This window comes from Clarias gariepinus, chromosome 10 (assembly GCF_024256425.1).
Source record: "Clarias gariepinus isolate MV-2021 ecotype Netherlands chromosome 10, CGAR_prim_01v2, whole genome shotgun sequence".
In the NCBI taxonomy this organism is placed as follows: Eukaryota; Metazoa; Chordata; class Actinopteri; order Siluriformes; family Clariidae; genus Clarias; species Clarias gariepinus.
Window position 1 is genome coordinate 29184262 of NC_071109.1, and position 72089 is coordinate 29256350.

Genomic DNA, 72089 nt, shown 5'->3' on the forward strand with positions numbered 1-72089 from the left:
TTTCATTTTTCAACCTCTTTTATTTTTTCTTTTTTTTCTTCATCAAACTTTCATATCATTTTTTAACTTCTCTCTTTCTTTCTTTGTCAAGCCTTTATTTACCTTTTGCACTTTAACTTCTTTCTTTTAATCAAATCTATGTTTTATTTTTTTTAACTTCTTTCTTTCTTTCTTTCTTTTTTTTCTTCATCAAACTTTTATATAATTTTTCAACTTCTTTCTTTTTCAAGCCTTTATTAACCTTTTGCACTTTAACTTCTTTCTTTCTTTCTTTCTTTGTTGGCACAATTATGATTTACATAATTAACTCAAAATCATCTATTTTACAGTACAGTATCTATTAGAGGTCTCGTCTTATTCATGCTGTCACTGTAAATTATTTGTGTCTATGCCAAAGTGGGAGGAGCCTATAGACTCGGAAATAAAACTTAAAGGCAGAAATACTAGCACCAACTAGAGATGTGCTCTAAAGTTTTTTTTTTTTTATTAAACTCTTTTATTTTTTCTTTGGCTGTGACATGATGAATTAGAGAAATTTAATTCAGATTAAAGTCGTATCTCAAATCAAACTTCCTTAACTTCACTTTCCTGCAGGAGTGATGCTCAACTACAGAGTCAAAGGTTATTGTAATCCATCACATCCAGAGAGACATTGTTCTTTATGAACACTGCTTAATTCCCATTGGTTCATCAGTATTCTCAGGTTGTATACCGTCTCACCTTGGATAGAAATTATAAACAAACTACTACATTCGTTATTCATCTTTGTTCTCACTGGATGTCATTTTTCTTTGTCACTGTCATTGTGAACTCAGAATGCACCATTTTGGCTCGTCCTGGCTGATTAATTTTCAAGAGACGAGCATGTAATGGGAAGGCAAACGGGAAACGGTCTCGGGCAGGTGGTAGCCAAAGAATGCACAGAGGATTTGGAACAGGGGTGTAAATGTGTGTGTGTGTGTGTGTGTGTGTGTGTGTGTGCATATGTGAAAGGGAAAAAAGAAAGTGGAAATGAGAGATGTATAGTTTATAATCAGCTTCACACTCGGATCAGGAGAGTTTTCCAAGACGGGGCCGTCCCTCGTGTCTGGTGCCTTGGCATCGAGAGAAGACGAGAAAAAACACCAATGCCAAGGAAGGAGAAACACACAAGCACCATGAAATCTAAGCTTTTCTTTCTGCGATATAAAATAAGTAACTTGAAACACGAGTTAAGCTTGAGTTAATCTGACAGCAGAACAAAACCTACACTTCTGAGCCTCTGTGTTCTGAGAGGTCCAGGCCCTGCCTACACACACACACACACACACACACACACACATATTGCACATCTCGTGTTTACTGGAATTACTCCCCTTGCATTTAATCATTTTCATTTCTATATTTGAAGAAAAAGTAGACAAAGAGCTAAGTGGCACGGAGGCAGCCGAGGATTAATAATTCATAGTGCTTTAACATCACATTAATTACAACATACCGCGCTCGATCTTTAATTAGAAGCTTAATTAACATACAATGCAACACGTTGAAAATTATGTCGGGCGATGAGGTTTAATTAAGAGACTCGGAGTAGCGCAGACAGACAGGCGGACGGCGTCACGGATGACTGACAAACGCTGTAGCGGGTTGCGGATACCAATGTGGAGGATGTCCACCATGGGCCATGTTTCATTTCCAGTGATTTGATTTAGTTTGTAGGGAATCAAAAATTTTAAGGGAGTGCTGTTGGAGAAAAGTAATCAATAGTAAGGTGTTGTCAGACAATTCAAGTTGATTCTTTTCCTTTAACAAGGTCTCCCATGGTATATTTCTTATCCTGTGCCAGATTGCAGGACACCTGAAGCCCAACCCAGTGGACTTGGGTCACTAGGTTGGTGTACACCCAGTTAGTCTAACTACAGTTAGTGTAATCTGCATGTGAGGAAACCGGAGCAACCGAAGGAAACCCACCACGCAACAGGGCGAACATGCAAACTCCATGCACACAAACATGTGGCGGGAATCGAACCCCCGTCCCTGGAGGTGCGAGGCCACAGAGCTAATCACCATGCCATCATGCCACGTGGTGTTTTATTCTTTGTAAATTACTGCAATGTGTTAGTGGTTAAGTTTATTATTAATTAGCGAATCACAGATCAAAATCTTAGACATTTACAGCTACAATGTCTTTTGCTTTACACTAGCCCGTATTTTTTTCTCTATATATATATTTTAGATACATTAATAAATAAAAAAACACAAATTGTTGTTTTAACCTGCAAGTAACTTCACTCACTCTCACTCATCTTCTATAACGTTTTATCCTGTATTCAGGGTTGCGGGGACCTGGAGCCTATCCCAGGAGGCTAAGGGCACGAGGCAGGGAACACACACACACACACTCACACACCCATTCACACACTACAGGCAATTTGGGAATGTCAATTAGCCGAACCTGCGATTCTTTGGACTGTAGGAGGAAACCGAAGTACCCGGAGAGAACCCACCAAGCACGGGGAGAACATACAAACTCCATGCACACAGACAGGGGAATCGAGTCTGGCCTGCAAGTAACCTGAACCTGCAAAATGCAAAAGACTTTTTGGAAAACAAGGGTGCCAAGGGGTCCAGGGTGTATCCTGCCTTGTAGTCCCAGGTAGGCTCCAGGCCTCCTGTGATTCTGTGTAGGATAAAATGTATAGAGAATGAGTAAGTTTCTTTAGAGCATTCATCATCTTTTTCTTAATTTTTCTTGAATCTAAGAATGCTTGTTAATGAACTTCCTTCTTGATCCAGATGCTTTTTTTCATCTCTTTCTTTGCTTTGTTGATATAATTTCTAACATCTCTGTGCCAAACACACCATGTCAGAACCCAATCCTCTGCTTCACACACGAAGCAAGTGGAGAGAGAAGCATGAAGGGTTTAATGGTGCTCAGTTATCAGAGGCCGCTGCTATACCGAGCTCGTTCTATAATTAACCACTGCGAGTTCTCGCTGCCCTCAAGGCCCGGTGGAGATGGAAGTGACATGTCGGTGTCAGCAGCGGGACTCGCGTTCCCTTTGAACGGCTCTGCCTTCCATGAAATATCTAATTCAGCCCTGGCCGTGTGGCTGCATGGAAAAATCGCACAAGTGATCTTTTGAAATTCATGAATAAGATATCAGAGGACCGGAGAAATAGCTAACCCAGACAGGCAGGAATTAAAACCAGCTAGTGTTGCAGAAAGAATTTGGTGTACCAGACGATTCGGTGTCGGAGTTGCATTTTCTGCTCGATTTTAACTCATAGAGGAACGGGGAGGGGGATCCTCATAGGAGTGTGTAAAAGTACTTGGGGCTGAATGGACCTGAAAATCGACTGGAAATGGAAAGAAGTCAAATCAGACCAGTGATGTAGTACTCAAGTCATAGACTGAGACTAAAGACGTTGAATTTCATGACTTGCACCTTGACCTGGAATGCCTTATCTTTTACCTGGCTTAGTAAATAAATTAGTGCTATGAATCAAATAAAATTTTAATCTAAAATTTTTCTTTGTGAATTTGCAGATTTCCTCTCAAACCTAGTCGTTTCTGTAGACAAAGTGTTAATTGCTGGAGATTTTAATATTCATTTTGAATCCAGAAGACCCTCTGAGAACAGCATTTATGTCCATACTGGTTTCAGTAGGAGTAAATCAGTGTCTAGTAGGACCCACTCATAAAGCAGGTCACACTTTAGATTTAATAATATTTTTCGGATTAAGCATAAGCACCAGAAATATCAACCTGATTGGATCACCGTCTGACCCCACAAAACTCGATCGGGCGACTGAATATTTAGAGTCGACATTCCATTATACCTTAGATAATGTAGCTTTAGTTAAAAGAAAAATTATAAGAGATAAGAAACTCGCTCCCTGGTATAACAACCACACACGCACTTTAAAACAGACTGCTCGGAAATTAGAACGTAAATGGCGTCAAACTATGGTAGGAGAGTATCCTGAACTATAGAAAAGCTCTTAGTGTAGCTAGATCAACATATCTCTCCACTCTTATAGAAAATAACAAAAATAATCCTAGATTTTTATTTAATACCGTAGCAAAATGAACTAGAAATAAGACCACTACAGAAATCTCCACAACAACATTGTGTAAAAGTGAAGACTTAAATATATAATATAAAATTTTTAAAATTAAAATAAAACAAATAAAATTGAGGCTTTGAAACCGGACAATGTAATTCATGCAGATGTTAAACTAGCCATGTCAGATCGGAACCTAGAATACTTTACTCCCCGTGAAGAGAATGAACTAATTTCACTCATCTCTTCTGCAAATTCATCAACTTGTATATTAAATCCTACACCGACAATTTTTCTTAAGTACCAGCAATAACAGAACCTTTTTTAAGAATCAGAGGTGTTAAATCCAGGTGCCATGAGTAAAAGTCCTCCCCAGTATTTTGTTCCAATCACCTGGATTAATGCTAATTAGCAAATCCAGGTAATTGGAACAAAATACTGGGGAGGACTTTTACTCATGGCATCTGGATTTGACACCTCTGTTAAGAATAATTCATTCCTCACTCAGCAATGGGTATGTTCGAAAATCTTTTAAACTAGCAGTTAATAAACCGATAATTAAGAAACCTAACCTCGACCCCTGTCAACTGTCCAATTACAGGCCAATATCAAACCTCCACTTCATCTCTAAAATTCTGAAAAAGATAGTAGCGGAGCAGCTCTGCTCATATCTACATGTACATAAAAATAGCATACATGAACTGTATCAGTCAGGATTTAGGCCTCATTACAGCACAGAGACAGCACTTGTTAAGGTAGTAAATCACCTCCTATTGGCCTCTGATCAGGGTTGTGTAACTATGCTTGTATTACTCGACCTCAGTGCAGCTTTTGATACCATTGATCATTGTATTCTTCTTCACAGATTAAAAAATGTAGTAGGAATTAAGGAAACAGCCCTCTTGTGGCTCATCCTACTTGACCGATCGTTATCAGTATGTAGACTTAAATGGTGATTATTCTGCATGTTCTCTAGTGGAGTTTGGTGTTCCACAAGGTTCAGTTTTAGGCCCACTGCTTTTTTCACTTTACATGCTTTCTCTGGGCAACACAATCCGTAAGCATGGTATTAGTTTTCATTGTTATGCTGATGGCAAAACCAGATGAGAAAAAACAGCTTACTAAGGTTGAGCAATGTGTGCAGGACATAAGAAATTGGATGCTAATTAACTTCCTTCTGCTTAATCCTGATAAGACAGAAGTTTTAGTCACAGGACTGCATACGGCTAGAAGTAAGATTTTAGATCACACTGTAACTTTAGACGGCCTTCCTGTTCCATCAAGTGCAACAGTAAAAGACCTCGGTGATTATAGATTTCAGCCTTTAATTTAAAGCTCATGTAGACAATATTACCAGGATAGCATTCTTTCACCTCAGAAATATTGCCAAGATAAGAAACACATTCACATTATTAACATCAATTAACATCAACTGTTATAGCTGATCTGGCTAACACACCTAACACATAGTATAAATGAGCCATTTATTGAATCTAGTATATACTAGTACAATCTAGTATAATCTGGTATACTAGATATTCTCATCTGTGATTAATCACACTTTTAAAATACTTAGATTTACTTGGATTATAAACATGCAGTGTTGGACTAAAGAAATGCATGACAAACTGCTTAGAGGAAACAGTTTATGCAGTTTTATAATACAAGTAGTCCCCTACTTACGAACAAGTTCTGTTCCGGGAGCACGTTTGTTAATCCGATTTGTTCTTAAGTCCGACAAAGTGAGTCTTATACATATTTGACATGAATATACAATGTAAAAAATACCAATCCACTTGACTAAATCTGTCCCCACACCATCATGTGGTCAAAAACTGTAACTGCGCCTTAGGAAATTAATCTCACAGTGAAATGTAACAGTGTTGTCTCTGCGCCTTTAAATTGCGAGGGGAATCCTGGACGCCATTTTGTCTCAGAGGTGTTTTCCACTATATTGGACAGCCTGAGCCACCACTCCCACAGCTTACGACAGCTTACGAAAACTTTGGTTTTATACAAACTTCCATTTAGAAGCTTTTTATAAAGAAACCTGCCGCTTGGCACACCTGATGATGTTTCTGTCAGTCTGAGTAAAGTAGACATTAATAGGTCCCAGTTAAGATTGCATGGCCTTGTGTTTGCCACTCCCAGTGTCAATATAAAGTCACTTATTATATTAATTCTGGTAAAAGAGTATGGGCTTTATGTGCATCAATTCGAGAAAAATAAGTCCCAGTAAAGAAAGGCGTGTCCTGTATGTCTGTCAGTCCACGTAAAATTTGTCTGGTTTCAGTAATTCCCAGTATCTCTGTGCCTCAAAGCTAACACTTTTAATCTACCCTATGGACATGTTATTGTTAACTATTTATTAAAATGTGCATTGTGTCACCATTCATTTATTTATTAATGTATCACAGAAAGGATTAAAGAACTTATCAGTGTAATAAAAGAAACCTTTCTATTCTTGTCTTACTCTCTCCTGCTCACACACATACACACACACACACACACACACACATATGCACTTTCTTAGTTCCACCTGGATTCCCCTGGTTGGTTCTTGGCCCCCGATTAGGCTCAGATGTGATTAGTGAACAGGACATGAATCGTTTCACCCAAACACAGCGAGGCAGAGCGGCTGAGCCCAAACCGAACAGATCCACTCCAGTGATCAAAGCTTCCTGTTCCTCTCAGCTCACCTGAATCCCTCACACACACACACACACACACACAGACACTCTCCTGCTGCCTAACACCATTAACCACAGTCAGCAGGCTGGAGGAATATGACCAGCAGAGTCTCATTTTCTATACACTACATTCTTATGTAACGGCAGTAACGTATTAATATATTTTTATACAAATTGGAATTAGATCATCCCCTGCTGCTGAATGAATGATTGAATGAATGCAATTTGTCAGAAGGGGATTCATTTTCAAACAGCAGCTGGAACATCAGCTACAGGTGTAAAGTTTAAATTAAAGTTTGCAATCACTCATTACTGTAGGAAGACAAGGAACCTTGTTTGTTCATCTTAAGTCTGTTTTTTTTTAACCAACAGCTTCCCACACTCAGAGTACATCTCATGTCTCTTGTACACAGATTGCTCATGCATACGTTAAGTTTTGTAACGTTTTTTCTCTGCTTCACTACAATGCTTACACTAAAGTATCCCGAATATCTTTGTTAAGTATAAAGCATAGTGTTTGAACAACATCCAAATAATATAATGTCATATTTCACAGAACATATTGCGGACTTAACAATGCACAACTGTCATTTGTTACTGCTTAAGTGATTGCATCAGCAATAAGGGAGGGTAAAAGTTTTTTCATTCTTGGTTTCAACATTCTCTCAAAACTCTTTGAACACATTTAAACAAAAAAGGCTTTTGCTCGTCAATTTTTGACCCAATATATGAAAGTTTAAAGCCACTAAAATAAAACAAATTAAACATCATGTTATTAAAAACTTTGCGTTTCAGAGAATAAAAATTTTAACAAAATAATCTGAAAATAGAGTTTATCTTGTTTCAAACTGTTTATAATAGCTAGTAAAATAATCTGCTTCTGGTGGTAAAAGTGGCGTTAGACGTTCAAAACACACCGACGCAACGTTGATTATTTTACTATAACAGCATGCTTTGTCATCTTTTAAATTCATTACATACAGTAGTCTCTTGTTTTTGTTACTCTCTCACAAGAACATAATATCTACCATGTGCATGCATGTGTTGGCGGATATGCATGCCAGTTCATGTAAATGGATGCAATAGCTTCAGCATGTGGGTGAGCGTGTGTGCATGCATGCATGCGTGTATGCACCTTTCTGTCACACAGCCATAGCTGCAGCCTGTGTGTCTGTGAGCAGAAGCTGTAGCCGTCTGCCCTGCCTGACAGAGATCATAAATCAACATTCCTGAAGGGAGCAGATGCCGTGGGGGTAAGAGCGACTAATCCCACAATTTAGCCATCATTAAAAACTCACCTTAGCATGCCACTGTGACTAATCAAGCCACCATTCCGTTCATACTCGTATTCGAGACACCTTATCATCCAGGATACCATGATAACAATTATTTTATGTTAGATCTTTTTCTTTTTTTTTTTCAATTTGGCAGGTGCTTTTAATTAGTTTGCAACTTAGTACAAGTGAGGTGGAATGCAATCCGAGCGCAAAGCCGTGAAAATATCTGGCTGACCGGGTGCCGCTTCATTATGAGCTCGTTAGATAATAAAAACGCTTTGCTTTCAATCAAATAGACATGGATAAGCAGTGTATGTGCAGCTCTGTCGAGGAGTATGGAAGGATCTAAATACTTGTGAGTATGGTGTTATGGGAAACAATCAACAACAAAGTAGTGTGATGCAGGATGATGTGGAACCGAGTGTTAATGCTCTGAAAAGTGCGTTCTCAAGTGTTTTATTCCTCTCACACAACAGCAGTTTGACAACAACGTCTTTCGTGCTGACACTGGAGACTCCTTCCATAGACATTCAATGAGACAACACGTCACATTAACACCAATTTGATGATTTTCTTTCTAATTTAATATGCTACTGCTCAACACATACTGGTGTGTTAGTTGTCACAACAGAAATCATAACCTTTTATAACTAGCGCTTTGTTTCCAAAATGCCTCGTTGACAGACCTACTGTCAGAGCTCCCACTGTCGACCAATCAGATTTGAGAATTCAGCAGCACTGTGATAAAAGCATATGTTAAAACGCTGACCTATGTGTGTGCGTTTTAATTGAAGCTGTTATTTTGATCACCCATAAACACAGACGAACAGAACCTCAGGTGTGTGTTATGAAAGTGTCTGAGCTTGCAATAGGGAGGAGTGCGATAACTTGGCACGGATGTCATGTGACAGACAGCGCCCTCGGACCTGAATTATGAAAGGCCCATTAACTGTGCCAGTCAGGCTGTCAAACACACACACGCAACACACACACACACACACACACACACAAATTCGTCAATGGCTTTCCCTGGTGATGAGCCGGACCAGCCCTTTGCAAGCTACAAGACAGGTGTGCGGGCCTCAGCTTTAGGCCCCTCTCTCTCGTTCTCTCTCTCACACACACACATACACACTCGCATGGACATGAAGTCCCTAAAGCCTCTGTACAGCTGTTCACACTTTTAAGTGAACTGTGTGTTAACTGTATGTCAGAAATAGCACTTTGACCATGCAGAATATTTGCTTTGTGCTTGTTTTATTGTACATAGTGTTCCATGTTGTTTGTTATATGGGTGTGTCGATGTTATTATGACATAACAAACTGCCAAAACCAAAAGGACATGGCACGCATAAGCAAACAAACTGATCTTTATTAGTAATGTTTTTGGTCATTTATTGCCTCCTTCCATGTTAAGTAATCTAGCCGGCTTACGAATAATTAAACTGCTTCCTCGTGTCTTAATCAAACTGGTGATGTTAAATATGTTGGTCTTCTTTACTGATAAAATGTACTGACAAATGTGGACAAATCATTCGCCCTGGTGCCGAGGTCAAGCAGATCTCATATCCAAGCTATTATTTTTCCATTTATGGTTTTCAACAATGGAGTCAACAATCATTCACCGTCTATACCACTTTATCCTGTACTGTATACAGGGTTGCAGGGGGCCTGAAACCTATCCCAGGAGACTTAGGGCATGATGCGTGGTACACCCTGGGTGTACAGAGTGCCAATTCATCACAGGGTACACACCGTGGTACCTGGAGGAAACATGCAAACAGACCTGAGGCGGGAATTGAACCCGGAACCTGGAGGTGCATGGCAACATGCTAACCACTAAGCTACGCCTAGTAGAGAAAAATACCTTTCTGTAGAATTTTGTAGCTTTATAAACCCCTTTGAATTTCACTTTTTGTTTTTACTGGATGATTTATTTTAAAGCGTGCATGAATCTATTTTTGTTTTTATTTTTTTTCTAATATTCTGAATAATCCACGCCAGGTTTTTGCATGTTAGAGATCAGGGCGGATAAGATTTAAGCAATACATAACAATACCTACTATACGTACATATTGTTAGGGGTGTCCAAATTAAACTGGGCCGTGTGATGAATTATCATGAATGAACGCATAAAACCGAGTGTTATCTGAATGTGGCAAATGAAAATAGATGGATAACTTTTCTCCAGCTTGTAGAAGAGACACATCTTAAATATGTACATTAAAGGAGTTCCTGGGAGGCCAGCGTTCCAGACAAGAAGCAGTCAGTCAGATCAAGCACTAGTGAAACACTGATATAAGTACATTAGTGTAGCAGGGGATTATATCGAGAAATAAAGGGAGTTTGTACTCTCATAACTGTGTTCTGTTATTCTGCAGATGCAAGAAAAGAAGTCCTGCTTTGATTTGAACATCACTCATACTTTATTGTATTTAAACTTTGAATAGTTTCTTTTTCTTTCTTTAAATTAAATCCTTTTTTTTTTCAAATTAAAAATTATACATACTGTATTACCTTTTTTTTAGCTAGGCCTTTAGATCACTTATTATGGATCACAAACCTTTTACAATTATTTCATCCATTCAGTGCTTATATGCTGTACAGAAAAGTGACTAAAATACAATCCAGTCTTTTCAACTTAAAAATAATAAAAATTTAAGAATCACACCAGAATTTGTAACCTTCTCATGCTACACAGTAGTTAGCATTATAGCTGTCCATGTGGGTGAAGTTGGTTAAGCTATTAGCCTCAATAAAATGTTTCCATCCACTGGAATACCCAACACTTGTAGATAAATGTTGCTTCACAAAAAAGTCTTTGCTTCATTAGAAAACATGACTTTACTCAATTTGAAACCCTTGCTGAGGAGATTTTTCTCTCATTTTTTAACATCAAATGGCTGCATGTAACTAGCATGATTTCTTTGCTAATACCAGGGTTGACTTCAGAAGTTAACAACTATCGCCCGGTATCACTGCTCTCTTTTATTTCCAAAATTCTTGAAAGAACGGTTTATAATCAAATGTCTCTTTATCTCTCACAGAACAACCTTAATGACCCAAACCAATCTGGATTTAAAGTGGCACATTCCACAGAGACTGCCCTTCTGTCAGTCACTGAGAAGCTCCATGCTGCTAGATCTGCTAAACTTTCATCTGTCCTCATCCTCCTGGACCTGTCAGCTGCATTTGACACCGGGAACCACAAGATTCTATTATCTATTCTTACAAGCCTTGGAATTTGTGGAACAGCGTGGCAATGGTTTGCTTCTTACCTAAAAGAAAGGTCATATGAGGTAACATGGAGGGGATCTACATCTGCCCCACGTAGACTCTCTACTGGTGTCCCGCAGGGCTCAGTACTTGGTCCTCTTCTGTTCTCCCTCTATACCCGGTCTCTTGGTAAGGTCATATTATCGCATGGATTCTCATACCACTGTTATGCAGACGACACTCAACTTGTTCTCTCCTTTCCTCCCTCTGACACTCAGGTTTCCACCCGGATCTCAGCATGTCTGGCAGACATCTCTTTTTGGATGGCTGCTCATCAGCTGAAGCTTAATCTCAGTAAAACCGAACTGTTGTTTATCCCTTGTGACTCATCTCCAGGTCAAGACCTTGTGATATCCATGGACAACAACCAAATCACTCCCTCAACCACTGCCCGCAATCTTGGGGTAACCGTGGACAATCATCTGTCATTTTCCCCACACATCGCTAACCTTACTCGCTCTTGTCGATTTCTTCTTTACAATATCAGAAGAATTCGCCCATTTCTTTCTTCACAGGCTACTCAGGTGCTTGTTCAGTCCCTCGTTATTTCAAGACTGGACTACTGCAACTCGCTCCTGGCAGGCCTGCCTTTGTCCACGATTCGTCCTCTGCAACTGATCCAGAATGCAGCAGCACGACTCGTTTTTAACCTTTCCAAGTTTTCCCACACCACCCCACTCCTCCGCTCCCTGCACTGGCTTCCTGTAGCTGCCCGCATCAAATTCAAAACACTGATGCTTGCCTACAAAGCTAAAAATGGCCCAGCACCCACTTACCTCTCTGCGCTAATTACACCACGAACTGCACCACGTTCCCTCCGATCCTCCAGCACTGCTCGCCTCATCCCACCATCTCTCAGGGATCGAGGGCGGCATTCATCCAGGCTCTTTTCTGTTCTGGCACCTAGGTGGTGGAATGAACTTCCTCTAGATGTCCGTACATCAGAGACTTTGACTATCTTTAAACGACGACTCAAGACGCATCTGTTTCTCCAGTATTTGGACTAACCCCCCCCCCCCCAAAAAAAAAAAAAAAAAAAACTCAGATGTGTTGGACTAATGGTACTTAGTTATTACCCTAGTTAACCCAGTGTAAGTATGTATCCAATGTTGTAAACATTAAAGCACTTTTTGTAAGTCGCTCTGGATAAGAGCGTCTGCCAAATGCCTAAATGTAAATGTAAATGTAGCACAAAATTTAGTAGCTACCTAGGCGGCATTTTAAATTCTACTGCGTAAAAATGTTTTACAATTTTTTTTTACCCATGTGTGCATGGGGTTTGCTTGTCCTCCCAAGTTTCCTGGGGGGGATTCCTCCGGTTTCCTCCCATAGACCAAAGACATGCTGGTTAGGCTGATTGGCGTTCCCAAATTGCTTGTAGTATGTAAATGAGTATATATACAGTACTGTATGTGTATATGCGATTGATTGACACCCCGTCCAGCGTGTACCCCACCTCATGCCCCAAATCTCCTGGGAAAGGCTCCAGGCCCCCTGCAATCTTATATATGGGATAAAGCTTTATAGACAATGATTAAGTGAATGAGTTTCTATCATACAGTATACATTCACTTAAAGTATGTTTTCTTTTCTTTCTTTTATTAGGTCTATTTCAGTCCCCATTGTGCGATGAAATTTGACTGAATTATGAAGCGAAAACAAAAAGTTTAAGGTTATTATGTTATGATTGGTTGCGATAATGCTAATGAGGTACACAATGAGATATGTGTGAGGTTGTTAACCCTAAAATTCCAACAGATAGTCCGGTATTGGATCCAACAGACGACAGATTGTAGCAATAATAAAGCAAGATTTTGTTTATTAGCTAATTAGGCTATAGCTAGTATAACACGCTATTGTATAAGGATATATTAATTCTTTGTCTTTCATCTTAATTGCTCTTTAATTAGGACAGAAATGACCCACATTTCAAATAAAAACTAATTAATTAACAGCAAATTCAAAGATTTAATGGTTGCCTTCTGTTGAGAAAGCAGGTCACGACCTTTCCAGTTTCGCTCACGAGCCTGAGTATGTATGTGTGTGTGTGCGCGCGCACTCACGGATCGGACAGAATGACTTCTTTCATTGTCTAAATGTTTTTTTTTTTTTTAATTATTGTTGTTTTTTTATTCTGCAGCTTGAGGACCCGGCTCGGCGATGCTTCATTTAACAGAGGCCCAAGGTTGCTCGTGAAATGCCGAAAAACAGCAGCGCAATTAAGCGCTTTAGAGCACGAGTGTTAGCGCGCTACCTGTCCGCGTGAGAAGTCAGCAATTAGAGCGATGTAAACACGGCGCCGCCACCCACCCAACATCCTCCGCGCCTCTCACATCACACCTCCCCTGTGTCAATCACCGGCCGTCACAACACATCGGCTGCGCGAGGCAAACCGTGGAAAACTCGTGCCGACAGCTCGCACTTTTCTCACACCTCACCCCTCACACCTGTGGCAGACGAGCTACGGCGTCCTTACCTGAGCGCGTGAGAAAGTAAAGAGGCGCGTCTCGTGCTGATGAGCTCGTGGCTGACAGCGGTTAGCGCGTGATGGGTTCATGTTTGACAAGCATTGTCTGGAAGAATGTTTAATCCGGATATGATTAGTTCACCATGTGGACTAACTGGATTTGAGTCACTGGCATGAATTAGCTACAGCTTTGGCAGTTACTGGTCAGCAGCGTTAAGCATGTGAGTGTGTGTGAGTGTGTGATTTGTGCAAGTTTCTGCCTAAATTTGGCAATCCTCATACATGCAAGTTTTTTTTTTAATAGTATAGATGACATCACAAAATGAGCAAATAACTAAGTAATCAGTAAACAAAAAAATAATGTGAAAATAAATCATAAACAATCACAGGGGGCAAAAAAATCATAAAACATAAACCTGAATATCAGGTAAAGATTAAAAAGAATGACTTTAAAAAAAATAGAAAATGCCAAACCTACGTTAAAAACAACTAAACTGTGTTTTTAGTGCAGTTCACAAGTAAAATTGTGGGAAAATCACCTGTGAAAGTGTAAACATGGATATGATCGAAAAACTTTTTTTAATAAAAATTGTAAAAAAAAAAAAAAAGGAAAATGTAAAAAAAAGTTTATATGATGCACCATATGTGACAATAAAAAGATGCATTTTCTGTGAGTGATTCCACTGAGGGGGAAATCACTGTTAAAAAGAAGTGATTTGTGTGGCAAAAAAAAAAATTATAATAAATAAAATGTTATTTTGTGTAAAAAAATAATGTAAACATAAAGAATCATGTATGGACAGTCACTTGACAAAATAATTATTTAGGAAAAAAGATCACGTAAAAAATCTATCAGTTGCAAAAAAATATTTTTTAAAGAATAAAAAAAAACCACATGAACAATCATGTTTAAAAATTTTAAATTGTGTTAAAAATCACATGTGAAAGTACAAAACATTTTATATTTCTCTATATAATCCCCTGCTACACTAATGCACTTAACCTAGTGTTTTACTAGTTCTTGGATACCATCAAAGTCAGACATCAGACTGTCGCCTTCAGCTCTGAAACACAGGCCTCCCAGGAACTCCTGTAATGGCCCAAACTGTACGGGGGATGTGACGATAACTCCCAGCCGAGTTCCTGTAATGTGGAAGTGGTGTTGGTGAATGATTGTGTGTACAGTCCCCACAGACAGATGGGATCAGGCGTTCCACTCGTTAAAAGTTCAGAGGCAGTAGTTGTAACATTATGACATTATGATTTGTTTAAGAAAATCTCTTTAAAAATGCAAGAGAAGAAGTGCCTTGCACATTAAGCGATAAACTAATCTCAGAGGAAGAGGTTGTAGTGTTGCGCAATACCAGCAGGTCATGGGGTGGGATGGGGGGTGGCAGCGCTTTAATAATAATAGAAATCTCATTACAATCGCTCTGATATGTTTAAAAGTTAATTTAATTGTTGCCCGGTGATTAAGATTGTCAGTGTCATGCAGGAACATTTTTACACAGACCATCATAAAAATAATGTTAGGTAATAATAATATTGAAATTGTAATGTCAGTGTATTTTGTAAGATGTAAGAATGATATGTTAAACAAATGATGCTTAGGTGGATGGATTCCATCACACATGTGGCATGTCATTTACTTATGGATGAGGATTAGGAGTTTGCGCTTCCCTAGGGCGTCTCTCCAATAAAATGGGTCTAACCCGGCTAACTCATAGTAAAGGTTCTGGTTATTCTCTTAACGTCATCTGTTTCTAGCAATCTGGAAAATAAAAATAAAATGTATTCAATTGTAAGTGGGAATTTGGGAAATGTAATAAAATTTTCTACATATTATTGTGAATAAAAGGTTGCTATTATTTGGGTAAAAGCTTATTTCTTAGCTAAAGAGCTAGACTGACATGATAGCATTGTTCCTAAAGGTTTTCATGCCAGAATCGGGTTCTCCAATAGGAATAGAAGGATGTTGAGGAAAACAAACATCCACCCACATAACAATCGCTCTTGGCATGCGGGCATAGGTAGAGGAGGCAAAAACAAACAGACACACAAACACACACTCCTTTCTGCAAATGGGGCAGGCGTGGTGCACCTAGTGGTTCCTCTCTCAGGCGACAGGCCCCATCTGCCACCTGCTCCTCCTTCTCCTATGTGTGTGTATGTGTGTGTGTGTGTGTCCCAGTCCCGGCGACAACTGTCGAGCAGCCCACGCAAGATTGATTATCAGTCAAAGCCCATGGCACTAGCGGCAGATTTCACTGGGTTAAGCTTGCTGATCCAGCAAAGAGCGAGAACGCACGGCTACGCCAGGCCGTGCCAACCCGCGCCCAATGCTCACAGAACAGCCATGCGTGTCACCATGAAAGCGAGCCAAGGAAACACAGCTGCGGCACAGAAGTTCCGGCCTGCAAAACTTGGCGCTCTGCAACGGGCTCATAAATAAACATGGCTGCTGGATGGCACCATATTCCGCCGTCTCCCCGGCCAGGAGAAATAGCATTTGAACTCCTGCACTGCCCTTTCCAGGAGGGACATCTCAATACAGAGCGTACCTGAAGTGAAGCGAAGGAAATGATTGCCAAACTAGTAGTTAACCTTGGTACTTGTCTGGATTTCCAGGTATATTTCCCCTCAAGACAGAGATTTCAAGCTCTCTAAAGAGAAGAGCTAAAATTACAACATAATATTTCACTTGTCTGTTTGGGTATGTGTGTGTTAGCTTTCACTGCCCGCTACGATATAGTCTACTTAAACGTAGCAAGTAGCGTTAGCTTAATAGCGGGTACATTTCAGAAGTGTGTTCAGTTTATCAGGAGGTTCTTATAAAAATTTGTTCTACCAGATATCACCCACACTTTTTTTTTTTTATTGGGGGAACACCAGGAAACACCACATACTGTACAGTAAGTTGTCAAGTTCATCACACATTCATCTCTAAGCTGCGACAGCAGATTAGCAACTGAGTTTGGTGTATCAGAAAGCAGACATCATGATTAACTATAGAAAGAATGTCTATTCGCATACAATCCTAATAATTGCAATAATCCTCACTCACTCATCGTCTATACCACTTTATCCTCTATACAGGGTCGCGGGGGCCTGGAGCCTATCCCAGGAGACTTAGGGTACACCCTGGACAGGGTGCCAATCCATCACAGGGCACACATACACACACACCCATACACACACTCACACTCTTATTCACACACTACGAGCAATTTGGGAACGCCAGTTAGCCTAATCTGCATATCTTTGGACCCGAGAGTACCCGCAAGAAATTCACCAAGCACGCGGACAACATGCAAACTCCATGCACAAAAACACGAGCACACGTGGAAATCGATCTCTTGACCCCAGAGGTGCAAGGTGACAGTGCTAACCACTCAGTGTAAATTAGATTATTAGATTCATAAAGAACATTTCTCAAACCCTAATCTCAGAAATAAATATTATCAGAGCAACGTAGACATGTTTGGAGACGTGTTTAGATTAGAGAACAAATTGGCAACAAAAAAACGTCCCTATGCTCTGCTCAAGTAGCTAATCTTCTGCTTGGATGTTAAACACTCCTTAACTATTTAGGTATTATTCTAGCTACAAGGGGTGTTCAAATCAAACCGGGACTGGTAGAGAACTTATGTGAATGAAGGCATAAAAATGAGTGAAATTTACTTATAAGCACAGCACGGTGATGAGACTCTTAGTATGTGAATAACCACCCATGCCGAGGTGGCCCGAATCACACCGCAGACGTTCTCGTGTACTGTACATTGAGCGAGATCCTTGAACAACGTTGGATAACTTGTCTCAAACATGTGGAAGTGATGCATCTATCTGTGGAAACACACAACTATTCACAAACACCATTTACACATTACAGGAACTGGGCTGGGAGTTATTATGCAACACATACTGTCCCGACCTTGCTCCACATGTTTGGTACACCATTAAATGGAGTTCCTGGGAGGCCAGGGTTTCAGACGTGAAGCAGGCAGTCCGATAATGGCTTCTGACATAATGACGGGAGTTTTTACTCTTATAACTGCAGTCTGTTATTTTGCACAGTCAAAGTCCCGGTTTCACTTGAACGGCCATTGTAGTTAGGTTATTAGCTCCCTGTAAATCAATAATAAGCCTACAGGCAAAATTTGTTGATTAATAGTAATTTAACTATTTTAGTAGAAGCAGGGTTAGAGAAATATGGTCTTCCATTTCTTCGATTATCTTTTATTTTAACTTTATTAAGTATAAATAATTTCCTGATTTCCTCTTTTTTTTAGGATGGGCCTAAGTCCAGGCAGGTCAGCTTTGGCCTTAGTTAAATACAGTGCAAATTGTATATATATAATTTGTTTTTTAGATGTACTGCATATACAGTCCAGCTTTTTTTTTTTTTTTATCTCAAAATTGTAAACGGTAATTTCAAATAATGTTCTTTATGGCAAATCTTCCTCCTATTAAGTTAAAAGATATAAAACATGTGAGATATATACTGTACATTATTTATATATATATATATATATATAATTAAATATATACTGTAGTTTTGTCAGCTTCCAAACTAATTTCTTTGGTTGACGTCTTGACAGCATGAATTTTTGGACCAAAATGATATGAGATGCTTTAAATGCCAGCCTCAGGCTTGTGTGTTAAATGAAGGATAAATATATGTGCAGTCAGTCTGATCTAAACCAGTGATTAAGTTTTGTCTATCTTAGGAAAATATTCACCTATATTAGCATTTACCTCAACTCGATTTCCTTCTGCTTGATCGATTCAGCTCAATTAAGAGACCCCGAGTCGAAAGAAAGAAATAAAGGGCTTATTTGGTCTTGCTTGCTCTTAATTGAACAGAAAACACCCTCTCTTTGGCCGAGTTTCTAAACACATGGAACACTCACAAACGTCTGGGCCTCGTGAAGCTCTTTGACGACGGTCCCCATGTGGTTGGCATTCCCGTCGGAAAAACAAACGCTATCGGTTAGCACTCGATGCTCGCGGAGAGACGGGCACTGGAGGAGGGGAATTCACCCCGAGGATAATGCTGGTTAGCGGGGGAGCTGGCGTAAACCGTGGCACCCTGCCAATTAGCTGTCCGTCAAACCGCTCTCCTACCCTTTTTCATGGCGCAGACCATTGTGCGAGATTTGCATTGGCTGCTGAGTACAGTGTGCGTGTCGTGCTGAGATGTAACTCTTTAATCCGTGATTAAACATACTCTCTTTTCTCCAGGCCGTGCTCTCCGTCTCGTTGTAGTCCCAGGTACGAGACGGTGGTGGCGCAAGCGTCCTGCTGCAAAGCAAACATTTGGCGTGTTCTGAAATGTTTTCGCTGGACTGTAACAGCGAACCAGAGGACCCCCCATGTAGGCTGAGACAGCGGGGTGAAGCTTGGCAGAGGTTCAAGGCCTCGAATTCCTCCGTCCTCCTGCAGCGGGGGCCGAGACACGGAGACTGTTTTCTCCTTTCTTCCCCTGGGTCTTCTTTCTCCTGCTTGTCTTCATGCCATGCTTTCTTTCTCTCATCTCCGCGCTGGTGTCAGCGGGGTCACTCTGTTTGCCGAGGGCACGAATGGCGAGGCGGAACAATGGCGCGACATCAGGGACAAAGCTGCCCACTCTACTTGAATTACAAGTGGTTGGTACTCGTGGAGAATAAAGCGTGTTTCAATGGACCATTCAAGGGGCACTGTGGATCCTCACCCAGGGTAAAGGCAATGGGCAAACACACACGCACACACACGCACCTTTACACACACACACACACTCTCCTGCATGCACACACATCCTGAGTGAAGCACTGAAGTGTACTGTAAACAGTATTCCGAGCGAATTTCATACTAATTACCGCCTCAGTTCTGTACACTTCACACACAATGTGTGCCAACTCTTTTTGTTAGACATTATAGACCACAATGTAATCATTGTTGATGTTAGACAACACGCATCAGATCACAGACAATAGCACAAGCATGTCGTAGTTGGAATAGATCTCAGTTGGAAACAATTCCCTAAATGTACAATTTTTATGAAGTCATTACGGGACAATTAACACGCGGTACGTATGAGAGGATGAGATACATTAAGGCATTTGGCAGACACCCTTATTTAGAGTGACTCACATTTGTATTTCATTACACATGTGAGCAGTTGAGGGTTAACAGCCTAGCTTAAGGGCCCAACGGGGACAACTTGGCAGTCGTGGGATTTTAACCTGGCACCTTCTGACCTTCTTAACTATTGAGCTACCCCAGAATAAACACTGTTTCACTTTTAATAGCCACTATTAGGTAAGTGATAAGTGGCCAATAGTCCTTGTATCAGACCAACGACAGGTGTTCAAGTCAAACTGGGACTTTCGATTGTAAAAAATAACAGAACACATTTATAAAAGTGAAAACTCCCTTTATTTCTCTATATGCATTTATCCCAGGGTTTCACTAGTGCTTGGATACCATCAAGGTAGAAAGTTTCTTCAGTACCCTGGCCTCCCAGGAACTCCTTTAATGGCTTGCAGCGAGGTTAGGAATGTACAGGGCAATAATTTCTAAAAAAAAAAAAAAAAAACAAAGAAAAAAAAAGAATGTTCACTGAAACGTGCTGGATTGTCATTCATAGACGTACAACATTCTTTACACTCCTCAATAAGAAACACCTTGTCCTTCTTGGCATGGTATTGACAAAGGCATTCTGATACACGCATTTAAAGGTAAATAGCATTTTAGAAATGTATTTTTAGTTTGGTGTGGGATACACAACCAGAGCATGCAGTGTGCTTCAGGTCCCAACCAGCGGTGTTTTCATATTTCTTTTAACTCAGGTTTATTTTCATCATCCATGTGCTTCCGTATTTACATTATCATGTTCGTTAAAGCCGATCCTTGGTTTTGGATTTAACTTAACACCATGTCCTGACTTCACAACACATTCCAGATCTGCCATCAATCGTTCATATGGGGTCCTCGTCCAGGGGTCCTGGATCTTATTCCAGGAAACTCAGGGCACTAGGTGGGTGTTGGGACTCAGGGCACTGGGCGCCAGCTCATCGGTTGGCACAAGCACACAAGCTGACACACCCAGTCATTCACTAGAGAGAATTTGGAAACAATTGTCACCCTACAGTGCATGTCTATCTAAATGAAATGGATGTGCGGGCCTGATGTGCAAACCTGTAAGCCACTAAGCCACTGTTCCACCATAACAGAATTACTTAAAGAGAAATATTTAAAACTGGCAAATCCCTATGAAAAGCTTATAAACTAATAGTATTATGTAATTTTGGAACATTTTTATTTACAATAACTCTTACTTGGTAGAATTATTTTAACTAAGTTTACGCCTTAAGTTAGGTTTTTATGCTTTAGTGATTCATAGGTCACTGCAATCGGGTAGGTACAGGAAGTGGATTGAAAATGAGAGACAAAAAGTCCTTCACGAAACCTGAAGAACTATTTCTCAAGATTACATTAATAATACATGATAATCTAGGGCTTTGAAAGCAAAGTATGATTAAATAAAGGGGGTCAAAACTTTTGCACAGTGCAGTCTACAAACAAACAAACTTAAAACCTTAGCCTGAGTGTTTCGATTCAGTTGTTTGTTAAGTTCTTATGAGCTACTCAATTGTACACAATCATTCAAAAGTCAACATTTTCATGAAGCTTCTGTCTCTATTAATGTTCCCCGTGACCAATTTGACCATTGGATATTATCCATGTCATAACTCTTTCTTTATTACTGTGTTCTTCATCATTATCCATTCCTCAACAAAGGACTGCTGTGGATGGTCTTTAATTAGTGGCTTGGCATCGCTGGTATCCAGCTACCCACACACTCGCTGGCGAAGAAGTTCTGGAGAGACGTTCACTCTGGGGAGAAGGTCACATTGAGCTGCACCTGATCTCTCTCTCTCTCTCCTTCTCATATCTTTAAGCAACACTCCAGGTCTGAGATGTTAACTGAAATGTACAAAACATAAGCTATTATCTGAACTCCTTTCGGGGTTATAGAGTTTATTTGATCTATCAAAAGAACCTCTCTGTGTTCCATGGATGGATTCTTTAAAAATGGATTTAACAAAATTCTAAGGACCTGAAAGTAAGTGTGTGTGTGTATGTTTGTGTGTGTGCATAGTGAATAATTGGTGAACAACCACAACCCTGACAACATTACTTTAACTGATTTAGTACAAAATATTTAATTTTTCCCCAGACTGATATGAGACGCATATGTGTGGACCTGATTAGCGCAGTGCAGTGAAGCCCACACACCACCCCACCCCTCCTTGCACCACCTCTGACCCAAGACATTAACAAATGTACCCTTGGGAGGTTACGAAGCCCCAGGGAAACCAGGTAAAGCCAAATTTCCAGGAGAAAAACGATCACTCAGATAATCTGGCTTACACAGTGTTGCATGAACATCAGCCAAGAGCATGCTGAATAAAAACTACAGTTTAACCTAGACTATTTAACTATTTTATTTAACAAAATGTTCGGTGTTGGATCAGATCTTTATTAAACAGCAATGGAGCCTAAAACGGTTCCTTAGCCATGTGTCAATGCTGCTGGTGCCATGCAATTCGATCTCTGATCATGTCCGTCATCCAACTCCCGAGCAAACACCTCACAATACAAAATAATGGGAAATTTAATAATAATAAATTATAATTATTAAAAGTTCAACAACTCACAATGTTAAAAAAATTTTTATGAAATGATCTCCACTCTTATTCATTCATATTCAGTAAAAGCCCACACACATCCACCCACACAAACGCTCACCTACCCGCCTACCCACTCACTCACCCACAAACACACACACACTTACACACAGAAAAACATGGTGCTTTTAATCACTTTAGAATTTGTTAATTAGCATGTTGAATTTGATGCTTGTTCCTCATCAGTAATTAACACGTACATATTTATAGACTGGCTCTACTCGTGTGCTTGCTTTAAGTCTCGGGTTATCGTTTGCCGAGCTCGAGGTGGGCCAGGAGTGTCACGGAAAAAAAAAACGTTCGGCTGTTTGTGCTTTTGAGAAGAAGCCTGATTAACACCTAGTGTGTTTCAACAAACATCATGCGAAATGTGCTAATAGATCCTGACTAGCCTTTCAAAAAGTTGGTACGGGTGAGACAAAGAACATCGTGTCAAATTTTTTGTTTTTTGAGCAAATAATGTGAAAAATAATGTTAACTGGCAGAATTATGTGCTGTATCAGGATAGCTAGACAAGAAATGACCATAGACTAAAATTGTAACATATCTACATAATATAAATATATAAATATTATTTATAAAATTATATATAAATAGTGTCTGTCTTGAATGATTTGTATCTTGGAGCACAAAACTGAAGCACATTATCAAGCACACACTTGCATTTGAAGGTTTGCTCAAGTACCTCTCAGTGCACAACGAAAAAGTCCAAAGAGTGTAGTCGGACCTGATCCAGACTAAGCAAGTACTATAAAGACTTGGTTTGATGAGTCAGTGTGGAAGAACTTGACTGGCCCGCACAGAGTCCTGACCTCAACCCCATTGAGCACCTTTGAGATGAACTGAAATGGAGATTGTGAGCCAGGCCTTTTCGTGCAACATGAGCGGTTTGGCCAAATACTTTTGCCCATATAATGTATATCATTTTAGGGTTGAGGTAAGGCAAGTTTGGTTTAGGCATTTAAAAGGAGTTATATAAGATCTAGCTCCACAATGTGAACTTTTAAACCAGCAATGTGCTTTCCAGTTTCTACAGTCCATTTTATGCAACCTACGACAGTGGGGCAGTGGTAGCTCAGCAGGTTAAGGCTCTGGGTTACTGATCAGAAGGTTTAAGGTATCTGCATAGCAATGGTATAAAAAAAAGCAATGCGAGAATATGACCTCACTTAGAAAACAGGTTAAGAGGAAGAACAGAAGAGGACCAAGTACTAAGCCCTGTGGGCCCCAGTAGAGAGTTCGCATGGAGCAGATGTAGATCCCTTCGATGTCATCTCTTACAACAAATCTCACCCCACATGGTAGCAATCATTGCCATGTACATGGCTTGTAATTAGCTAGCAGAATATAATTTTACCAGAATTACTTAACTTAAAGACATAGTTAAAAGATAACATATATATAAGATAAAATATACAATACTTCTTTTGTTTTCATTTGATCTTATTCATCTTCTTCTTCTTTGTTGTCCATTTTATTATTGTTGTAAAAAATTGATAACTAGTATGATATTATGATAGTACGATGATTATAATACTTATACAAATATATAATAATTACATTAAAAAAAACAATACAATTGAAGCGACAAAATTAAAATGATGAAATGGAAAGAATAAAACAGAATCTGCGTCATTATTGCTAATAAAACCCAAAGGTAGACAATATGTTTCTTGTGTCACATGTGTCAGTTATCAAAACGCTCATTAAAACATTTTTGTAATTAGCAGCAGGAGGCATGAGCGGCTGAGGTGTGTTCGGGGCGATGTGTTCTTCTACAAGACCCGTTGGTGTGATCGTTTATTTTGAAATAATTCTCACAATTATTAGAAGAAAAAAAACAACAACCACCTGACAGCTTTTTGCAACATATTCATGCTATAAATTGATCTATCTATCTATCTATCTATCTATCTATCTATCTATCTATCTATCTATCTATCTATCTTTTAGTTTGTACTGTAAAAAGTCATATTATAATAAATACCTGCCTTATGGAAACAAAAGGAAGAAAATGAACCTTTTTCACATTAGAATATTCAGTATATTTCTTTTCTTCCGTTTTTATAGCAATCTATGTCCTACAACTAATAATAAAAGAAGTTACTTTTTTTCTTATTTATTCATCTTCTATACCGCTTATCTTGTAAAGGGTCTTGGGGACTGGAGCCAATCCGAGGAGACTTTGGGCACAAGTTGCGGTACCAATCCATCACAGGGCACACGCACACAAACAAAACACTATGGCAATTTGGAAACACCAATTAGCCTAATCTGCATGTCTTTGGAAGTCAACCGGAGTACCCAGAAGAACCCCACCATGCACAAGAAGAACATGCAAACTCCATGCATACAGACCAGATGCAGGACTTAAACCCTCATGCCTTCCGGGCAGAGGCTTTGAATACCACATCAGGTTTGTATGCACAGTGCTAACTGCTACACCACCATGTCGCCTACTGTTTAATTTTATTTTATGTTTCATGATCTTTTATTTTTAGGTGGCTGAATGTCATACAGTGTGAATGGGTGTGTTGTGTATGCCCTGCGATGGATTGGCATCCTGTCCAGGGTGTACCCTGCCTTGTGCCTTAAGCCTCCTGGGATAGACTAAAGGTCGCCGTGACCCTGAATACAGGATAAAGCGGTTTAGAAGATGAGTGAGTGAGTAAGTGAGTGAGTGTCATACAATATTTATACATCATTATGGGAAAACTCTTCAACTAGGGATATGTACACAGCAGAGACCTTAATGTTCTTAGAGTGTTGTAATGTAATTGTACCAAATGTGCGATGACGTTCCCTATTGCAGCATTGTGTTAGGAGTACTTCTTATTATATATTAAAGACCTTTCTGAAATTAAATGGTGTCTTTTCCTTTTGGATTTACACTGCCTGCCAAAAAATGGCACCATTTTAGAAGGGTCAAATTATTGAGCTGTATAAAGTAAAGAAAACACCTAAGGAGATTTGAAATTACTGGAAGTGGGTTAAGAAGACTTCAACACATGATGAAGGGTAGTGCTAAACCGTTAACTTTGTGGATGAAATGTGGTTGGAAAAAATCATGAATGGAGATCACTTAAAACACTCGATGACGTTGCATAATAAAAAAATAAACAGGAAAAGCCAGCACAATGTTTAATAGTGAAAGTAAGACCATTTTGATATAAACTTTGAATTAAACACAGAGGATGGCTATCCAAGGGCGTTGTGATCTTGCATGACGATGCACATCCGCACACTTCTGCTCACACTGTCGGCATTCTGCAAAAACTTTGTTTTAAGATGTTCAAGCTCCAATAGTCGTGATCTTGCTCCAACATTAATCTTTCACCTGTTTGGTCCCTTGACAGCAGCCCTACAAGGACGAAGATTCACTTCTAATGAAGAAGTACAGACAGTGGTGCACTAGTGTCAGCCTAAAACATTTGTAATAAGGGAATGCTTGTTGACAAAAAGATATTATGTCACGAAATTATGTTTTTCTAAAAGTTTATTTAAATAAACTCTACAGGTAAAGTGCAGACAATTTGTGACTCGCTCTCAAATTTAGTATAGCACGCTTTAAACAGAAAGACATCTTTTAACTACATGCCGTTTCCATAGAAACCGCTGCATGTCCTGTGTTGCTCTCTAGTTCACCCGGGTGAAAAATAAGATTTATTATGAATATTTTTTGATAATTTAGTAAGAAAAATGCGAACAATTCAAGGAATAATTAATACTTAACTTAAATAAGTATTTAGATGTTGTGTACCGTGCTGTGAGTAACAAAGACATTTAGTTTATATGAACGATATCAGTGTTTCTACCGAGGCGAAATGAGTGGGACACTCGAGAAGCTAAGCTGATGGTTAGCGTTAGCATGTGCATGTGCAGTTTGAGGCTCAGAAGAAGCACCCAACATTTTCTTGACATGAGCTTCGCTTTTTGACTTTGTGTTCACTGTCACGGTTTGTATGATGCTGTTTAAAGTATATTTTAAACGGGTGTATGGGCTGTTAGCTGAGCAACAGCGCTAGCTAGTTATCTTACCCTGCTAATCTATACAGCTAGCAAGAACTTGTCTCTGGAGTTTCTTATAGATCATGGCTTCTTGGAGAAATGATAACTAAAGAAACTCTAGTAATTTCTTTAAATGGTGTCAGTTTGCTTGCAATTTTTTTTTTCAACACGGTCTTGTATTTTTTAAGTTATGGAAATGGAATAGCTAAGGTAATAAACATTATTGTTGTGTCTAAAATAGAGGGTGAGTATGGCCAGTTAATGTATTATTTTTTAAAGATATATACTGTCTTGCTTCAAACAATATGTTAAAGTGCTTAATTCATATTTCTTATAATAACCTTTTTCAGGTTTATGACTTTTCATGTTAAATATAAATTGAACAAGTGTAATCTAAATAACAATCAAGATCATTGAAAAATTTGAATTAAAAAAAATTTATATCTGATTTTAAAAATTGCATAATGTTTGCATATTTACAAAAAGGAGCCTGGATTGGGAGATGCAAGTAAAAAATGCCGTTATATGATCTGTTGATTGGTGAGACTGGTGCTGTCTTTTTAGGGCGCACGCTTTATGACATCTTAGTGTGTGAAAGTCCCTCTTGTTCTTCCTGATTATTATTATTATTATTATTATTATTTTTTTTTTAAATCATCCAGGGCTTTTGTCCTAACCCACTCAAAAAGGCTTGAAAATTAGCACACAGGTTGGAAATCCGTTGCCATTAGGACACCTGAGCTCACATTAGATTTTGCTGCATGGCTCATACTCACTCGCACGTATACATGAGAAACCTGGAACACATTTAGATCCTATGGAGCTGAATAACTTGCATATGTCATGCATTTCATGAGCTCCACTCAACAGGTAGTCAATTATTTTAGGTTGTTTGCTAAACACATCCAGTGGAATTTGATATACTCCCTGATGTAGCTGCCTAACACACAGTATAACTGCACAGCAATCCCTGCTATCCGTTATTATCCAAATGATGATGTAAAGTTGCATGTAAAGTTTGCCTTGCATAGTTGCAGAGCAAACAAGTTCAGGCCTGAGCACCTGCTCTATTGCCACCCGAGCACATTAGAAAGACACATGCATTAAAAGGGGAAATACCAATACCATTTGAGGTATCAAAATACCCTTTGCATTCCCAATGTCTTAGGGTCATATTAGCCTGGATTGGTGGCAAGAATATTCAACTGAATTTTATTTATATAGCGCTTTTAACAATGGTCATTGTAGCAAAGCAGCTTTACAGAATCGAAAGAAAATATGCACTGTAAACAATGTTTGTAATTTTAACAGTAAAATGACGTTTAAATGCTACAGAATAAAACCGTATTTCACGAAACTTGGGATAACAATAGACTTTACAGTGAAAAACTTCAAAAAACAGTTTTGCAAAGTAAGATCTTAAATTTAACAGTTAAAAACAGATAAAATATGGTTTATTGCAGTAAAATCTATGATATACTGTATTTATAAAAAGGAAAATATTATTTTGTCTTCGTCAGTTTAAGCATTATGGATATGACATTATGCAATATGGATGTAACACAAACTCTCAGAGAAGGTATTTGTTACTAATATACTGAAGCATCAGTTTATATTTTACTAAAATTTTGTTGATAGAGTTTAAAAATCAGAATAATACCTGCTCTGTAAACTTAAATTTTACGGTAAAAAACAGTCAGCTGTGGTTGCCAGAAATTTGCCATAAAAAATACTGTAGCAACGTTATTGGTTGTACGGGATTGCACCCATTACAGTATACGTTATATTTTATGGATTTTTTTATTTTTTTAATTTATTAATTTTTTACAATTTACGTATTTGTTATATTCAAACAGTTTATTAATGTAAAAAATAAACTGTAAATTTTACGGTTAAAAACTGGCAGCTGTGGTTGCAGAAATTTACCGTAAAAAATATGGTATAGTCCAACAACGATAGCAACTGTGTAGCAAGCATGGTAGTTTAGTGGTTAGCACTACCTTCCACCTCCAGGATCCGGGTTCGATTCCCGGTCAGGCTCGCTTCCCGTCTGTGTGCATGGAGTTTGTATGTTCTCCCTGTGCTTGGTGGGTTTCCTCCAGGTACCACCCCACAGGGTAAAGCTGTATAATGTACAATGTAATCAATGTAAAATTTGACGGGACTAAACTGTTTTTATAACAACATAAACATGTTAGTTAGATAGTTATATACTGTAAAATATACAGTATAATGAGTGCAATCATGTACAACAGCTGCCTTTTTTTACTGTAAAATTTACAGGTTTTTTGTTTTTTTACTGTGGTAGAATTCTGGCAAGCACAGTTGCCGTTTTTTACCATAAAATTTACAATTTATTGTAAACTAGGCTCAACAGGGAACCCATCCTCATTTGGTTTATAATGGATAGCAGGGATTGTTGTGCAGTCATACTGTGTGTTAGGCAGCTATATCAAGGAGTATAGTATATTAAATTTCATTGAATGTGTTTTGCAAACAACCCAAAATAATTGACTTTCTGTTTACAGCCCATGTCATGCATGACACATGCATAAGCGTAAGTTGCTTCAAACCCGCTCCATGAGTTGCACCTGAGGAGTCACCTGAGACACACCTTCTAATTCCATGGTCTTTAATGATTTTTATTTCTTTCTACACTGTAAAACTATTCCGAAGGTGTCCAAAATACTTCTTTGAACAGTTGTTATTAAGATTTATCCGCTACTTCTGCTCTTTAAAGCCTTCATAACGGCTCGAATTTGACGTGCTGTTCGTTAATTGGTGATATCTGAGGCTGGTGACTCTAAATGAACTTCTCTGCAGGAGGTAAGTTTTGGTCTTGCTTGCCTGGGATAGTCTCCATGAGAATCAATTCATTATGATGCTTGATGAGTTTTGCAAATGCACTTAATTACCTAATGCCATATGTGTTTTTTCCCCATAGTTTTGAAATCTCCAGTATTGCTCTAGAATATGGAAAATATTGCATTAAAAGGTGTAAGCAAACTTTTGACTAGTACTGTAATTTAAGACATGACCATGAAATACCATAAGATAAATAAATAAATAAATAAATAAATAAATCATGGCAATCCTGACGCATGACATATTAAACTGTAGGATTCATTCAAGAAAGTGAGAGAGATATTTTTTTCAACAATACTTTATTTAATGTTTGCAAAAAAAGTAAATGACTTTATACCCAAATAGTCAAAAATATAATCCAAAACTATATTCTTTCAGAGTTTTAAATGATTTAGTAAAACAAAATGTTAATGTCTGATTTGTTGCTTTCACCATTTGTGTTCAGTCATACATCCAACAGAGACAAGTGATAAAAATGTCTAAATCACAAGCCATTATAAAAGGTTTATTAAAGGTTTTGTTCTTGTTTTACAAATAAACTGTGACAGTGTTATAGTACAGTGTTAAAGCCAGAGGATCCTATAAAGCTGCTCTAAATGAAGCTCCTTGAATATCAATAAATAAACCGAAATTTCATTTTTGTCTTCCAGGATTATGTCGAATGCTGGGGATCTAGAGAAGAACTGGTACTCTGTACTCGGTGCGACTCCCACAGACAGTGTACAAGAGCTGAAGCAGAAATATCAAAGACTTGTCCTAACGGTACGTTCCTTCCTCTTATGATTCATATAATTTAGATTTCTGAATCAATCCTAGACAGATTTCAAATATTCAGTCGAGTGGCGCCTGTTTTTTCCTTAATCAGTGTATATGATTTAATAAATATGAGTGGCATTCAAGTCAAAACAGGACTTTTGATTGTGCAAAATAACAACAACACAGTTATGAGAGTAAAAACTCCCTTTATTTCTTTATATAATCCCCTGCTACACTAATGCACTCATCCCAGTGTTTCACTAGCGCTTGGAGACGATCAGGGACACGACCTGCCCAAGTTTTAATGCCTTAAGAAAACGATTTTTACCAGAACAAACTTATTCTGCATGATGAAACCAGAAAGACTTTTACAATTTTTAGCAAAAGTGCATATAAAGAATCTTGTATAAAATCTTGTTCTTCTGGCCAAGGCCGTATATATTATTATATATATTATTTATCCAATATTTATTTCTTTATCCTTTTTTACCTATCCTTTAAACCCCTTGCATTATATCTATAACTTAATTCTATATTGGTTTGTATAAATTGGTTGAATGTTTAATATGAAATAGCCTGTGAAGCTGATATGGCAATAAACCCTAATACAAACCATCAGGGTAGAAAGTTTTCTCAGTATGCCTGGAGCCATGATCAGACTGCCTGCTTTACATCTGAAACCCTGGTGTCCCAGGAACTCCTTTAATGGCTTAAACATGTGAAAATAGTTCGAAGCGAGGTCAGGATTGTATGGGGATGTGGTTAATGATTGTGTGTACAGTTCCCGCAGACAGATGTGTCTTTTGCGCAAGTTGGTGACAAGTTATCCATCGATTTCAAGGATCAGGTGTTTCACTCGCTAAATGTTAACTGGAATTATAATAGTGGGCTCTAAGACACATCGGCCAGGATTGTCATTCACGGATGTACGGCTTTTTTTTTAAAGTTTGCACCGTTCCAATGTTTTACTGTAGCTAAGAGTCTCATCACCATACTGTGCTGTGAGTCTTCTGTAAATGTCAATCGCCTGTACGCCTTCTTTAACGGGAAATTTGACTTTCCACATTTGTCTCTAGCACCCCTCGTAAATCTTTTTTTAAATGACTAATGCTTTAAAAGAGTCTTTTTTAACTTTTGTATAGTTTATCAACAAATTACTTAAACCATATGGAGCTCAATATCTCACATAGTCTTGCTCATAAGGTTTCTTTGGAACTTTCTATGGTTTCTTTTGTTTACCTTGACCATCATTTAAACTGCATGTGCTTGCTAAATATACCTTTCCAAGGTTGTCCACTTTCACTCATATAAAAACCTCCAGTCTTCTGGGAGAGCATTCCACTAGATTTTGCAGCGAACGCTGTAGGGATTGTGATCATTTAACTACAAGAGCATTAGTGAGGTCAGGTGAGGAGGTCTAGGGTGCACTTTGTTTTCCGATGACATGGTGAATCAGGTTTGCAATTAAATTAAGGGAAATCTAATAATTCTGCAGCGTATGGAGTAACTCAGTACAGTTGAACAGTATGTTCCAATTTTGAATGAGAAGTATCCGAATACTTTCGGCATGTTTTATCTGTTACCGGTTTTTACTTGGCTTTCCAGGTGACCAAAACTATTTGGCGTGGTCGGCAGGTTACAGCTTATAATTATCTCGTCATTTGGATGAAAAAATATATCTTTGCAGTGAGCTGTTTCTGCTAATAGGTCTGTTAAACCTATATGGAGGGGAATATCACAGGATGATGGATGCTGCACTGGCAAACACAAAGGCTCCGTCAGAGAAACTGACTCGATTGACTGCACAGGACAGAATGCATCAGCTTCCTCTCTGGACTAGTTCACAGAGATGCAGTAGACATCAGGGCAGCATGGAAAACGCAGCAGGAGTGTAAATGCAGGGCTTTTAAGATAATTTACAACGGCTGATTATATCAGTGTTTTTTTTGTTTGTTTGTTTTTCCCCCCCAAAAGGTAACACAATTATTAATCAATTTAGAGTAAAAAGAGAGTAGTGTTTTTTTATTTGTACAAGAACAGAAATATTTCTTCTTGGAAGTACATTTGTCTATAAGGGCGAGTCAAAAATTATCCTCACTCTGGCTGTAGATTTTATTTTACTTAAGTTTTAGAAAATTCAAATACATCATTTTTTGACTCCATACACTTTGTCCATCTGTCAATAAGCTGTCGTATTCCTTCATTAAAATTTTTTTAGGCTGAGCTATGAATATAGCGGCTGTCTCCACGTCTTCATCAGAAGTGTATCTATCCTCAAAGGGCTGCTTGCAGGCGACCAAACAGTTAAAAGTCTAATAGAACAGGATCAGGACTGTAGGGAGGATGCTTTAACACCTCAAAAACAAAGTTAAAGAGAGCATTGAAGTGTGCGGACATTCATTGTTGTGCAAGATCACGACGCCCTTGGATTTGATCAGAAGTTTGGGTTTCAGCTATTCAATAAGCATTAGGGATGCACCGAAATTTCGGCCGCCGAAAATTTTCGGCCGAAATAGCATTATCGGTTTCGGCCGAAACGTAAGAAAGCGCCGAAAATAAAAGCCGAAATTATCGCCACGCCTCTCCCATCCTCCCGTCTCGTTCGCGCTGTCATTACGCATCAAACACGGAGTATGTCGGCGGTTTGGAAGCACTTCAGAGTTTCAGATGAGGACAGCAAAGTTGCAATATGCAACATTTTTTTAATACAAACAAAAAGAAAATATTTTAAACATGTTTTTTAATGAAGCCATTTTCGGTTTCGGTATCGGTTTTCGGCCAAGTGCATCCAAAAATTTCGGTTTCGTTTTCGGCCCAGAATTTTCATTTCGGTGCATCCCTGATAAGCATCTCCCATAACAAGCACTGTCTATTGTTGAATCCATGGCTCGTCACCAGTAATGATTCTCTTTAAGAAACTTTCACTTTCTTTAGAGTATCGGTCCACATTTTTGTTTGCGGATATCCAAATGATTCTGTTTTTGCTCTTGAGTAGTTTCAGCTCCAGGTACACCCTCAGACCACAAAAAAAAAAATATCTCTGCACGCTGCTCTTCTTTCAGAGATCACAAAAAAAAAAAAAAAATCACAAGAGTCGCATCCATTTTTGCCAACAGTTACAGAGTTACAAATGAACTGATGTAACACGCTCACACCTGGGGAGACAGTAGCCTTGAGCGAAAAGCGCTAATAAGATATATCTTACAAAATAGAATAACCAAAAACATACATAGTGAATTTCAAGCAGCAGTCTTTATACTAACTTTAGGGTTCGACATATGTCAGAAATGCTGTTTCATGTTTGTGGTTCTGGTGTATTTTCACTCTATTTTGACTGAATGTCAAATGGATTTTTCTTCCTAAAGAAAAGACAGCTGAAGTGTGCCGTTACTGTGGAGCTAAATGGTATTTATTGTGTCCTCTTTAAAAATACGGCAGCATTTTTAGGAACATCAGAACACATGGTGCAAAAACACTATCAACACCCCCTCACACACACACACACACACACACACACACACACACAGAGTATGTGTGTACGTATAGACTGACATTAGGTGGCAGTAGCGTGATGCTGCTGGCCTTTACCTCGGCCCCTGAGCAGCGTGCGAGTGTGTTTCCCCGTCGTGTGATGATCTATGGGCCGCACCGGCAAGCGCTCCAAATTGGCCGGCCCTTTATATTGTGCTTCTGCTCTCCAAGCTCCATTAGGCCCGGTAAATGAATATTTTACAACGCGTGCAAAGGGACAGCAATTAAAGCGTGTAACTCCGGAGAAGAAGCAGGGAAAGGAGAGAAGGGGGGGGGGGGAGAAGAGGGCAGAAGCGGAGCATCTTGTTCAGCACTGTATTTATGGTGAGCACCTGGGACTGCGTCAGGTGAAGGTGCGAGAGCAGCGGAGTGGAAAACGTGGTGCTATTGGTAGGTAGGTGGGTGGGTGGGTGTGTTGGTAGCTGGGGATTGACACATCACATGTCTTGACTCTAATATAAGGCATTAAAGAACCCATTTCTGCCCTAACATATGTTAAAGCGTACGCATGAGCGGGTACGAATCTTGTTTTCACGGATCCATCATGCATAACTGATGTCACTGTTATTAGTAGTTTCTTTAACAACTAACTTTTAATTTCTTTAAATAGTACTGCTTCAGGACGGCAATCTGCTCCCATTATGAACATAATTACGACTAAAAGAGCCATTAAAAAAAAATGTTAGCGTTCTGTCTGGCTGCAGCATGGCCTGTCCACTCCAGCTGGACACAAAGCACCCGGGGAGCTGTTTGTGTTCCTCTATCTCATCTCCGCACTGCAGGGGAATCTCTGACTGCAGAGAGAGTCGGGAACCCTCAGCCTGCAGACTTCACCTCCTCGCCGAGCGAGCAGAGACTCGTGCTGCTAGTGTTGCTCTGACGCTTCCCACTCTTACTGGCCTTTAACACGGACGCCTTTTCCTCTCAGGATGTCGCGTTGTGCCTTTAGTAGGTGTGACACGGGCACCGCTGTGCCTGGAATGATGTGTGTTTACAGAATGCCGACTTTATTCAGGAGTGAAATTTGTTTTTTATAACAAAATAGGCTGTAGAACAGGTGTTTAATGATGATGCTGATGATGATAGTGTATATATTGGTTATAATGATTCTGTTAGAGTTTTAAGTAAGTAAAAAAAAACTCAAGTGTGTGAGCCTGGTGCATTGTTTGGTTGATAAACAGCAGAAAGCGCTTAAACATACCAGAGTTCTTTTGTTGCAGGAAAATAATCAATAAAAAGTGACAAGCCAGATGTTAAGCAGGCTTTCTGGCATAACACTGAAGTTGATTATTTTTTTATATTAATATTTTCAATATTGTCTTATTTACCAAAGATGTCCATTTTTGCTTTCTTAAAAAACATGTTGTTTTTTTCCTTTCATAGCTACATGTTGTGCAATGTTTATCGTTCTATCTTGTCTATAACTCTTATACTGTACTTGAACACAGGCCACACACACACACACACACACACACACACACACACACACAATCATACACTATGGACAATTTGGAAATGCCAGCCAGCCTACAGCACGTGTCTTTGGACTGACCATACGACCTGTAGGAAACCCACCAAGCTTGGGGAGAACATGCAACTCCACGCACATAGAGTCGAGGTGACATTCAAACCCCTAAACTGTGGATATGTGATGAGACAGGGCTCTAACCACTAAGACTTGACTTTAGGAAAAAGCTTCATTTTATTACTTTATCTCAGACTGCTGCAATGCTCTGGTACTGGAGACTTATTTTGTAATTTCTTAATAAATGTTCTCCTCACAAAGAGATTCTCATCATATCAATGATTCCACACATTTTTGAGCTCCGGTTTCGGACAAAGTCCATCACAGAAAGTGTCACTGAGAAGTCTTCCAGTCTTAGAGTTGCTGTCAATTAGCCAGAAATGACATTATTTAGAAATCAATTTTAATAATAAAAAAATTAGCCAGTGGCATGTCAGCGTAGTGTATAGCTCTCGGCGTAGGTTCGACTCTTCGAGTTTGTATGTTCTCCCTGTGCTTTGTGAGTTTCCTCCCACAGTCCAAAAACATGCAGGTTAGGTTAATTGTCGTGTGGGATAGACTCCAGACTTCCTGTAACCCTTTACATTGGATAACCAGTATACAGAATGAATAAACAAGTGAGACTGAAAATTAATCATCTGTCCGATGAATTTCAAAATATGACTTAAAGCCTATAACATTAAAAGTGGTATAGATTCAGTACAACCTCAACGTTTGATCGTGGTCCAATATTCCAGCTTTAATGCACTAGTGTTATAAAGCTTGAGTCCAACCAACCTGATGGCTACCCACAGATAACACTCCCAATACCTCTCCCGAACCCGGACTTTTAATTTTTCCTGCCTTTTGGCCTACAGCTTGCTCCGAGTCTCTGATCTGCGAGCAGGTTCCCACACCCAGCGTAAGTCAGTGTAATCCTCTCTGCAGGGATCCTGTGTATCCGAGATCAACAGAATCAAAGGTGCTTGTGATCAGACCATTCTCGTAGCTTTAATTAAGAAGAGCTTTGAGACGGTAACTTTTAACTCGAGACCCGAATTCCTCTGCGTTCAGTGCAGCTCCAGTTCAAAAGAAGACGTTTGATGGATTAAAGGCTGAGGGTGTCGCTTTGAGTAGATGAGCGATGGATGTCCGAATCAGTGGACGCCTTTTAGTCGAATTAGTGAACAGTGTCGATGTTGCGTTGACGGATTGTTTCAATATGAGCACATGGAGTGTATTGTGGTTGGATTACTACACATCGTGTTCGTCTTATGAAATGGATGACTCGTAATGGGGCTAGTTTATTGAAATCTTAAAATTACAGCATTAATTTGATTGGAGAACCTTAACTGTTCTATAAATGATTTAGTGTCAGTTCAATTTGGAGTTTCACGAAGTGTCCTGGAACGATGAACACCATTCACCCAGAAGGTTTTTCCCTTAGTTGGTGTTGTTGGTGTCTCACGAACAACACCATGGTACTGGTACCAGGTGATGGGGCAGGGCGCTGTCCGACACTTCGCTCCAAACTCTCCATTCTCCATTCTTTATCCTAATTTAGTCACTCCCTGCACATGTATAGAGGCAGAGTCTTGGAAGAGGCCATCAGGTTACATTGTAGAATGAAGGTGATCGCCTAGAACTTTGTTTGCTTTGGTATCACTCTGAGACTTGCAAATGTTTGTGATGGATGGCATCACCACCACTTTGGACAAAACATATGAGGAAAGAATGTTCTAATCACCTGCTAAAGGTTAAAGCTGCATAAGGGAATTGAGTGGCGTATGCACCATTTAGGCAGGTATCGCCATGGAAATATCGACTGTCTCATCGCTCCAGGAAGTTCATATCAGTTCATTCCTAAATACATGTGACTAGCAGTGGAGCTTCCTGTTCTGCAGAGCAGCACAAAATATAAAGCACAAGGAAACTTCTCTTCTTGTCATCACTTCAGTCCATTCCTTATTTCTTTTTCTCTGTCTCTTATGTTGTTTATCTTTTACTTCTTTTTTCTTTTCTGGTCTTTTTGTGTCATCTCTTCTTTTCTTGTCATATCTTCTTGCTTCCTTTCTTGTGTCCTTTAATCTTGTCCTGTGTCTTCTCATCACATCTTTTCTCTTTCTCATCTGTACCTTTTTTTTGCATCCATGTTTTGCATTTTGTAATTTATTATTTTTTCTCTTCTTGTGTTTCCTCTACTTATCTTTTTCCTCACTTCCTTTCTACTTTCCTTGTGTCTTCTCATCCTGTTTCTTGTTTTTTCTTATCTTTTCATTGCTTATGTTCCTATCTCTTCTCATCTTTTCCTATTTCTTTTTGGTTCTTTTCCTTTCTTCATTTCTTTTCTTTTTCTACTCTGGGCTTTTCTTCTTCTTGTTCTTCTCTTTTTGTCTTCTCTTTCTGTTTCTTCAGAAATGGTATTGTATCTTGTATATTTTTATTTCATCTTGTTTCATCTCTTCTTCTTATTGCTTTGCTTCTTTTTTTTCTCTTATCTGCTTGTTTTTGTTTCGTTTGTAGTTTCTCCTCTGGTATTTTTTCTTATCGCCCCACCTTTTTTTTTTTTTTTTTTTTTTTACAATTATTCAGTTCTTTCACCTCTTGTTTCTTGTGTATTTCCATATCATATAATTTTTTTATTTATCATTTCTTATACCCTCTTTTCTTCTTTCCTTATTTTTTTATTTCCTTTTTCTGTCTTCTGCTTCTCTCTTCTGGTGTTTTTTTTAATGTTATGTCTCTTCTATTCTCTCCATGTCTCATCTCATGTAGTCTTCTCTTTTGCTGTTTTCTTTATGTTTCTTCTTGTGTCTTCTCATTTCTTCCTGTTTTTTTTTCCTATTTTCTTATGGCTTCTGACCTCTTTTTGTGTTTTTCTCTTCTCATCTTTTCTCTTCTGATTTACTCTTTATGCATCTCTTCCAGGGTTCCAAGTTTATTTTCTATTTTTGTTTTTTCTCTTGTCCCTCTTTTAATTTTCCCCCTACTCTTGTTACTCCTGTGATGGTCTGAAGCAGACAGGCGAGCGCTCAGCAGAGGCAGCAGGGAGAGACTTTCCTCGACTCTCATTCATCTTCGACGCTTCAGACATGCACCGCGCAGCACTCGTTCATTATTGAGTGGAGAAATTCAAAACTGGTCTTGATGCCATTTCCGTCATGGAAGTCCATTCACATGGACGACTAAAGACAGCGTACGACCCAGTCCGTTAAAGACTCTTAAAACTCCATCACACATTTAACCAAAAATGCATTGAGGTAGTGGAGAAAAAAAATCATTAGAATGCACAGTCGCTTTAAGATTTTTAATTAGTTTTTTTAAAGTAATTACTCGGAATAATTTGTTGAATTCTTTGTTACTTAAAATGAGAAATATAATTGCGGCAGACAGTAATTAGCCAGTCTAGGACTGATGCTTATTCTAGTCTGCAGCATTGTTTGACTTAAACTATAGCAAACAGCAAGCAGCGAACCAGAGGAATAAAGAAAGTGACCATCAGGAGCAAAACATCCCCACCCTGTGCCAACACAAACCTCAAAGCGTGTCCTACTTTCATAGCACAAGTAGATGGATATTTCAGTATCTCCCACAGCAGTGTGTAGAAGTAGAGTGTTCAGATTTTAATCATCGAAGAAGCTGATTTCTTTTATTCTCTTTATTATTTTGGACGTTGATTCAGCTTCCTCCTTCAGTCAGGTTTTAACGGGTGTTTATGCTCATAGAACTGTAAACTACCTCACATTTATTTAAAGCCTACAATGTGAACTTATAGAACTGTTGATGATCATGATATCGGTCTATAAAGGTTTCACAAAAAACTATTTTTTTCTACAAATAAGTTCTTATATTCATAAATTGTGTATATAATTATAACATCAACTCTGCATGTTAATCTCCAAACCCATAAAAAGTATGAACTGTATGTTAGAATATGTGGTATGTTTTTTTTTTTTTTTTTGGTCCGTTTAAGTCAAACTTTGACTTGAAATTTCTGGTGAATGAAGGCATAAAAGCCATTGACATTTACAGAAGACTTCAGTCACAATACGGTGAGATTATATAGAGACATAAAGGGAGTTTTTACTCTCATAACTGTGTCTTGTTATTCTGCACAATCAAAAGTTCCAGTTTGTCTTGAACACCGCTCATACTTTACACATACATTTTTCGAAACTTGTTTTTTCTTTTTAAGCGGATTTTTTTTATTACAGTAATTTTATTCTAATTGCTAATCATTTGTGTCTCTTAAGAATTATTTGGAATATTCCCTCCTCCCCCCTCCAGTTTCACCCTGATAAACAGGACCCTGGCCTATCAGAAGAGGAGGCGGGGCTTCAGCTTCAGAGGTTCATAGATGTGGATCAGGCCTGGAAGATCCTGAGTGATGAGGAGAGCAGGAGACAGTTTGACCTACAGCTGCGTGGTAGGTTCCTCAGCGTCCTGGTGTTATGTCGCCATGAAAATAGATGCTTTATAGTTTTTGTTTGTTTGTCTTCTCCAGAAATAAATAATCCACATGCAGCTGTGGGAAAATAATCTATTGCTACGTTTACATAGACAATATTACTTCAATTTGAATCAAATGGAAATCATCCTGGTTAGAGATTCCAACTTAAATGTTTACATGGAAGCTGATCGGTGTTTAAAAGCATTTAATCAGAATGTAAAGTCATTGTCGTCGCTCTGAAGTGTTCAATCTTAAAGTGTTTAATCGGGAAACATAAAAGAGGAAGGATTTTTTTTTTCTTTTTTTTCCCAAAATTTAATGCTTCCCATCTTTTCAGACAAATCCCACCTTCTGCATTATGATTAGTTAGATGCTTTACTACATGTGAAATCTGAGCCAATCAGTGCCTCTTCTTCGAAAGAGAGAGAATTGTTCTCAGAGTTTACAGATCAGAAATTTCCTTCCTGGAAACTCACGTAATATTACCTCCACAGGGGGGGTGGGGCAGACATGTGCAGAAGGGGCATATTAAATCCAGCAAGAGAGAAACAATAAAATCGTAATTACATGGTTTACTGGGCGAATATAAACTTATTTAATAGATCATTAAAGGGTTACATCCACCCTCCTATTCCGAATGAAAATCATTCAGTTTGGGCCGGATCATAAGGATGTTTATTTATAAGGCCTGATTTATTTTTACTCTGATTGGCGAGTTAGCCTGATTATTAGTGGAAAATTAGGGTCGATGTAAGTGCGCTTAAAGACAGGGTGAAATTATGTCCCAAAGTGGTTTATCTTTTTTATTCCAATGAAAAATCTGCCTGTCCTGTGACTCCAGAAAGCTTTTGGTGGAGTTATGAGTCCCTCGTTCAAAACAGTCAGATGACAAAGGCCAAGTTGGTAAAAAAAAAAAAAAAAAAATTAAGTCTGTCAGTTGTTGTTTTTGTTGTTTTGTTATAAGCACTATAATCAGCATCTGTGTCTTTTAAGTTAAGTTAGCAAAGCCCTGAGCAAGAATTTGACTTCCAGCCACAGATGAAAGACTGCAAAAGAGAGAAACGATGAATTAGAGGTGGAGGGTTATGGGAAACATAACACATTTAAAGATGTGCAGCATAACAGTCGCTCTGGCTCCCTCTGGATGAGAGAGGGAGGGGGAATGAGAGAGAGAGAGAGAGAGAGGATATGTAGGTCAGGTCTATCACACATGGCCTATTCTTATATGAAGTGATAGGCCGTGTCTCTCCCCACTTGCCTGAGGAAAGACCTCCCCTAGTCCTCCATTACGAGCTTCAGTAAATGTACACGCAGGGCCCGGTGCGGCGGCAGGGTGGGGGCCGTCTTTAGGAGGAGCATACTCAAAGTGCCCTATTTTTATTTATTTATTTTTTAATTGAGGTTTATGACAGTTTTTTTTTTAAGTGTGTTGGGTGGAGAAAATAAATATTAATTAATTATTCTTAAATAGTTTTTAAAATGTGATATAATGTGTGATAAATATTGTGTAATAATAACAACAATAATAACAATTATTATTATTATTATTATTATATAATTAGTATTAAAATATTATCATGTTATGTTTTAATAATTACAATTATTTTTTATTGCATAATTTAAATTCATTATTATCATTATTATATTATCATTATTATGAAGTTTCCTTGTCCCACTCTGAGGTATTAGTCTGAAGGTTACAGGTAGTAACGATTCTGATCGCAGCTCTGCGACCGCGTGATGGATTCGGCTTTAATTAACGCTCAGATTGATTCGAGCTCCAAGCGTGTGCTAATCCGGGCCTAACCAAAGCCTGCAGTGGTTTTTCTCCACAACTAAATGTGAGTAGTTATCGACCTGCTACTGTTTGATCTCAGCTTCGGTGACTCGAGTGGAAAGGCACAGAGTTGTTGTTTAAGCTTCGACATTGTTTACGACACTAATCTAATATTAACTCATTTATGCACGCAGTGAATAATCACTCACAAATATTTAAAGGAGCTGCTCATTGAAGATGAATTTCAAGGCATGGGAGCCTGTCTTGAGTCACCCCTCATTTCTTAATATTATACAGTCTTATGCAAAATTTAGACACCCCTTGATAAATAAGATTTTGGTGTTGGATTTTTTAATTGAAAAGATGTTAACACAGTCTCTCTTGGAAATGGAAAGAAATGCACAATATTTTCCATCAAACATTAATGCATAGTTACTTTTAATGTCATAAATTGAACAAAGATAAAAAATAAAAACAGTATTGTGGCAATGTGCAAATGTTTGGGCACTCTACATAATCAGTAACACATAATAGTAACACCTCCTCTGGCAGATAACACAGCTTGAAAATGCTTTTAATAGCCAGCTAAAAGTCTTTCAATTCTTGTACTTGGGATTTTCTCTCATTCTTCCTTGCAAAGGGCTTTTCGTTCTGTAATATTCTTTGGTCGTCTTGCATGCGCAGCTCTTTTAAGATCTACCCACAAATTTTCAATGATGTTCAAATCAGGGGACTGTGATGGCTATTCCAAACCTTCAGCTTGTGTCTCTTGAGGTATTCCATAGTGGATTTTGAGGTATTTTCAGGATCATGATCCTCTTTTCAGCTTCAGCTTTTTTACAGATGGTGTGATGTTTGCTTCCAGAATTAGCTGGTATTAAGTGAAATCCATTTTTTCCTCCACCTGTGCAATGTTTCCTGTTTCACTGGCTGCAACACAACCCCAAAGCATGATAGATTCACCCACATGCTTAATATTTGGGAAGGTGTTTTTTTATTTATATATTTTTTTATAAAATGGTGCTCCTTTTTATCTCCAAACATGCCTTGACTGATTGTGGCCAAAGAGTTCTATTTTATTTTCATCAGTCTACAGCACTTGTTTCCAAAACGCATCAGGCTTCTGTAGATGTCCTGTTGCATACTTCTGACGTTGGATTTTATGATGGAGATGTAGGTAAGGTTTTCATCTGCTGACTCTTCCATTAAGGTCTTGTGGAATGGTGCACCTCCACTCCTGAGTCAGCTAAATCTTCCTGCATGCTTTTTACAGTCAAATTGGGGTTTTAATTTGCCTTTCTGACCAGCATACCAGCAGTTCTCTCCAAGAGTTTTCTTGGTCTTCCAGATCTCATCTTAACCTCCACAGTTCCCCTGAACTACCACCTTTTAATTACATTTCTTTGTGCAAACTGCAAGCTGACAACGCTTTGCTATCTCCTTGTAGCCTTCTCTTCTCATTGTGGGCATCAATAACTTTCATTTTCCGAGTCTTACACAGCTGCTTAGAGGAACGCATGGTTGTTGAGTCTCCGCAAGTGTGTGCACAGGGTTTGAATAGTCAAACTATTTGTGAAGCTTTGAAATTGGCGTTTACTGATGACAGCTGCTGCCATGACATCAGATCTAACGGGCTTATCAAGGTCTGAAAACTTGTAAAAAGAATCTGAGACTCTGGAACTCTTAGGGTGCCCAAACTTTTGCACAGTGCCATAATAGTGTTTTTATTTATGTTAAATTTATGCAATAAGAAGTAACTATGCATCAATGTTTGCTGGAAATATTGTGCATTGTTTTCTTTTCCAAGAAAGACTGTGTTAACATCTTTTTAATAACAAAATCACCAAAATCTGTTATTCATCAAGGGGTGTCTAAACTTTTGCATAAGACTGTATTAAATTAAATGATGTAGATTAAATAAAACAATAGGAAACAAATGCTTTATTACAACAGGCTGCCGAGTGCCTAAAGACACAATTTAGAACTTGATTGTTTATGTAACAGCTTCAGCAGCGACCTTATTTCCCCTCTCGTCTGTTCCAAACACTCAGCATTCAGCACCACCAGTACACTAATCACTGGCCTGATCATCTGTCATCATCTGCACCAGTTTCGCACTGGTTCAGGCCTTAAATTAGATGGATTTTAGTGCTTGATTTATTTATAGGTCACTGTAGGGACTGGACTGAAAATGAGAGTCAAAAACATGTCACAAATAAGAGCCAAAAAGACTTCCAGGAATCCTGAAGACTAAATTAAAAATACAAGAATGTCTGGCGCTTTGGAAACTAAATATAAAGTAATAAAGGCTAGCTTAAGACTTTTGCATAGTATTGTACAGCATATATATGTAGTATGGCTGGTTAACAGAGCTGTAAATTACAGGTAGACTGCTGAATGCTGCATGTCATAAATGCTTGTTACGTAAACAACCAAACTGTATCTATAGGGATTTTGCAGCCTGTCGCAGTAAAACTATTGTTTCCATTTCTTTAATTTAATCCTTATTGTTTAATTTAACTTTATATGAACAAATGAGGGGTGGCTCCACACTTCCACTCGTTCACTTTCTAGTTCATAAGGGTTACTACAGTTAAGTCAGTGACGTCATCAGCAGATATGGCAAATCGTACGTTTCAGAACTTTGCATGTTTGTGTCATGTTGTGTCTAAAAATTCACTTACTCTACTGTATATTAATATCTTCCTTATGGAACTTGTAGTATTCAGGCAGTAGCGCAGTATCGTACACAATCTTCTGGGAAAACTGCAAAGAGACCTCAACCTGCAATCATTTTCTGTATTCCTGTTTCTTTTCCCATTTATGCAAATAAATTGCTTGCCTATAAATATTTTTTGCGGTTGGTTTACCAGTCCATAATAACCAAATTCTCTTTGATAAAAACACACAGTTTTTAACTTTATTCTTAATCATCATAACCTTGTGAGAATTTTCTTGTTGAACATCCAATTCAAGATATATTTCTTCTTTGGTGTTATTATAAGCTTTACTCACCTGGTGCAGATCTCCACTAGACTACGAGGCCATCTGTGTTCATTTATCTACAAGAACATTAGTGAGGTTAGGTTCTGGAGTTGGGAGACTCCAGTTCCAGTTCATTTAATTCAGTTTTATTTGTATAGCGCTTTAAACAATGGGCATTGTCACAAAGCAGCTTTACAGAATCAAAAAGAATTTATGGAAATGAGTAGGAAATACAGTATATAAGAAAATATGTATGAATCCGAATAATCAGACTGTCCCTGATGAGCAAGCCGAGGCGGGCGGTGGACTCGAACTTAACAGGGAACCAATCCTCATTTGGGTGATATCAGATAGCGGGGACTGTCATACTGTGTGTTATAAGTCTGGAACTTAAGTATAACAGATGTTTTTATAGTTAATTTGCAGTCCAGTTTATTATTGTACAGAATACAGGTACAGAACTTTAGGAAATACCAGTCCTGAAATATTAAGTGACTACAGTCACAAGTCCTCAAAGAGCATCTGTCTGCATCAGCCGAGGCCAGGCCAGTCTTCATGGTAACATAGAACCGTCCCCCAGTCGTAACGTGCATCCCCAGCAGACATCCCAAAAGGAGTTTGTGGGGGTGAGTTCAGAGCTTAGCATGTCTTCATGGAGCTCACTTTGTGCACAGGGTCACCGTCATGCTGAAACAGGTTTGGGCTTTGACGTTCCAATGATGGGAAATTTCGAAAGCGTCCAAAGACGTCCTACACAGTTTTGTGGCAATACGTAAAGGTGTGATGGTTAGGTGTCCACATACTTTTGGCTATATCATGTATTTTGAAATGATATAGTACTGAATATGTCTTTTATTAAATTTCTTTCTGCGTGTACATGTGTTTGGTTATGAACGGGTAGCTCGGCCAAGCCCTTCTTTCTTTCCCCTCTTTTTATCTCGGGCTATTGCGCACTCATTCTTCGTAATTACTCATCGTTTTAGCTGTCAGCATTGTCTCATCGCTAAATAAACACAGGCTGTGACAGCGCTCCGCTTCGGGCCCATTTCTTATGATCGCTCTCATCCAGAACCAGAACTCACTGACCCATGTGGACCCGTGCTGACACCACTGTACCATCAAACCTCTTATTGGAGTTTAATGGTCTCTCTCTTGTCTGTCACGTTTAGCTTAGAAAACCTGTCCTGATTGGTACAGGCTCTTATACTGAATATGTACTCCATATACTCTTATACTATACTCTTGTACTGAATATGTACTCCATTTTCATTTTAAATGACATCATATTTATTCAGGTCTGAGTTCTACTGTTTGCATAATTTTAGCTTAAAGACGTTTTAGTGTAAAAAAAAAAAAAAGGTTACTGTTACAATTATTATATTACTGAGCTTTCCTTGATGCGTCATCGTTTCTAGAATAATAGCTAATTCACAGAGAATTGTACGTCGATGCATCAAATATTTTTCTTGACGATAGTTCATCACTACTGATAACAAAAAGTGCACATTCTTAGCCTAACCTTTATTTAAACAGTTTTAACAGCACAGTCCTTAAAGTCTAATTGTTTAAACAAACAGAAGAATAAATTTTTTTTTTTTTTTTTTAAAGGCTAATCAACTCTCTCTATCCTCATTCAAAAGTGGAACCGTTTACTGCACGTCGGCTGAACTGCAAGTGCGCACTCTTGTAGTTAATAGATACGCGATGTGGAGAAATATTATGCAAACAAACTTTAGTGGTTAATTTTTAAAATGGTTAAATCCTTAACCTCAAACAATTAATGATTAATCATCATAAACATCTGTACTTTGTATTAACAGGTAAAAAAAAAGGGAGAAATTATTAATTTTCTCTGAATAGAAAAGGAGTCTCCAGTTTCAGCATTTTGTTTATTAATGTTCAGAAAATTCTGCCCGAGATCCTTTAGCGTATATAAATCATTATATTCTCTATACTTATATCCAGGGTGATAAATATGCACAGTGTCTTGATGGGTTAACGAGTACGTCTGACTAATTTGAGCGCTGTACATGTGAAATAATTTTTTTTTCTGACGAGCCTTTTGTTCGACACGTTTTCTCATCTGCACCTCAAACCACTTTCTTATTTCCCCTTCTTTTTTTTTTTTTTTGACGGCCTGGGAATTAATGGTGCAAATATCTGTGCCATACTTTTAAAAATGATATGCAGCCCAAACTGTAATGGCACGCGCTCAGGGCACTCTCCGGGCTAATTAAAGGCAAACATGTTGAAAAGTGGCACAGGACGTGCTAATTACCGTTCTCTCACAACGGCTGAGGCTTTTTTTTCTTTTTTTTGCTTTATTTCCAGGACGTGTTACATCTCGGGCTTTGGTTCCTTCTCGTTTTCTCCTCTGCTCCTGTGACAATTAATTGTCATGTTTCATTTTTTTCCATATTCAAGACGCTATCTTTCACACCATCAATATATATTCAGATTTTGTGACAGTTCTTTTGGGGGGCGCAGAGCCTTTGGGATTCTGTACAGGCTCCTGGTTCTGTCCTTTCTCTCTCTCTTTTTATCCTGTGGCTTTTTTCTTCTTTTTGTTTTCGTTGTGTTCAGATGAATGGCACTAAAGAAGCGCACAATGTTTCACAATACTTTTTTTTTTCAGGAAGTAAAGGATTTTTAGAAGGAGAACTACAACAGTTCCTCTGTTCACTCTGGGTACACAAGGATTATTTACATGTTTAAGTTTTTTTTTTTTTTTTTATTGGCCCCTAGTTGAAAGCCGTGTAATACAAAACCATTTTTGCTTTGCCGCCATGACGCGCAATAATCCGTAAACATGACATGCGTGTTACTACCCTGAAGGTGATTATTTTCCTACAGCATGTCATGAACTGTTGTGTATAATGTTGTGTGTGAATGACTGGCCAAAACTTTAATCAACAGATTGCATTCTCTCAATCATTCTTATAATTGTGTGTGTGTGTGTGTGTGTGTGTGTGTGTGTGTGTGTGTGTAGCACAAGAATTAAAACAATGCTGGCCGGTGGATGCCTGCATTACACTGGAGGACATGAACAGGGACAGTGGTGAGTACAGCTATGTCGATCAGAAATATCTGGCCTGAACCCAAATGATGTTCTGATGTTTTGTTCACTACTTGTGAATATGTCTAAGCTGACATCATTGACCAGTGCTTGGCTGTAATGTCCTATGACTTTCATATCAGCCATCATTACAGTAGGGGGCAATACCTTGCTAAAGACCCCAACCTAAGGCAACCTACCTTAGACTATTTAAGGACACCGGAGTACCCAGTAGAAACCCCTCAAGTATGGTAAGGACATGAAAACCCGACCAGAGGCAAAAGTCAAACCCCCAACTCTCCATGAGGAAAACAGCTGAATATACAGTACTGGATACCTGGATGGTAAAAGTCGCCATTTTAGAAGGGTTGAATTATTGCTCTGCATCAAGCAAAGAAAACAACCTACAGTAGGATATTTGAAATGACTGGAACTGGGTTAAGAACCCTTCAACGCATTATCAAAACCTGGGAGAATAGCGCTGAGCCAACAACTTTGTGGAAGAAATGTGGTCAGGAAAAAAATTATGAATGAAAAAAAACTTGGTGAAGTTGAATGGTAAAAAAAAATTACCAGTAAAAACCCGAGCAATGTTTATTGGTGAAAGTAAAATAATTTCCACACACGCAGTGTGACGGGAATTCACAGAATTTGGACTAAAACAGCTGTGTGGACATAAGAAAACCAAAGGCTTCAGTTTGATAAAAAGCATAAAGATCAGACTTTGGAGTGATGGAAAAAGGTCATGTGATCTGATGAGTGCAAATTGACCGTATTCCAGAGTGATTGGCACATTAGTGTAGGAAGGGCAATGAATTATGTTGCAATAAAATGAATTAAGTTTATGACCTGAATGTACTGAACCTATTACTATTCTTAGTCTTCTATTTCAGGTCACGAGCAGTTGCCTAAGCATTCAGTGCATATCGTACTCTGTATGACTGTGTATGTGACAAATAAAATTTGAATTTGAATTTTGAATTTGAATGACCAGATTATCACATCTATGCACACAACTTATCTAAACATTAGTTTGGTCTCTCTCATTTCTCCTATTGCTCCCATTTCTTTAATCTACATAATTTTAATTTCTTATGAAGAAATTTTTTTTTTTTGCACAAGAAAGACTTTTGCACAGTACTGTATTATTATCGTTATATATTTTTTTAATAATCAAAAAAGACTTTTTGTCAACAAATGGAAAAATTTGTCACTTAATTATAGCGAGTGATTATTTCACAAGATTAAAAACACCCATGCACTAACACCTACAGATGTTATAATTTCAGATTTAGGGAACAGGCACACGACTTCCTAACACAGTCATAACAGACAAGCTTTTAAATATTTACAGAATGAAGTGCTCTCTGCAGAGCCGAGCTACCCGCAGTGCTTTGACATTGACTTTTGCTGCCCAGCGAAGACTGCAGTGCTCTAATCGATATCTCACCTCCATTCCAGAGAATGAGTGTTACTCGTACAGCTGCCGCTGCGGCGGCGAGTTTCTCCTGGAGAACGAAGACGCAGAGGACGACGAGGATGCCGTCGTGTGCTGCGACACGTGCTCACTTAGCATCGAAGTCAAGAGAGCTAGGTGATGTAAGCATTCAGCGTTCAGCAGTGAACCCATCAACCTGGTGTTTCATTTTCATTCTTCATTCTGAGCTCATTACTGGGGACAGTATTGTAGTACCTAGTATTTGGCACATCAGTATATGCAAATTACAGCAGATCCTTAGCATATGTTTAATTGAACTCCTTAAGGTAAAAAAAAAAAAAATTACAAAAATCACAAACCCGGCACTTAGCAAGCGTTCGGTTTGGTTTGTTCATTTGTATAATTGGTAAGGTCAAAATTTGTAAGAGAGGGAATTAATTTGCAGAGGTTACACTGTATTTAGATTTCTTTAATCCAAAAATAAATAAATAAATAAATAAAACAAGTCATTGGTTAATAATTTTCATATAAAATTGAAATCATTAAGTGGTGAGTATTCACACACTATGTTTTTTAGGTACATTAATGTCCAGGATTGTAATTTAAACTCATTATATACAATGTGTATTTATTAAAACAGACATTTATATACATTTGTGTCTTTTGTCAGTCTTTTTGGCAATTCTGTCACAACCTTGAGCAAAGAGATCTTTCAAACAAGCTTAGAAACTGAAGCATATAAGGAATTATAACTACTGAAAATTAAGGGGAGAATATTTTTGGGGTGTTTTTTCATTGTTGTTGTTGAAGAACTCTCTCTTTAATTTTCATGTATCCCTAACTCTTTTAGGAACTGGGTCATGTTATTTTCCTTTCCTAAAAGCCCTCAGGTTATTTCCTCCCAGCTCTCCGTGCTCTTTTTCTCAGAACAATATGGCGTCCCAATCCCCCACCCTCCCTTTTCCCATTTCAACCCCGTTTATAAAGGCACAGCCTACAACCTCTTAATAACTTTACTTGTAAAAAAAATAAAAAATAATTATATATATATATACACACATTTTACAGTAAGGTCCCGAACTGCCTCAACACTTCGTTAAAAAGCCAGCTTGGATTTGTTTGGTCTTGTCTCACTTTTTTTTTTTCCCAGTAATCAAGGGATCCGTGGAGTTTCAGAAAAACAAGGTCACGGGTTGATTAAGACTTCAAATGCAGTCATTAGGCTTTTTGGTTTAAAAAAAAAACAAAACTGTCCTCTTGTAGAAAAAGCGGCTCGAGCAAAGCAAAAAAAAAAAAAAAGGCACGGTTTTCATCAGCGTCCCTTCCTGAAGCCGGACCTGCCAGTGGGCCTGCAGCGGACCGAACCCTAATCCATACTGACATCAATTAGGGATAATCTCATCACTTTTAGAGAGTGGGCTTGTCAAAGCTCTAATTAAGTTCGCTGTCCACCCAACTACACCCTGCAACACACACACACACACACACACCCTTACAACATATACATGTAGACAGGATCAGCAGTACATTGCACCCAGTAATGGACATCTTTTTTGATATTTTGGTAAAAATATGGATTTTTATTGTTTTTATAGTGTTATTACTTGATACAGATATGAGCTTTGCGAATGCAGATTAAAAACTATGCATTATTGCTTAAAATGTTTACAGATTATCATTAAGTGTAATTTGACTGTGAGAGGCAGGGTGAGCGACAGAGAAAGCACCATCAAGAGGATCAAGACTCAAGAATTCATTATTCTGTCAGCGTAGGTACTGATGTTATAGTTCATCAATGAGGGAGGAATAAAATAAAAGGCAACCAGCGATGGCTGGAATGAATAAGCTAGCTGTTCGACTTTTTCCTGTTCTCAAATGTCTAAGTCTTTTGGAATTTTTGCGGGATAGTGAAGACGTCTGGGGCTGAGCTTGTTCTAGACTAGACTGTATCTTCATGTGAGTTTCGGGTAAAGTAAAACTCTGGCTGAATTTGTGCTGATATCCCAAATATCCGTAACACGCCATCGGCTGCAATTGAAAGGGTGCATGTGAATATTTTTTATTTTATTTATTATTTGAAAAATAATATTATGTTATTAGAATAATAATGATAACAAAAATGTTCTCTTTTAAAGGAGAAAATAAGAGTTATTAACCACGCTGTTTCCATAAAAGTACATTGTGCACAAACAGAGGATAGAACTTTTCTTTCTTTCTAATGATTTCATTTTTGACGAAGTAATTTTAGCCCTCATTATTATTTTTCATGTGCGCACCAAAAGTAATCGAGCCTTACAATTAAAGAAGGAGGAGAATCAATTTAGTGTTGTATTATGATACTTTAGTGGTGCATTGATGTATCACTACAGTAACTCTGAATTTATGCATGAGTTTAAATTCGAGGTGGTGAAGTATTGCAGTTCCTCTATAATCCTACAGGTGGCACACACTAAACTATTTACACATTGGCAGGCAGCACAGCATCCCGTGTGGTACGAAGAAATTATTTGCTAAGTTTTCTTTAGAATTGTGACAAAATCTAAAGAAAAACAAAAACAAATGTTGCGTTGGGATATTTATAAAAGCATGATGTTAACAGAATTGCTATACAAATCGAATCTGCATCTACGTATCGCAATAATATTGTATTGGGTGGTCCCTGGTGATTCCCATCCCTACTTGCGATACAATTCACATTAGCTGTTTCCTTTTTGCAAATAGAATGCTAAGATGATTTCATGTAGCACATTAATGTTACGTTTTTATTGTTTCTCAGTGGGAAAAAAAAGAAAAAGGTCAAAAAGTGCAGTAAATCCACAGGTGATCGTAACCCAGTCTGACCTCAATGCTCGCCACCTTTTCTCACATCATTAGGGGTGTGGAGGTCCTGGTGCGCCACCATGTGTGTGTGTTTCTGTGTGTGTGAGTGTGCGAGCAAGAGAACAGCAGCGGTAACCTTAAACTCCCGTCAAGTGAGAACCGGTGGCTTTCACTGATCTCCTACTCACTTCACAGGTATCCCTGAGAAGCGTTTCCTTCAAAGCAAGCCTGATGCCCAGAGAGACGGAGACGGAGGAGGAGGGGTGCAAAGCCACTCTTTTTCCTTTAATGAACTTTTCTTTTTACGTTCTCCCTTTAGGGATAATCTCATCACTTTTAGAGAGTGGGCTTGTCAAAGCTCTAATTAAGTTCGCTGTCCACCCAACTACACCCTGCAACACACACACACACACACACACACACACCCTTACAACATATACATGTAGACAGGATCAGCAGTACATTGCACCCAGTAATGGACATCTTTTTTGATATTTTTGTAAAAATATGGATTTTTATTGTTTTTATAGTGTTATTACTTGATACAGATATGAGCTTTGCGAATGCAGATTAAAAACTATGCATTATTGCTTAAAATGTTTACAGATTATCATCAAGTTTTGACTGTGAGAGGCAGGGTGAGCGAGAGAGAAAGCACCATCAAGAGGATCAAGACTCAAGAATTCATTATTCTGTCAGCGTAGGTACTGATGTTATAGTTCATCAATGAGGGAGGAATAAAATAAAAGGCAACCAGCGATGGCTGGAATGAATAAGCTAGCTGTTCGACTTTTTCCTGTTCTCAAATGTCTAAGTCTTTTGGAATTTTTGCGGGATAGTGAAGACGTCTGGGGCTGAGCTTGTTCTAGACTAGACTGTATCTTCATGTGAGTTTCGGGTAAAGTAAAACTCTGGCTGAATTTGTGCTGATATCCCAAATATCCGTAACACGCCATCGGCTGCAATTGAAAGGGTGCATGTGAATATTTTTTATTTTATTTATTATTTGAAAAATAATATTATGTTATTAGAATAATAATGATAACAAAAATGTTCTCTTTTAAAGGAGAAAATAAGAGTTATTAACCACGCTGTTTCCATAAAAGTACATTGTGCACAAACAGAGGATAGAACTTTTCTTTCTTTCTAATGATTTCATTTTTGACGAAGTAATTTTAGCCCTCATTATTATTTTTCATGTGCGCACCAAAAGTAATCGAGCCTTACAATTAAAGAAGGAGGAGAATCAATTTAGTGTTGTATTATGATACTTTAGTGGTGCATTGATGTATCACTACAGTAACTCTGAATTTATGCATGAGTTTAAATTCGAGGTGGTGAAGTATTGCAGTTCCTCTATAATCCTACAGGTGGCACACACTAAACTATTTACACATTGGCAGGCAGCACAGCATCCCGTGTGGTACGAAGAAATTATTTGCTAAGTTTTCTTTAGAATTGTGACAAAATCTAAAGAAAAACAAAAACAAATGTTGCGTTGGGATATTTATAAAAGCATGATGTTAACAGAATTGCTATACAAATCGAATCTGCATCTACGTATCGCAATAATATTGTATTGGGTGGTCCCTGGTGATTCCCATCCCTACTTGCGATACAATTCACATTAGCTGTTTCCTTTTTGCAAATAGAATGCTAAGATGATTTCATGTAGCACATTAATGTTACGTTTTTATTGTTTCTCAGTGGGAAAAAAAAGAAAAAGGTCAAAAAGTGCAGTAAATCCACAGGTGATCGTAACCCAGTCTGACCTCAATGCTCGCCACCTTTTCTCACATCATTAGGGGTGTGGAAGTCCTGGTGCGCCACCATGTGTGTGTGCGTATGTGTGTGTGAGTGTGCGAGCAAGAGAACAGCAGCGGTAACCTTAAACTCCCGTCAAGTGAGAACCGGTGGCTTTCACTGATCTCCTACTCACTTCACAGGTATCCCTGAGAAGCGTTTCCTTCAAAGCAAGCCTGATGCCCAGAGAGACGGAGACGGAGGAGGAGGGGTGCAAAGCCACTCTTTTTCCTTTAATGAACTTTTCTTTTTACGTTCTCCCTCCTCTTGCTCTCTCCTTGAACTCCACCATAATCTCAGGCAGACAAAAGCAGGTCCCTCCTCCAGCTTCCAGTTCATATTCCAGCTCAAATCTTTTAAAATTCCTTCCCTGTTTTAGGCCGAGAATACAAATGTAATTGTGTTCCTCCATGGATCATGGGTGTTAGTCGCACAAAAGTTGGTCGTCACAGGAACCGGCAGGTGCTACCTTCCTAATCGCACATTAGAAACATGAGATCTTAAATCAGAAGTGTTTTATTTTTTTTTTGTGATGGAGTGAGTTTTTATGTAGAAAAAAAGAAAAGAAAATGCCTCTGTCCTGTGTGGATCATTTAGCAAATATTAACTTGTATTATGCCTTCTAGCCTCTTCTTTATCAACCAATCAATTTGGACGGCTTTTTTTTTTTTGGACCAATATGTCAAAAGATGACCCAACCTCTGTTTAACCAGGCATCAGTTTTTCCTGTAAATCAGAAGGAGTCTCCAACATCGCAGTTCAAACTTCTGTGCTGATTTCTAAGCAGAAACTAGCCATGTCTCAATTCAAGGGCCGCATCCTTCGAAGGAAGTGGACTACGCATCTTGGTAGGCTTGTGGCCTTCGCTGACTGAATTGACCATGAAGTCCAAACTGAAATGAAACAGTCTGGTCCATTGGCTAATGTCATGTGACCACACTTTACCATGTTTTTTAAAAACCTGTCTCTCAAAAAGATGATTTCATGTAAGCCCCGCCCCTTTTAAACAAAGAGCCAATACATTTTAATATTTAATATTATCAATAACAAATTGATTAAGTTATAGCTTGTGATGTCACTAAAATACACTAAATAGCTTGAACATATCACAGCCGATATGCATTAAAGTATTACAAAAGGTATTGCTTTTAATGACGTAGATCCTGAGTCCCACCTTAAATGGTTCACTGGCTGCTAAAGATTAGCGATGGGGTTCCTGATACCAATGTGTAAGAACGATATTTTTCATCATTGCTAAGCCATAGTTTGTATGTGCTCAATTAAAAACTCACTATAATAACTAATTTTATTTAAAATTAAAATGTCATATATGCTACATACAATATGTCAAATCCCCCCATATCCTGAAAAGCACATGTGTTCGTATGCGTGTTTGTGTGAGGGGGGCTGATGGATTGCAGGCGGCCCTGTGCTTGCACTCTCATTGTTTCTTTGTTTATGTTAGACACTGTGTCAGAGAGCCAGAGGTTTACTGCCCAACCCATCATCTGGCTCACTCAACTGGCACTAACACTAACAGCTCTCACTACAATCCTCTACCTGTGTGTGTGTGTGTGTGTGTGAGAGAGAGAGAGAGAGAGACAAAGCTGGAGATGGGTGATCAGTGGGATTCAATATCATTAAATCAAACCATCACCTTGCCACACTCCTCCTCAACCCAAACAATTTTAACTTCCTTTAAACCTGAACAGGGTTGCCAGGCTTGCCGCTTCTACAAAAAAAAGGATTGGAAAAAGGTTGTGGGCCGAAAAAGCAAGTGCAGGGGTTTGTTGAGGCGTGTATTTCGTGTGTTTCTTTGGATATATCAACAGACTGCCAGGTCTAAGAGACAAGAAGAAGATTGTGAAGATTGGGATTTTAGAGCACATTGGTTAAGATGTTAGACTACTGATGAGAAGGCCATGAGTTCATATCCCAGTACTAACAAGGTGCATCCAAATGTACAGTAAGTGATACCAGGACATTGTATAGATACTATACTATGAATCAGAAATGCGTGTGCACTACAGTGACCCTTGTTTACCATGCAAAGAATGAAAGAAACACTTCTCCTGAACAATGTGTACTAGTTTCATGTCTTTTGTGCTGTTTTTTTATTTTATTAGTATTATTTTTATTGAGTCGGGGTAAAGATTTTACTTTGACCTGGCAACCCTGTACTTGAAACATTCGAAACCCACACACACTCTCCAACCCAGAGGCACATTCATCTTTCTCTTAAAACCACCATCACTGCTGCTGTAGCCAACTCTTCAGTGCTGCCTTATAAAACAATGCCTTGTTGTTACCAAGTGAAAGTCTGCTACAGCGTTCGGGTTTAAGAGCCTATTTACACGTTTGTTGTGAAAGCAGTTGCCAGAGGGGAGTCTCACTGTGACCGTGTCCCCATTGTATGCGACGTCACTAGAGCCCAGAGATACCCACAGGCCCTGGAGTGCCCCCTTCCCCCCACCCACACCCTGCAAGCCCAGACCTGCCCGGACCTGACTTAAAAATAACCCCAGATTGTTAATCATGTAGACGCTTCCACTCCCTCCTTCCACATACACACCCACCCTACACCCTCCCTTGTGTTCATTATGTTGACCCCATCATCGGAAAAGCCCCCATGTGTCTGCTTCTAAATGTTCTCATGTCATTCAGAACGGCACACACTGGCTTCCTGCGACTTGCGAGGCCGACGTTGTTTTGTAGCCTCACATCCCAGGGGGCCGCTAGTGCATTATCAGTTATTAACTATAAATCTGAAGGATGGTTACTGTGAGGTGTAATGTGACCAAGACTTGCTGGTCTGGATTGTACTGTGAGGCAGACCTGGCTACTGGCCACCAGTTATCCTGCTGATTGACGGTTTTATGAAATAGAATGCAAAGGTTGTTGTGATTACTGAGAGGATCGACACCATCACTGCATCCCTTACAATAGTGATAGGCTGTTATAAGACGTTAAATGGGGATTGAGTGGTGTGACTGAGTTACAGTTTACTTCCTGAAGTTGACTGCACATCTGCACAGATGTCTCTTTCTGGGTTATTTATCAAATCTTTTGATGATAGGCGAATATTTTCCAATACTTAAGCAATATTAAGTGGTTGTTTAAATATTTTAATTATTTTTAAACATAAATGGGACATTGTATGTGTAAACTCAACAGAAACTGTTTTATTTAACTGTTTAATATAGTAGTCATAGGTTGAGTGCCTTTAATTTACAGAGATGTTGGATGATTTCGCAATGATTGCATGTAACCTGTGTGTAATTAAAAAAAAAAAAGTTTTTGCCACAAATAAAATAACACATTGAATGCTTTTGAAAAGGTTAACTTTTTCTGCTAATACCATAGTTGTGTTCTAAATGTTTTGTTTGTTTAAATTAATTTATGGCACAATGTAATGGTAGGTTTGTGTTACGGCTTTGCACGGTTTTATCAAAGCGCTTTCTCATGCCACTGTGACTTTTTTTTTTTTTTTTAAGTCAGCAGTTGATGCACTTTTCCCCCCCAAAAAAATTGTGAGCTGAGTACTGAGCGTTACTGAAATTAGTATGTCATTTGTGTGGACTCTAGCTTTTTACCCATAACAACCTAATTTCCAAAAACATTACTGAGATTGTTCGGGCCACTTCTGTATGGCAAAAGGGACAATAATTGCCAAAACCTACGCACAAAACCAGTCACAGAAGCACTTTCAGCAAGAATTCACATCTGATAGCGTTTATCATTTTAAACAACACTTTGTCTACATGTAATTGTTTGTACTGTAAGTCGTTCTCATTTACTGTACCTCTAAACCACCCATGTTGATTTGTTCATGGAATACTCAAGCTACAATGCAAACTAACTTCTAACACGAGGTTGAATTACAAAACCCCCCTTAACCCTCTGAACTACGCCACTACTTTGTGTGAACCAAGAGATTACATAATGCACTAGCTTTCCATTTTACGCTATTTAGGATTTAACCCCAACACAGTCAGTTAGCTCTTAATTTAAACGCTTGAAATGTCAATATTTGTTTACGTCCAATGCATATCATTTTATGAAGTGTAAACCACAACCATTTCCATAGAAGCGCAGAGAGGTAGCACTACAAATTTAGGAAAAACCACATATTTGTACACCGTCTCAAGTAATCATATTACGATAACAAATCTTCTGTAATTATTATCATTATTACTGTTTATCATCAATTTCCAAAAGGTTGTTTCTTTTTTTAATTTGTTACAAAGTCACGCACGACATGCTGCATATAACAATAATCAGTAGAACAGAAGCTAGCAATTGCTAGGTTAGTCAAATGAAAATTTTATTCGTCACATACACAACCATACACAGTATGACATGCAGTGAAATGCTTATACGACAGTTAAGCAATTGCTTAAAAAACCTGAAAAGTAAGTACACAAGAGAAATTTATTTTTTTAAATGTCAATTTTTTTTTCTTTTTTTAATGTTTTAAATGTTAACATTTGGAATAAATGTACAACTTTACAATTTATAAAGTAACAATAAAAATATAAATTACATTATAATTTTTACATTAAAATAAGTACAGTACTCTTTTATCTGAGTGACATATCATCAGGTAATCTTTCTGTTATGTTTTCTGGCTCTTAAATATACTTCTAACTTGAAAATACATAGTAGCCTAATGTCAGATTAATGTCAGAATGGTTCTTTTGTTGTGTTGACTGACACCAAGGTAGTCATGTGACTGCAAAAAGTCATATTTAATGACATTGTTGGACACAGACAACTAAACTTCCATTCTGCACCCATGATTGGAACTAATAATTTCTTCACTCTCTGATACTGATCTAATTTTTGCATCTTTATAAGGTTCCAACAGGGAAGCCTTATGTGGGAAACTGATTGAAATCAATAACTAGCATAATTACACTGTTTTAAAGTCTTATTTATTCTGAAGAAGGAATCCTGACTCTCCTTTGAACTTTGAAATGACATCTTGTCTGTGGTTTTTGGGATCTTTGGTTATGGATAATGAGCTTTATAAAGCTAGGCTTTATTTTCCCTTTCTCTCTCTCTCTCTGTCGCTCTCTCTCACTCTCTCACTTGTCTCGCCTGGTATTGGAATTAACTAGAGGCTTGCAGAGCGGAAATCACTCGCTGCCTTTCTGAATGATGTCCCAGAGATGGGAACGGATTAGTGCCCTCTCTTTCTCCGCCCGTAACAGCACCAGGTGGCTTTTTTTTTTTGCTCGCAAAGGTGTTACACTTAATCTCATTACATTGCTGCTAAACCTCACAGACCTCAAAATTATCACCCCCACCACTCTTTCTCTTTCTTGCTCTCTCTCTCTCTCTTCTCAATTTCTCTTCACCCCTCCCTTTCTTCCCATCCTCTCTCTTTCCAATTCACTGGAGGTGGCTCCACCTGAAAGGAGAGAGAAATTGGTGAGGCGGCTGCTGTTTTAGCTGCCACCGCTGACTCACAGCGAACGCCAATCCTGATCCAATTTCGCCACGCTGGTGGCCTCTTATTCCCCTGTCCAATAATGCGTCTGCTGGAAAAATCCCACTGCTTCAAATCAAGTCTAATCCTTGCTGGAGACAGTGTGTCAATCTCATCCTTCAAAAATACAGCAGGTATCTACCCGCTATCTCTCCTTCTCTGTATCTTTCTCTCTATTTCTCAATCCAGTCCGTAAGGCTCTTGGGACTGTCCTCTAAGTCCCTTATCCCCTCAGAAGAATCGAAAAGGGATCACACAACATGACCTCCTAGCACCTTGATATTGCAATATTGTGACCCGTGGGGCATTGGGACGTAGGTACGGATTAAGACTTTGCATAATAAGATTACATGCTAGCTGAATGATATCAAGGGAGGATCCATATGTGGCAGGCTGGCACTCTGTTGCCTGATCACTAGTGAATGGTATAAATTGCAGATGGGTGGGGGTCTGTTGAGGGGATAGAAATCAAGCAGGAATTCAGATCAGATGCCATTTGCTAGACATTAATCTGCCCACATGTTCCTACATATGATGGGTTAAATTTCACTGCTCTGTTTGTGCAACTGCCCCAAGAACTCCAATTTTAACTGCGACTTGATGTCATTATTTGTCATAAATAGAGTGCAGATGTTAGATGAAGACCACTGATTGATCTAGAAAATACAAGAAAGCCCTCAAAGAAAGGGGAACCTTTGGAAGGTAGAGGTGGTGGAATGGCAGGATTTGCTTACAAACAAAAGTCCCACGATTGCTATTGTGGCTTTAGCAAGGAAATGCCAGTGAAAAACTTTGCAACATTCAGTTTCCTTGCTCAGGAATGACTGAACGGGGTCTAAGAGAGGAAGCTAGAGTGATAGGTGGTCTGAAAGCTTAGTGGAAAAGCTTTTTTTTGTTCATGGAATGTCATAGATACCAACTGTGAAGCATCCTGCAGGGTGGCTTCTGCCTTTCACTCAGGAATTCCATCATGCACATCTCTCCATTCCAGATCAAGCTCGATATTCTAAAACAGTAGTCAGACAGACCCAAGGTTCAGAAATGGATTAAGGAGTCTTTTGACTTATTGCAGTTTGACAGAAAATAGCTGAGTCAGTACCTGTGATGGGATCGATAAACCAGGGCAGGATTGCACAGCCAAGACCCTGCTAAATGACTGAGTCTGAGTACAGTGCGAGCTCGTTGGCCACTCCAGCACTGTGGGAAACCTGGGGAACTATAAAAGCCTAAAGGCAGGGGGTCCCAAATTGAAAACACACCTACTGGCATTAAACAATACCCTACTCAGTAGCGTTCAAGCACTAACCTCTCCATTTTGTACCAAGGGCTTTAATGCTGGTCAGAGAGAAGGTTATTGTTGCTGTGTTAACATTTGTTCTGGAACTGCTTGGATTTGAGGCGAATTTGACCAAAGACCAGGGCAAGTAGACCCAGTGCACAAAAATGCCTTGAGTGTTTAGAAAGGAACAAAAAAGACAAGAGTAACCCAGCTGGGAAATTGTTGTGCTAATTCATTATCCTCTGCTGAGCAAAAATAATCTTCAATCATGTAGTTGATCATTAACAACATTTATTTGCTGATGGGTTTAATATCCACCCGAGAGGGCTACCTCATAAATAAAACACCCGTCTAATCCGTTTGTCTAATAAACACCCCATCTTTTATATACGCTCATCAACACCCCTGTTCTCCACAAACCCACCCTCGGCTAAGGTCACAGCCTGTGATCGCAAAATGTGCGTCACCTGCTTATCTTATATCAGAGCCCCCTGTCTCTTATGCAAATATGCCAAGATAGGACTTGGATACATGTTCCAGACTCAGATCATCCCTTGTCCCTCCCTCAGCGTTTGAGCTGCTGATAACAATCAGCGCTGAACAAGTGTACCACATCACAGACCCAAATTAGCAAAACATGGGAAGAGAGGGCCAGGCAGCTGCCAGCCAAAGAGGATTAGAGGAGTCCCTCAGTCCCTCAGCCCCAACTCACAAATGACATATGATAATCAAGCAGCAGCTTCACAAATGCAGGTGAAGATCAGTACTGGGTGGCATCACCAAATCGGAGATCTTCTCAGTTTGGGCTTTTGTGAACTTTTACAAAGCCCACAGACCTTGACTGAGGTTATGTAACAATACACTACACGGTGGGCTATAATGAGCTATCTCCTTTATGTCCTTGTTCGATGTATTGATATTTGAGTGTCATTTATTTGGGTTCAAGGGAACGAGTTTTGTTTTCATTAGGAATTTCATTTCTCCCGACTTTCGCACAGCACTTGAACAGCGGGTGGTAAAAATAACATTGTCAGAATGCATTTTCCTTATTACAGCTTGTCATTCAGTACCATGAAGTTAGTGAAATCTGTAATAAAACTTACATAATTTCAACTTCCAGCTGATTGACAGGTGAGCTACAAGCCGTAAAGAATGGCGACATGGGCTTTTCTCCATGCTGCTGCCCTCACATTCATTTTAAATAGGAAGAGCTAAAAATATCAGCATCAACAATCAACTAATCAAAGTCAACACAATGATGGGAATAAACACAGACTGAAACAAGCCTCCTGAGACCCAGACTCGATTGTTGTGCACATTGCACTTTCTCTTTATTGAACTGTTTCTCTTTATTAGTGCCTGATAACTATGAACATAATCAATGTCAACAAAGAGAAGGACATTTGAAAGAATCATATCGCTCAAGGATAATGTAGTAGGGAGAAAATTTAATGTCCCTGTATGAAGATAATCGAGTCGCAAAAGGTTAAATATGATTGAATGTTGGAACCTAACAAGGCGGTATGGAAGATTTTCTTATAATTTTTCTTGGGATAAACGAGATATGACAATTTAGTGCTATACAATATTTTAATTTTTTTTTTCAGTTCACATCATTTTGGCTAATCAATCTCTGTACCAATTTGGTACCAAACGTTAGATCAGCTTTTTGTTCTAACAAAGAGCTGTCAAAAATGATTCTCCAAAATCATTTATAATCAAACCCAGCTGGCACCCAAATGAAGTTGCTCACTAATTTCCTCTGAGGTAGCTTTGAATTCTCTCCCACCTGTGAACAGGTGAGAAGAGAAGGTGAAGGCTCCTTCCCTGGTGGCCACCTACACAAACAGCCTAATTCAATAAGGTGATGTCAGGGTTAGTCGAAAGCTTATCTGCTGAGCTCACACGGCCAACAGTCTGGGAGTTTGCACATGGATCGGGGTGGATGAGGTGGAAAGCTGACACCTGCCTTTCCTGTCCCTTAAGGAAACGCGGTTAAGGCTTTACCTGCCTGAGGTCTGGCATGACAAGATGAAAATGATGCTACATTCAGCCGGGCACCATGGCAACAGCTCCCTTCCTGAACAAGCTGGTATGGGCACCTCAGAGATCTTTTAGGACAGCACAAAGAGTCCTAAAAGGCATCAATAAAAGACATTTTATTATGGTGGAGAGTCGTTATTTTTGAACACACCGTCATGAAGTCCATTTGCACTTCATGCTTTGGTTAATGATTCACAAGTTCCTTGAATATTCCCTGAACTGGAGCAAGCAGTCACAGTTCGAAGATGGAACAACAGATTGTTTGCACTGCCACCACAGCTTACCAAACTTGCAACATCTTGGCTCTCTATTGTGAACCTAACCAGGAGTTTATTCCCAGTGAAAAGCGATGGCAAAAGAAGAGAAGCCAAAGCCTCTTGTCTTAAGAAAGGAGCTTCGCTGCAATTGTTGAGATGACTGATCTGTGGCCTGCACTGTCATCATTACCCCCCATGAGAGGGGCACCCAGCCCATAAAACAATCCACTGAGGGCTAATGGCTCCTGCGCATTTCATTTGTAAGACACTATAGAAAGTCTGTGACAATAGGGCTCCTTCTTGAGCTGGCCCATCTGGGTGCCTTTTAGATCCTTTGAAAAGCACTCAGGGTCGCTGACCTAGAAAGTCATCAATAAAAGACAATCCTTGGAAGGACAAATTGAAGAGCGGGGGGATCTCTCGTCCCTGCGTGGCTCGGGTCTGGGTGTGTGGGTGCGCCGGGTCTACAGTGGGTGGTGTCCTGACTCTTCTAATAGTGAGCACAGGTGCTTTGCCATCACAGTGAATACTTAACATACTGAAGGTATTATGAAAGGAAAAGGAAGTCATTAGAGCAATGCAAATGATGCTTTAAAACTATCTAGCATTAGATTACAAATGTGAAGCCAAATATCAAAGTGTTGTAAAAAAACAATAGATCCACCTTCCATTATACCACAGTGCCAAAGAGAGCCTAATTATGATTGGTCAGAAGGCCTTGATTAGCTTTCTATAACAGCAGCTCTGACAATAGCTTAGGCTGCATGGTTTTATTAATAAAACCAATAATAAATAATAATTGTTCTAATCCCTTCGAATTTCTATAGTGATAACTTTCACAAAGACTTGTCTAGTGTAAGCCACATAAAAATAGATATTCGTAATAGTTTTTATTTGCCTTTACGTGTGTTGTAAGTGCTGTAATGTACATCATAACAGGAACTACAGCAACTCATTTTGTGGAAACTGACAATTACTTCCTACATTTATTAAATTAATCAAGTGGTGTATTACCTGTTTTGTACATCAGGCTATAATACACCACCCTGTCAATTAGCTTCTTATAAGAGCATGCCCTTAAGGGTTTTATTCCTCCTGGCTCCTGGCTTTCCTCTGCACTCTGTAGCTCAGTTTGCCACATAAACCATTTATCACTCTTGGTTAGATAATTTAATGAAGTGAGCTTTCTTTTGCCAGCGTATCAGATGGTGCAATGAATGAATCTCTTCTTCTCTAGCCTGCCCTGATTTTAGTGTTTTTTTTCCCCTTTGTTTTTAGTACAGTGCATGGAATTACTGAAAGTAAATCTTATAGATGAAGTGAATATACTGATCATTCAGTATATATGAGAGAAGTTCGAGTCAAACCGGCGACTGAGCCTTGAAATTAGACTGATGACTTGAACCATTCAGGAACTCAACCGGGAGTTATTCCCACAATAGTCCTGACCGTACTCCAAGCCATTTCTTAAAGGAGTTCCTGGGAGGCCAGCGTTTCAGACGTGAAGCAGGCTGATGGCTCCGGCGTACTGAGAAAACTTTCTACTTTGATGGTATCCAAGCACTCGTGAAAAACTAGGATAAGTGCATTAGTGTAGGAGGCGATTATATAGAGAAATACAGGAGTACTTATAAGTGTTTTCTTTTATTCTGCATCAAAAGTCCAGATATGACTTGAACGTTCTGTGTACCTTCCAGTCTTCTGTTCATTTTCTACTTTAAATCATGACCCATATTATCAATATTATAGCCACTGGATTGTGGGTTTAGACGGACAGTTAATTATGGAACTTTTTTTAGGTCAATAATCAGGAAAAGGTCACCAAAGGGGCATGTCAGTGCCTTTGAAAATGCCAGTCAGGCAACAGATGTTAATTGGAACCATTACTGTCCTTTTGCTCGTTTAGATGAGCTGGTGACAAACAGCAGAGGCTTCTCCCATGCCGAGAAGGAGAGCGAGAGAGACAGAATAACAGACTATAATTACCTCAGCTGCCATGAGACTGATGGAGAGAGCGACGCCGTAGACGGTGCCCCATCACCTACCTTAGATATAATATTTTACTACCCAGCAATTTATCCATCATTGCTGAAAGCATTCATGGGCTATTGTTGTCAGAGCAGGAGATGAAGCCACCAGCAACGACTTCAATCTCTGAAATTACACCATTTCGGAGACAAAAGAGGGAGATCGTGGGAGAAACGGGGGAGCCGTGCTTTCGGGTGGCACTTTTTATCATTGAGTGGCAGACAGTTGAGCAATCAATGAGTTTGAGGGCAAAGTGCCTTAGAGGCAGACAGAGGTTTTTTGTTTTTCAAGGAGATGTCAAATTGAGATCTGTCTTTTTTTTTCTGTCTAAGAACGAAAAAACATAGACTTAGGGCTTATCACAATATCATTTTGCTGTAACTGATTATGATATTGTGCATCTGGAGTTAAAGCAATCATAACACTCTTATAATAACGATGATGATAGCAATTGATTGCGTATCGGCGTGCATATCCTGTTCATTTTTCAGGATTCTTCTACATGTGTGAAGTGTCTGCAAAAACAAACTGAACGTTTGCCTACTTCGCCTAGTTTATCTGTGTTAATCATCTGACAACACACTGACAATTTAACAATGCCCCGCCACTTGGATCATCCTATTCTGCCTTTTTTTTTTCCACAATGCCGTCTTTGATTTCTCCCACGCCCGACTGCTGAAGATACAACGTTTTGTTTGCTGTTATCCCCAGATTGGCGTCTGGGGGCCGTGAAGGTCACGGCGTGGGGTTACTGTGTAGAACCGGTGTCACACAGAGATGCATAAAGAGTCACGGCATTAAAAAAGAGAGAGGAAGTGGATCTTCTGCTCGTCATTACTGCTTGGTGATGTTGCTGATTTTAATGGCCCCCCTGAGCATTGGCCACTGGTGGATGGAAGTGGGGGCTGTCGCTCGGGGCTCGGCTCACCGCGTAGGCCCTCTCGCTCACAGGAGGCAGGACGGAGGCGCAGTACTGATGTGGACCGGCAGACAGATGGAGGAGCATTGTAAGTGTTTTGATTGATAGAGGGTGGGGTCAAGGCGTAACCTCTGTTTTCCATACAAATAGGCCTGGGAGGGCATTGCTGTAGGATGCTGGGGCATCTCTGACAGGAGCTTCATTCCTTTGCATTGGTTGAGGAAGGAAAGGCTATATGGATATAGGCCTGGAAAAGGTCGCATTGTTGCAAAGCGAATGCATGGAATGGTTATGTGAATAGCTGAGAATTCTTCGGTTTATTATTGAGCAAAGGCTTTGGCAAAAAAAAAAACTGTATTTTAAGCAGCAGACTTTTTCCCCAGGGTAGAGGGAAAAAAAAGAGAAATAATCAGGAGATTGTTTATAGCATAGCTACTTAGCCAGTGTGGTGTGAGCAACAAGTGACATTACTAAAGTAAAGTATTATTAAGACACCAGAGACCACAGCTTGCTCTCTCGCTTAAAGTAGATCACTTCCCAAGACTGAGAATTTGCATAGATAAACTTGATGTTGTATCATTCTGAAGATTTTTTTAAATAACTAAATATTATTCACATTTAGTTCTTTGTTATTATTATTATTATTAATAATAATAAATCCTTTTTATTTCCCAAATGTAATCTATTTAATCTAAATCCGACTTTCCATCAAATGAAACACTATTAGAATGGAGTATTTTATTGGGAGTTGATGTGATAGACCAACACAAAACGCAACATAATTGTGAAGTCAAAGGAAAAGTATAAATGGTTTTCAAAATTTGTTACAATTAAAAATCTGAAGAATGTGGCATGACAAATGGTTTTAAAGTTCAAGGTGTATGAATAATTTTGCATGGCACTATATTATATAAATTATATAAATAGATAAGTAGCATTAGTGCTGCGAGTCAGTAACCATTCCATAGAGGATCGTCAGTTTGAGTAAGTCAATCAATGATTGATTGTTAATAGCGATCGTTTAATTAGGGTACAATCCTTCTTTCATAGTTCAGGTTTTTTTTTTATGTCTGTCAATCAAAAACAAATAAAAACTGGGGTGCATATAAGTACATTACAATAGGTATGTATCAGTTATTGACAGTTATATCAGTTAGGACACGAGTACAATGTAAGTAATCGAGGCCAAATTCCACAACCTTCGTTCTGACTCATATATAACTTCTGCAGTCTGCAGTTAAAATGAGTGGGTATCTCAAAGGGTTGGGTCATTTAGTACAAATTTAACTCTTTTCTTTGCTGGTTGGACTAGTTACGGTTAGTTCACAATTATATTTTGAACACGTTTCCACCCCACAGCAGTTGCCAGGGGCGCGCGGAAAAACATGCAACATAGAGTGTGTTTGGAATTTTTAACAATTAAAATCAATTGCAGTTTTTCAGAATCAATCGCTTGAAACGTGCAGGAAATAGACTGATCATCGAATATAATCACTAATCGTCTCATCAATACGCATCATCATCATATTTTAAATGAAAAAATGAAATAATTCAACAAATCAATAAATAAATGGAATAAAGAAATAACTTTTCTAAGAAATAACTTTTTGTGTGATGTTAATGGAATTACCAAAAGGGGTTTAGTAACTAAAATGCAATCATTATCAACCATCAATGGACTGGAGCGTCAATGGACCGTGTGCGTGTGTGTGTGTGCGCGCGTGAAAGGTCAAAAGTGTAAATCTCTTTTAATCTTTCCCTGGCTACAGCGGAAATCTACCTGAGGGATCCGCCTGCTTGTTTTGCCACATTAGTCCTGTCCAGAATGAGATGCGTTGTATTCCCCAAAGACACGCCATCATACGCCCGCTTGCCTCACATAAGCAACAGGTTAATACACGCATACACACACACACACACACACACACTGACACAGGCTTGTCTTATTATCTTATTGAGGATTAGGATATTAAATTCAGATTTTAAATTCCGGACAATAATATTGTTTTTTATTGTGAATAATTAGAATAAGTTATGAAGATGGGTGCTGTAAAATGAGTTTCAACACAATCTAAAAAACTTTTTTTCATAATATCAGAGTGTATTATTTGTTATTTTGTCTCTCAATCATTTGGGAACAGAAAAATACCTTGACCACATAACCACAGAATTTGTTTTTACATCATTGTGAGAACATTTGACACTCACAGCTCAACCATCCACACACACACACACACACACACACACACACACACACACACACTTACTGCCCTTTTGCTGCCGTTAGCCAGGGTGAAAGTGTAACAGTGACCAGGCAAATGAGGCAAATCAACCCTTTCACACACATTACCTTAATCACGTCAGACCAGGAAACCCCAAGGCCAAGGCCTCCGATTGGCCCTTAGTCTCTCACGTTTCTAATGAGGAAGAGCTGGTGTTGGGAAACGTGACTGCACTAATTAAAGGTGCTATCTGCGAGACAATTGCTTATTTTGTTATTGCTGTACAAAGGTGAATGTCCCAGAGGCTGTGACACCACCACGTCCCTTGTGCACTGGCCAATTAAAAGCTTGGAGGAGCGGGAAACACATTTTCAGCATGTGTAAAAACGGAAACATTTTTACTCTAGAAAGCTTTTGGAAAATGAAAAAAAAATAGATTTCTTGTTTCTTGGAGGTGGAAATAACATCCAGGTCATTGAATTTAAGTAGTGAGAATGGCAAAATATTTTTATTCTGTGTAAAATCACGGGGGCCTGCAGCCTATACCAGGAGACTTAGGGCACGAGGCAGGGTACACCCTGGACATGCTCATTCACACACTACGGGCAATTTGGGAACGTCAAATAGCCTAATCTGCATGTCTTCGAACTGTGAGAGGAAACCGGAGTACCTGGAGGAAACCCGTCACGCATGGGGAGAACATGCACTCCATGCACGCAGACCCGAGCAGGAACCAAACCAGGTTCGTAATAAATCTGTTCTTTATGCAGCTGTCAGGTCATGGGTAGCTCAGTGATTAAAGCATTGGACCATGGTTCGGAAGGTCCTAGGTTCAAATCCTGTTGGACCCTTGAGCAAGGCCCTAAAACTGCTCAGATGTATAATGAGATAAAAATGGGAGTCACTCTGAATAAGGGCGTGTGCCAAATGCCTCAATGTACATGCTTGCCCCAAGTGGGACAAATCACATAAAGCAATTTGATGAATTTTTAACAAAGAAACGTTGCTTCTGTTCAGAACCCTAAACTCTGTTGGAACAAACAACTTTCTCTGGCGAGTCTCTGGGAGAGGAAGAAGCACTGATTGGCTCACATTTCACATGTAGTAAAGCATCTAATCAAACATTCGGCTCTGAGCGGTTATGGTTGTATTATTTATTTATTTATTTATTTTGAGAAAATGTGGACTTCTAAACAGTGCAGTGGTGTTCTGCAGAAATGCTGTGTGCAGTGGACATTTGGACTATTAAAGAAAAACAGAAAGAAACTCTGATGCAATACATAAATTAATTTTAAACTAACTCATCCATCCATCCATCCATCCATAATCTATACTGATTATCTTGTGTTGAGTCATGGTGGCCTGGAGGCTATTCCATTTCACAGGCATTGAAATTGCTGATCAACGTACAGTAGACGTCATGCTTTCGGGCTGTGGGAAGAAACTGCAGACACGGAGAGAACATGCAAACTCCACACACACTGGACTAAAGACAAGATTACTAACCACTTACCTACAGTGACATAGAATTACTTTATCATTAATTTAACACAGGGTCTATGCTATGTGATTGGCATTTGAGTACAGATCTATGCTTGTTCAGATTGGTTGAATGTTATTGGACCTTCCTTTATTCCAAAGAGCTTTTTATACTGCTACAGTACTGTATATAACAAGCCATGGATAATGTCTTTACATGAAAAACAAACCATGACTGCATTTTAAACTGATTCCAGTTCATAATAGATTTTAACTGAAATATTAATTGATATCAGACTTTATTTGTTACTTAATATGAGGGATGTTTAAGTCAAAGCAGGACTAATGGTGAAATTTCTCCGATTGACATTTACAGGGGACTTTAAGCACAATACAGTGATGAGGCTCTTAGCCGCGGTAAAACATTTCAATGGTGCAAGCGTTTTTAAAGAATGCCCTAAGTTCATAAATGATGATGCGTCCGAGGTGGCTCGGAGTCCACTGCAGTTGTTCCCGTCACCATTCGGCAGATGGAACGCCTGTTCCTTTAAAATCAACAGATGACTTGTCCTGAAATTGCAGAAGAGACGCATCCGTCTGTGGGAACTGTCCATATACTAACCCCACTTGTACTGTACATTACAGGAACTTGATTGGGAGTTATTGAACCATCCTCTATATAGTCCTGACCTCGCTTCAAGCTATTTCCACATGCGTTAAAGGAGTTCCTGGGAGGCCAGCGTTTTGAGATCATGGCTCCAGCATGCTTAGAAAACTTTCAACCTTGATAGTATACAAGTGCTAGTGAAACACTGGAATGCATTGGTGTAGCAGGGGATTATATAGAGTAATACATTGAGTTTTACTCTCATAACTGTGTTCTTTTATTCCACACAGACAAAAGTCCTGGTCTGGCTTGAACCTTGCTTCTCCTCAACATCAAATCAAGTATCCCAGGTACAGATTGTATTTCAGTCTCACAAACACTGCAGTAGGATGTAAATCAGTGTTTTCAGCTAAGGATGTCTTATTTGTCAAAACCCTGGGATATACACTTAACATAAGGATTAAGTGTCAGTCTCCTCCATGCTCTCTTTTACACATGAAAAGAGGCTCTCGTGAAAGTGATTGAAAGCTCTGTACACACATTTGTCTGTGTGTTAGCTCAAATTATACATAATGACTCACACACACATAACTTCACAGTCAATTGAATTTCAGTCGGTGCTTACCGCTGGAGGTTCTTCATGAATACGTCGTATATTTGTGCGATTTAAATTGATGTTGTAGCCGCGTGTTGGTTGAGGTGACTGGGTTACGGTTGTTTGCAGCTCAGTAGTTGGACGATTCCATAATTGGGGCACCATTTAGCCCTTGTTAGTCTTAAAATTTAATTACTTTTACCACTGGAAATATGAAAACATGCATTTAACCATTCAGAAATGTTGATCCTTGCTGAAAGGTTGCATTTCAGAAACAAGGGTCATTTTTATTTAGCATAGAATTGGCAGTTCTACTAAAAACAAGCATAACAAGCTAACAAGCGTTCATGCTAATGACACACCAGGCTAATTATTAAATTTAAAATTATTTTTACTTTGTGACTATAGTTAAGGGTAACAACAACTGGCTGCAAGTGTGATCTTCAAATATTTTATAAGGGTGAAGGTGTTTACTTTGCAAGGTACAAAAATATAATTTTTTTTATAACATATACCAGATGGCTCGCGGAAATTATGTTTCAAGTTAAATTATGATTATGCACTATAATGCAACATGATTTTTCCAAGCATTATATTTTAAGATATGTACTTATTGTGTACCGTCTCGTATACTGATACTCCATATCTGGATTTTTTTTACGTAGCTAATTGTAATATTGTCCATCTATTACCTTTACTGTACGTATGTATTTTTTCAATGTGATATAAGTGAGGCAAAAATGGCTGCCCAGTCTACAAAGACATAAGCACATGCCTTATAAGCGCCCAATTTACTCTCATCACAGCTGCAATCTGAGCAAATACACTTACACATTGTCTCATGGCACGCCCCGATCTGTTTGGTAGCACTTAGAGTTTAAAAAAGCGAGAGAGAGAGAGAGAGAGAGAGAGAGAGACATGGTGCAAGCAAGTGGTAGGCTGAATGGAGCTAATAAAATTGTTTGTCCATGTGCTGAAGGGTGTGTGAGATTTGTCCCAAACCACTGCACCCTTTGTAGCTGCTCGAGTGGGTGTGAGCGTCCGCTAACAAAGCTCATCGGAGCTCGTAGCGCTTATTTCGCTGGCCCGGCCCCCATTTAACTCACATGTCATTACAACCTGTTAAATGGACAAAGCCTCAGTCCTGCGACGTCATCGGTCGATTAGTGGAATTTTGCTTTGTTTAATCTCGAGGAGACATTGCAGAGTGACTTTTCTACCCCGTCCAAACGTAACCAAGCAAATATTTTCTTCCTCTCGCCACCAAACAAAATTAGAAGGTACAGTTCTCATTCAGCGGGCCACTTGTCTTCTGGCAGCAATATATAAACTGTCACAGCATGAAATCAATTTTCTGCCTTGGTTCATTTCAAATCAGAGGTTTCGAGCGCATTAGTATTGCAATTAGAAGGCCCATTGCTATGGGAGCCTAGTCCTGGAGTGCGGGAAGAGTAATTAAGAGACGCTAAAAAAAGTGTGAGAGAGAGAGAGAGAGAGAGAGAGAGACTCCTTCTTCATGCTGCCACTTGTGATCCTTTTTTTCCTTTCTTCTTCTTCTTTTTTTTTTTTTTTTGCTCTTAGACCCGTCAGCTTCGAGGAGGTGATGGGGGCCAGCGGCTCTAATCGCCACAGATAATAAATTTATCAACTCTTAAAGTTCGGCGAGGGCTGAATGGAGCTGGCCCCAGCCA

General features: G+C 39.0%; 1 protein-coding gene across 2 annotated transcripts; it reads left to right on the forward strand.

The window, feature by feature from the left end:
• The first annotated feature begins 26328 nt into the window (after positions 1 to 26328).
• Positions 26329 to 49144, forward strand: dnajc24 (DnaJ (Hsp40) homolog, subfamily C, member 24). 2 transcript variants are annotated; one of them, XM_053505162.1, is made up of 5 exons: positions 26329 to 26442; positions 30010 to 30121; positions 39438 to 39576; positions 47352 to 47420; positions 48879 to 49144. In XM_053505162.1, the coding sequence occupies exons 2-5, from the start codon at positions 30014 to 30016 to the stop codon at positions 49013 to 49015; spliced, it is 453 nt and encodes a 150-aa protein (XP_053361137.1). In that variant the 5' UTR covers positions 26329 to 26442; positions 30010 to 30013; the 3' UTR covers positions 49016 to 49144. The 2 variants fall into 2 exon arrangements, with proteins under 2 accessions (XP_053361137.1, XP_053361138.1); XM_053505163.1 differs by lacking the exon at positions 26329 to 26442 and adding an exon at positions 28988 to 29320.
• Positions 49145 to 72089: the final 22945 nt, after the last annotated feature.

Bases quoted from the DNA above. Each gene is read 5' to 3' on its own strand.
- dnajc24 (XM_053505162.1), top strand. From the start codon at position 30,014: ATGTCGAATGCTGGGGATCTAGAGAAGAACTGGTACTCTGTACTCGGT. The intron at 30,122-39,437 runs GTACGTTCCTTC...TCCCCCCTCCAG, and splicing joins ATCAAAGACTTGTCCTAACG to TTTCACCCTGATAAACAGGA. The intron at 39,577-47,351 runs GTAGGTTCCTCA...GTGTGTGTGTAG, and splicing joins GTTTGACCTACAGCTGCGTG to CACAAGAATTAAAACAATGC.